We start from the raw sequence: 72,089 nt of genomic DNA on the forward strand, positions 1-72,089 counted from the left end.
GTTCCCATAACTTGAGGATGCCTCTGTGATTGCCTCCCTACCACAGGATGCAGCGCACATCCCATTGGCATGGTCGCAACGGCACTGGAAAATTGGATAGGATTGGGCCCTCAGACATCTACTGTAATCAAAGAGATGATACCTTGTAAATATGGAAATGGTATGAATGGTGAAGGTCACTCTTTTCTACACAAAGAAGGTGGACACTGGGCTGGCCCTAGACCAAGATAGGCCAGCATATAAACCCCAGAAGACTGGGGTCTTTGAATTTTTTTAGTTGGGATCCAGCAATTTTACTTTGAAACAACTTTCACTGCAATCAGAACATCTTAACGTAATTTAGGAAGGTGATTCATTTGGAGATGCAGTCATATCTAGAGAAATGGACATAACATAATGGGGATATTATCTGTTAGAAACAAATATCACATTTGATGTTTTGCACCTGAGTTTCATGGTGTGGAATGCATTGAGGTGTAATTCAGTAATTTTTTAAAATGAGAAGTTTAAATGGGATCAAGTGATTTGAAAGTCACAGTCCGGAGTCTGGAAACCTTGCCCTGAAGCAGAAAGGCGTGAGGGATGCCTGCAGTTTATGCACAACCATGGTGGCTTAGAAGGCCTTTTTCTTTCCCTTGTTGATTGACTGAGAACTGGCTCTGAAACCAGGTTACAGTGCTACTTCCAAAATGAGTCCACCACAGAATTACAGCAAGATCTCACCAAAAGGAGACATTCCACAGTAAAACTGACTTGCAGAACCCCTCATTTCATATGCATTTAGGATTGTATGAATGAATAGCCAAGTAGTAAGCTTTAAGGAGCTACCAGCTTGCAGTGGCTAGAATGCTCAACACTGACCAAGGAGATGTGGTTTCAAATCTGCCCTTGGTATGAAGCCTGCTGGGTAGGCTTAGGCCAGTCACTCTCTTTCAGCCTACCTAGCACAGCTCACAAGGCTGCTATGAAAAACAGGCAAACCTCATGTACACCACTCTGAGCTCGTTGGAGGAAAGGTTGAATACAAATTTAAGTAGAGTTGGAGGAAAAAACAGGATCAGCTATTTTCATGTCTAAACATGTGATGGTTAGGTACCCTTGTTCATATCTGGACACTTATCATACTTACCAATGTTAAATGGTAGTGTTTCCATTCCAATATAACCCTAATGGTTGTATTCAGTGGTGTAGCAAGCTAGAGGCAGGCAAAATACTAACTTTTGCAGGGAACCTCATTGCTGCATGCAAGTAGACCCTCCCCCTCCCCTTTGGAGCCATTCTGGGCAGGGGAGCAAAACAGAGGCGAATGCCCAGGGCAGCCTGCACGCTGTGGTGAGGCTCCCTGCAAAATGTAGTGCTTTGCCCCCCCTCTAGCTATGCCACTGGTAATATTGGTATATTGCCAGAGCACTGTTTGACAAATAAAACTTCTGAAGCATCACAAAATGGTACAGGCAAGTATGTGGGAAGGAAAATTGTATGTTTTGTCTTCACAGAAAATGCTTGAGAGCAGGTGCTTGGGCAATGCAAGCAACATAATAATACAAATTTTTAGCCACTTCATTTACCATCATTTTGCTACAGCACCCTTCATCCTGGGTTGACTTTCAGCTATTGTAGCCAATGAGAGTAGTGCATTTTGCCCAATCAGTGCCTGTTTCCTGCTTTATCGCTTATAACAGGGGTGTCAAACATAAGGCCTGCGGGCAAGATGTGGCTTATGGAAGCTTTTTATCCAACCCTTGGGCTCTCCCAGCACCACCATCAGCTGCTGCCTGAATCATCATCATCAGTGCCACTGCTGAAAGGGAGGCCCACTTGATAGGCTGGATCCTCCACATTGCTGGATGTATTACCGTACCTCTCACTGCAGTCACAATGGGGATATATCTGAGTGAAGAACTGCATTTTTCTAGGTTCAGTGCTTTGAATTTCTACAGAATGGAATAGTCCCACTACACTATCTCCTGTAATGAATGCATAACTGAATATATTGCACAACCCAGCTCCAGCCATGTGGAAAGGTCCTCAACACATCTCAGAGAATACAACATAAGAGGAGGAGTTCCGTACCCCCACCACATAAAAATTTGTTTTTTGTAGGTGGAGGGTCAGGGCAAAGGGACAAATGCCCCCTTACACTGAGATTTCCAGCAGCCTACATTCCCCTGTACCAGCACCACTGCATCACCACATGGGCATTTAGTGAGGATTGGGCTAAAAGTTATGTTGCTTGACTTCAATCACTGAGATTTAAAAACATGCTTAGCTTTTTCACAGAAGTGGAATTTAAGAGCACTTGCATTTGGCTGGATCAGGTCCAGAAATTCCCCACTGCTCAGTACTAGGATTCAGGGGAGGTATGGAAAGTTGCTGCCTGTTCCATCCTATGCTGTGGATTAATCCATGAATAGCTTGATTTGGGATTATGACCAGTTCGCTGAGTACCTTTTGACTGGCACTTATGCTCCAAGAACGAAAGAAATTCAAAGAGGCACCAAAACAAGATGGAAGGCTGGCAAACTCCGTCCAGTGGACCAATCATAATATTTAGCACTGTACAAACATCAATTAACAAATCCTCACAACATCCCCTGTGAGTTAGGGTGGCATTATTGACCCCGCTGTACAGATGGAGTAACCGAGGCACAAAAAGAGTAAAAGATCATGGTTAAAAATAACCCATGGGCACACATCAAGATGGCAGCAAACCCCCATGATTCAGTGCTCCTCTCTCCATGCCTGAGCTGAGACTAGTTACACAATCATGCTGCTTCTTTAGATACTAGGTCCCAGACATGCCTTCTAAGAATAATAAGTGGGATTGCTGCCTGTTAAACAAAGTGTATTTAATATTAGTTAAATCATACCACAGTTTTATTCCCCAAAATAATACAGTGTCCTTTCACATTCTCTGTTCAGTTCCACCATGACCCCAAAGCCCTTTCCAGTGTGTTTCTTAAAGTATGCTTTCCCTGTGGCCGAATGGGAATGTATTGCACATGAGTCTCATTGGCAGGGGGCCATGAGCAGGTGGGTATCTCTGTGGCTCTGAAAATGCACAAGTGTAGAGAAGCTGCCAGACTGGGATTCTGCCTCATGAGTTTGGCTGAACTCTTTTTGAGTTGTGCTCTTCTGTTGCTTCCACATTCCAGGGGAAAGTGTGGGCCTCCTGTTTGCTGCTGCTGTTGTACCAACCAACAAACAGGAAGCTCCGGACAAAACGTATTCCCCTCTATTAGTTCCTTCAAACCTTCAGGGCACATCCCACTGCATGGCTGACTGTAGCAAGTATGCTAAGGGGGCTCGAACTGCCCCACTATGCCAGCAAACAGCCAAAGCCACCTGCAGAGTTGGAGTCTCTTTCAAAACAAACCAGCAAGCAGAAAAAAATTCTGATTGAGCTCAGATCAAAACCTGCAGGGAGTGGGCAGAGCGACTGTCAGCTCAGGCAGAGCCAATGGTGGGGTCCTTCACTCAGGCAGTCCCGCAAAACTGGGGTTCTTCTCACAAGGCTTCTTTTTCCCTCTGGGAACATCTGCTAAGCTTCATCTCTGTCAGCTGGATGTACCGTACAACGTTGGTATCTGCAGGGGAAGAGAAGGAAGAGATGCTCGCTTAGCACAACTTCCTGCTTGAAATTGGCAAGCACCCACATACATTCCTCTTAATTGTGTCTCTTGCTAATTATTACACCGCACAACACAAAAATGGTTTGTGTTGAATCTTTCTTATACAATTCCTGGAAAGTAGCAACAGCCATTTCAAAATGAGTTCATCCCAACCGTTACATAGTCTCACTCCATCAACTGCACAACCCCACTTTGCTGGCCTTTAACAAAACCAGGACCTGGCTTCAATTTGCATGCACAGAGAGCTACGTGACTCTGGATGTCCGCGCCAGAAAGAAGAGCATGGCAATACATCTATCACTGACTGTTAGCCATGATAGCTGTATATCTCTGAACTGTTGTCGGAGCTATTGTCTTCATGCATTGCGTTGATTTGGGCCCCTCCTAAAAGCATCTGGCTGGCCACTGATGGAAGCAGGATGCTGAACTAGGTGGCATTTTGGTCTGATCCAACAGAGCCCTTCTTATAATAATCTTATAAGACCATAAATAAATTAAAATGCACTTCCCAGGGTGGGGCAAAAGTCACTTTCTCAGCCATAGAAACCCTTGACGGTGGTGATCTCTGTAAGATTTCTTTTTCCTCTACCCCACTCTTTCAATCCCCCGTCACTTTGCCAATTATCTTGCTAGGTAAGTGTGAATGTATTCTTTAACATATGATGCCACGCAGATGACAAGGCCAGCTTGCAGTATTCTTAGTACCCTGTATCTTGTAATATAATACACATTATGCAGCGGATGACTTTTATTACTGAAACCAAATGTGAGCAGATCCAATGGCTCAGAAAAATGAAAACTGAGATCCTGGTAGTTATCCTTGCAGAATTTCATATGATACAGAGAATAATCTGATTCTTCATATGCAAGCAAGATGGTTTGGGGAGACTTTTTGTAATCTGAACTGACAGCACTCTGTATGTTCCAAGAAGTGTACCCAAGAATCCCTCACAAAGTCACGGAGAATCTTGGGATGCCCCTCTCCATTCATACATTTCTAAGTTATCAGAACCCTGATATGCAGTGCTGAGGTCACCCTAGCCCAGCAGTTCTCAAATTGTGGGTCTGGGACCCCCCCAGTCGATTGTGACCTAATTTTTGGTGGTTTGCAAAACTGAAAGGGTTAAATTAGGCTATGTGCATCAAGAGTTAAACAAGCTGCTACTTGGGAGTGGGGAGCACTGCTGCTAATCACCATCATAGCCACAACCCTTGGCATTTACAAATCAGGCAGTAGCCTCTGGGGTCTCTAAAAAGTTTGAGAACCACTGCCCTAATCTATTAAGTACGTACAAGCAGTGTTGTTGCCTGACTTAGAGCGCAATCCAAACCTGCGCTGCAGCAGGCAAGCCAGAAGGCTTGCGCTGCATCCAATGCAGGTTCGTTGGCTGTGCGCCCCTATGGGTCTCCTCGGACCTGCGCCACCTCCAGAGATGGCGCAAGTCCAAGGAGACCAGAGCAGCACGAAGCCGTTCCGCTCTCCCCGGGGATGGGGGTTGAAGCATAACCGCTGGGTCCCAGCCCTGCCCCTGACTCCCTGCGCGCCCACCCCCGGGCCCGCCCTCCCCCGCCCAGGAACACCACCCCCGCCCACCGAACACCACCCCCGCCCACCTTCACTGCTTGCGTCGGCGCCAGAGCGCCAACACAAGCGGCGGTGCAGGAGTCGCAGCGGAGGCTTCTGCCTGCCTTCGTGGGTCGGCGCATGTAAACGTGCTGATGCGGCTCCCAGCCACGGAGGTGCAAATGTGCTTTACAGCATGTTTGCAACTCTCCTATGCCGGCCCAAGGGACTTGGGCCGGCATAAGGTGTGCTTTGGATTGTGCCCTAAGGAGTATATTATCTTAACTAATATGAGAGGAATGTATTATGAGCAGAGTGTGTTTCATAAACAGGGCATCACCACTGAGTAGGTCCTTTTCCCAGTCACCACCCACCTCTGCTGTAAAGTCAGGGGCACAAAGAGGAGGATCTCTGATATTGATCTCACCTCTTGGGCAAGTTTGTATGACTACCAGAGCACACACTGAAGACACAACATGCAGTTCCACCACTGAAGCTGAGCAGGCCTGGCTTTGAAAACCCCTTGAGAACCAAAAACCTTCCCATATAGTTAAGATCTTCCCCCAGAACCTCACCCCCATGCTGCCACCAGATGTTAGAAGGATGGCCACCAAAGAGAGGGCTTTCTTTGCTGTGAAATCCCAGCTCTTTGAAGGAAAAGTGGGATAGGCCATGATTGCAATTTTCCTAACCCTAACACCCCCCCCCCCCCGAGATTCCCATTACTTCCTTACAGAAACATTGAACAGATGAATTCTTTCACATTGGTTTAAAAAGTCCACAATGAAAAGAGGATTGGACTATGCAAGACATTTTTGCGGCTGAGAAAACACCCGTATAAAGCTGGGAGAAGTGAGGTGGTTATTTTTCTCCCTGACAGAACTGTCAACCTGAGGGAAACAGTGTCAAGACTTGTTAACTTCTCAAGACCCAGAAACCTCCTGGCTAGTTTTCCTGGAATCCTTTTGAGTTATATTCTCTTGTTGCTTCTCACAACTTTGATGTTGCAAATGTAGTTGTCATCACCCGGACGTGATTGTATAGCAACTAAGGACAGCAATAGGCCAAATTTAAGAATATGGGGGGGGGGAGGGAAATAAGTTGCTCTACTGAAGGGTGGGTTGCCCTACTTACCACCCACCAAGTCAAATGCAGGTCACCATCATGGATGGTAGCCATAATGGCCTCAATACATCTCTTGTTTTTGCTCTGTAGGATTGCCAGCCCTCCCAGATTGGGCTGAAATCCCCAGGCATCAGCATCAATCTCCAGGTGACGACTGAAAGCAACCTGGACAGTTTTAGCAGAGCCTCCAGGAATTTCCACCATTACATTATCTTGAAAAAAAATTCCTCCAGGAATAGTGTCAGTCAGGGTTGACAGCTCTATTGCTATCTTCCTAGAAGGGCAAGAACAGAAGGCTTGGTCCAACATGTGGCAGTCTGGTGTGCCACGAATTATACAAGCAGGCCTGGGATTTGGGCTCTTCATGTGGATGCAAACAACCAATGTTTTGATTGCAGTGGACAAATCACATGTCAGTTTGTGCTGGACACAATCACCATTGCCAGTTATGGAGAGGCGCTGTGTATAAGTCTTCTCTCATCACACATCCTCCTGTGCCCTAAGTCATCTGAGCCAAGGATGCTGTGTTCTCAGAGGGCATGGAAGCTCCGAACCACTCCTCAGTTCCGACGGTGCCCCCTAGAGGCAAGAATGGAATCCTGGAGGGTAATTAGGAAAACCTGTTCTAGTGCAGCTCGTGCTTGACTAGCTCTCTGGTTAATTAGTGCCATTTGCTGCATTTCTTCATTGAGCTTCAAAGAGCCTGATTTGAAGCTTCACTCCCAGTTTCAAAATGATCATCAGCATTGATTTTACATAGCATGTCATATCTATCAGCTAACAAACATCTAACTCACCGTAACCCCCAAACAGAGCCAGGCCAATAAATTCCTCTTCTTAGGAAAATATACAAATCCTTTGTTGTATAAGTTCTGTCCTCTATGGCATTTCATTCGGCACGTATCTGACACCTTGAACGTGTGCCCAGTGAACACGGTAAGTGATAATAGCCTAGACATGCTACGAAATCACACAGGCTCAAACTTGCTGCAACCAAAAAGGTGAGGTGGCGTGGGGGGGGAGATTAGGGTTCAACACACAATGTGCCTCTTGGAGACCAAGCTCCCTCTCAACTCAATGAGAAAGGTAACTACTGACCCTCAGCGCAAATTCATCCACATGGATAATTTCTCAAAAGCATTTTTGTTTCAAGAGCTAGAGCGAGAACAGGATCAAGCTGAGTTCGTGCCAAAAGGCAATCTCAGGGCTTGCTCGCTAGAAATCTCTCTGGCAAGTCTTAATATAGGATTTCTCAGAAACTACTGGGAAAACAGTAATCTTAGAAGCAAAGACTGGCCAGGGCCCTCTATTTCCCCTCCCTATCCTTTATCACTGGGCAGGAAACCCTTAGTTGAAGAAGCAGTTTCTGACACCAGGCTTTTCACAAACACTTCCAGTGATGGGGTTCCACAATGTCTTTTGCCAATGTATTTATTTTCTTATCTCCTCTTACAGCTTAATGTGATTTGCTTTGCATTCATTGGAAATCTATTGCAGTGTAATCTAACACCCATTGCTTCATCCTCACTTCTTTATGGTAGCATTTATGGCTGGCTGCCTTACCGTGTTATTCTTTTCACCAGGAAATCTGTTTTGTTTGCATGGCAGCGGAAGTGTGATTCCTGGTCCAGGTACTGTATATGAATTGGGAAGCTACCATGTTTTTTATGGGATCAATAACAGGCAGACATGATAACAGCTTGTGTGCCGCTGGTGGTAACAACCAAGGCCAACTCATGCTATACTGCTAGGAAAAATGAATTTGCTGCCCCCTTAGCATCTTTGCTGCCCCCTTAGCAACAACCCTATATCAAGAACTGAAGAGGCAGAACTTTCACCATCCTTGGGACCAGTGGTGTAGCTAGAGGGGGTGCAGAAGTTTTGCAGGGAGACACACTGCTGCGTGCAAGGGGCCTCTTCTTCTCCCCTTCGGAGCATATGCCTCGATTTTGCTCCCATCACCTGGAATGGCTCCAAAGGGGAGGGGTTGCCTGCACATTGCAATGAGGCTCCCTCCAAAACTTTGCACTCCCTCTAGCTAAGCCACTGCTTGGGACAGACCTGCCATGTTAGGACATTTGTGTTTCGTGGAGCCTGCACACCAATGCCAGCATCAGGCAAGGTGGGACTTGACAGCAAGAAGTTGAAACGCAAAGTTCCAGGCCAGAAATCCTGCCCCTTCAAGGTGTTCAGTCTTCAGGTGGGGGGCAGAGTCCAAGAGGGGCATTTGAGGTCTCAGTATACCCCTGACCCTTGTTGCAGGTGCCCTGCAACTTTCTCCTTTGGAACTATCCATGGTACATGGTATAGTTGCCATTACTGCCCAGAATGGCTCGGACGGCGAGAGGGGCTTCTTACATGGCGCACTATGGCGCCTGCAATACTTACCATGCCACCTTCCTGAAGCTATGCTACTGCTAAGGAGGCCCTTCCAAAATAACAGAGTGAAATATATCTGCGATGACAGCCATGCTAGTATCTGACCAGTAGAGATTTTTTTTTTAAAGAAGCTGCCACAACTTTGTTACAGTTCCCTGCCTTTCCTCAAATTGCCTTCTTTAATGAAGGAACTGCACAATTACCTCAAATTCCTCTCCACTTGTTTTGTGGCTGAGGTTAGAGGGCAGGAAAAATGCATTGGAGGCAGGTCAGTCTCAGCTCTGTAAGCCTTTGGCAAGAAAATAAATAGCTTTAAGAGATTTGCCTCACCTGCAGCAGCCTTTCAGAGCAGAGGATTTTCTGTGCGGTTAAATTCCTGTTGGCCATTTAAAAAAATTCCTTTGTTTAGAAAAGTAATTTTCTCCTGACTTGTCCTAATGCATCCCTTTTAAAACACATATACGAGACAGAACATGCTTGTGATATTTCAAGCGTGAGGACTCAGAAGAAGTGAAGAGAATAATGCCACCATTTCACAGAAGGAAAAACTGGGTCAAAGAAGAAAAAATAGCCTATTATTTTGATTATAGCACTTTAGAGCAGTGGTTCTCACACATTTAGCACCGGGACCCACTTTTTAGAAAGAGAATCTGTCAGGACCCACCAGAAGTGATGTCATGACCAGAAGTGACATCATGAAGCAGGGCAATTTTTAGCAATCTGAGGCTGCAATCCTACCCACACTTGCCAAGGAATAAGTCCCATTTACTATCATTGTTAAAAGAGCAGCTTGTTAAAAGTACAGGTCTGTAACATTTTCCCAAATGCAGTCACATACCATGGTAGCATCAAGTCTAATATATTAAAATAGAATATTGAAATGAATGGGGACCCACCTGAAAGTGGACCTAGTGGGTCCCGACCCACAATTTGAGAAACACTGCTTTAGAGTATTCAGGATCCTCTGCATACTTTTTCTCAGTATTCCACTTTTTTTTTTTTAAAAAGATCATTGCTTATCTTTGTGCCACTTTACTTTCAACATAAGTAGCATTCCTGGGGTGGGCACAGCATTAAGTTTTGTAGGTTGCCTCAATGCGTTGTGGAAGCTGTCCCTCCCCCCTCCCATCTGCGGAGCCATTCCAGGAGATGCTTCAGGATTCGTCTCACTGCCCAGAACGGCTCCAATGGGTAGGGGCAGCTTCCACAGTGCGTTGAGGTGCCCTGCAAAACTTAGCAGTGTTCCTCCCCCTCCCTTCCCCAAAAAGCTACTGCTCAACACAATTACGAGTCTTCAGAAACAATGGCTAACAGATATGTGTTTCAGGTGAGCTTGTCAATGTTAGATTTCAACCACTGTGGTTCCTAGGTGTGGTAGAGGAAGGGGTGGAGCCCAACAGACAACTGGCAAGAGTCTTGTTCTGGCAAGGTTGTGAGTCTGTAAGATGTTGAACCTGCCTGGAAGAGACTGACACATGGCATGGAGTCAAAGATCTGAGGGTCATAGCAACATGGATTCTGTATGTTTGTTTTATTTATAAAATAACTACAGAATGTCCTGAACTGGATTGGGATCGTAGCACAGCGAGAGAGGACCCACCAAGATGATCCCAATCCAAATTAGTCTCCCATGGCTCTGACTTGGCTTCACTAACAGCTTTTTCCTCCAGTGCTAACTGCAGCCATGGGCGAGGGGGAATCCAACTGGGGCATCAGGAAGAAATTATTGACGGTATGGGTGATACAGCAGTGGAACAGATTGCAGAGGACGGGGTGGGTTCTTCCTCGCTAGAGATCTTCAAGCAGAGACTCGGCATCTGCTGGAGATGCTTTAGGAGGATTTCGTGCTACAGGCAGGGCGGTTGGACTACATGAATCTGAAGGTTTCTTCCAGCTCTATGATTCTATGACTATGGTGGGGGCAAAGGGTTAATTCCTCTCTCTGCTTCCTGTGACCCCAAACACCCAAGCCTGCTTATTTGCATTTTAAAAATTTAGGGCTAAAAAATATGATTGACATCATGGCTCGTTTGACCCCAAGGCCAAATGAGCATGTCAATTAAAAAATCAGCCCTACAGAGTGCCCACCCCTAGCCACATGTGGGCAACAATGCAAACGGACTGTGCCCTGGCTTGGGCCTTGCATTCCACAAACACTGGGGGGCCTCCAATTTTGTTCTGCCTTCTCTGCTGGGACCTTACAGAAACATGAGGGGCCATGGGCATCTGAAGACATGATGAAAATGTCATGTCTGTCCTTGGGGAAAGGTATGATGCCCAGTAATAGAGCGTCTTCGTTGCCTGTTGAAGGTCCCAGGTTCAGTCCTTGACATCTCCAGGTAGGGCAGAGGACAACTCTGCCTGCTCCTGGTGTTTGCTTAGCAGTGACTGTGGAAGGCAGATGTGGAGGACCTCTGCACATGCACCCTGAATTCTCACACAGCGGCATGTGAAATGGCACACAGAGCCTGTCCTCATGCTTCAGTACATGCATAGCAGCTATGAAAGTCACATACTAAAATGCAGCTGATTTTTTTTTTTTTTGCAAAAAATTCTAGCAAATGGCCCAAATCTTAGGCTTTTACATGAAAACATGGCAAACGGTCCAGAGGCCCAAAACTGATCAGGCTGGCTTTTTTTTCCTGGTTGGTCTGCAGTTCGAATTGCAGATCAAATCTCTGCTTCCTCACACAGAAGGAGCTATTCCCATCCTTCAATAGCCTTGTCAAAAAACGTGATGTTTAAAGCAATGCGTTTTGACGATATATTTTATAATTGAAGAAAAGCAGGTGGCTGGCCCTCAAATGAAAGCATGTTAAGGGTGCAGAAGTGATCATGATAGATGCAGTGGCTGGAAATATTGAACTATATCCTGAACATTAACTCAAAGCTCAGGAAAAAGATGAAGATGCTTCTGTACTCTCCTCTAATGAGTTTTATGTATTTCCTGTGGCTGACTGAGACACAGAACAGGACGGCAGCCTCTTATCTAGTTGGCCTGACCAAGAGCGTATATGAGTATGTTGGCTGAGGAGCAAGTCTAGGGTGTGCAGCTGTTCAAGCCCAAGTTGCTTCAGGCAGCATGCAGCCCACACATGACAGATGGACTCTGATGCCCCATGGGATGCTGGCAGGGCAGCCAGAGCCGAAACACCTCCTGTGCAAAAGGGAGGAAGATGCTTCCCATATGCATTTGGGTAAGGTGGACTTTGACCTCAGCCTGGACATAAAGGTCCCAATCAATGGATCCTTATGAGCTGATGGCCTCGTTTGCTAAACTGAGCACCATTCAGGCACTCAATAAGGGCTCCCAGTCATCATCACCATCATCATCAACAGTATTTATATACATCCTTTCAATAAAAAGTTCACAAAGTGGTTTACAGAGAAAATCAAATAAGTACAAATGTGTCTGATGATTCTCCATGGGCCAAAACCAATGCCCATTTGATGCGGCACTGGGACTGTATTTGCGGTTAATGAGAACAGAGTCACAGACAACAAAAGGGTGGTGGCAGTTCTGCCCCTTGCAGATAATTCCTGGATAGCAAACTTGCATATAATGAGAACTGACTGTATCGATTTTTACAAAACTGGTAACCTGCTGGGAGGGACCTGCGGGGGTGGAGTTGGGAAGGAGATGTTGGATTCAAACCCTCTGCCCAAGAGGCGACTGGTGCCCTCAAAAGCGACCTGCCAACAGTTGTTTCAGTAATGCCTGCATAATGCAAGTGCAGTCCAAGCTGCCAGATGTCTGGGGTGCCAGTCCAGGTTTTCTAGTAATCCCCAAACTGCATTCTTTTCCTTCATTTTTATTTTAAATTTTGCACAGGATGGTGTAGTGATGAGAGAGTCGGACTCAGAACTGGGAGAGCCAGTTTCAAATCCCCGCTTGGCCACAAAGCTTCCTAGGTGACCATGGGCCAGTCATTATCTCTTAGTCTCACCTACCTCACAGGGTTGTTGTGAGAACAAAAAGAGGGGAGGAACAATGAACACCATCCTGCTCTCTTTTTATGCATCATGGCATAAAAAAATGTGAATAAAATAAATAAACTTTACAAAATACATTGAAACTACACCATGTTAAGACTTTGTACTAAGCTCTTGCTTCCAGTTTGACCAAAGCATGGAACTGCTGCACCAAACTCTCTCCCCACAACAAGCTCCTAAACTCTGGAATAACAGAATAATTTTCTCATTCTTCTGGGCATGCTTAACGGCTGCACAGATTCTTGGGAATTGATTTGATCACCACTGCTCTCTCTCTCAAAACTGAGACTGTAAGCAGCCTGTCAGTGGGATAGCTAGAGGGGGTGCAAACCACTAAATTTTGCAGGGAGCCTCACTACAGTGTGCAAGCAGCCCCTCCCGTTCTCCTCTGGAGCCATTCTGGGCAGGGGGAGCAAAACGGTGGCCTCCGGAGAGAGCACGTGGGAGGCTGTTGATCCAACCCGCAGATAAATGAAGCTGCAGATACGGGGTCCACAGATGGGGACCCCCTGTACTGTATTTATATACTCCTTTTCAACACAAAGCTCACAAAGCAGTTTACAGAAAAATAAAATGGCTCCCTATCCCAATCCCCGATGCAGAAGAACACCAGCAACATCCACTAGAAAAGGCACTGTGCTGGGAGGGGGGGCAGAGAGTTGCCCTCTCCCTACTAAATAGAAGTGGAGTACTACTTGAAAAAGTGCTTCTTTGCCCTGTTAGCAAGCAAGCAAGCAAATAAATAAATTCTAGACTTTTATTTAGGATTATTTTAGATGCCTCTATATGCAGATGATCTATGTACCTTTATATTTCGTTATTTTTTGTTTTCTCAGTGTTGTGCTACATGCCATGCACCTTTGGGAAATTAAAAGTCAGAGTGTAGCGATACATTCACTGACACTTTCTTCCCAGCTCTGATGCAGGCAACACTAATTGCTGTATGTGTTGCTTTCATCAGGCTGGGTGTCTCAGTGCCTGGTCACCAGGGCTCCTAGGATTCTGGTGTCTAGGATTTTGGAAATACTTCTCATCTTTGTGCAGTGCTGGTGTCAAATGGAGACTGGCGATTAATTGTGTGAAATGTTTTTCAAGCCCTGGCTATCGTTATTCTAGAATCATGGCATTGTATTATGGTTCAAAAGGACTTGAAAGTCAGCCTACATTTCAACAAGTTTCCTAGGACATCATGAGCTACAACCTGGTTACATGTTGAGGAGTTCAGAAGATTAGTCACTAGATAGATAGCTGGCTGGCTGGCTAGTCCCATGACATCACTACCATGGAAAGAATGTCATCTAATTTGACAGAGCCATGTGGGAGAAGGGAGGAAGTAAGTAAGTAAAGGACACACACTCCACAGGTACCACAGCAGACAAGGTAAAGGGTCTCAAGCAGCTGGATAATATACAAAGTCTGCTCTGCAAAGTCCTGTAGGGAGCACTACACTTCTATTCCGATGGATATATATCTGTGAAAAGTCCAGCCTATCTCTTGGGGCAGCACACTAAGCAATTCTTTGGAACCTACAAATGGAAGCCCCATTTTGAGTACTTTCTCCTCCCCGTCACAACTTCCCTGTGTGCTAAAACATCATCACATAGTGTGTCTTCATGCCCCCACCAGCAGCAGTCAATGAAAGTGAGGCAAGGAAACCTCCAACATTCATGATATAGGGAGAGGAGAGGAGAAGCCATATCTCAGCAGTCGAGCATGTGCTTTGCATGCAGAAAGTACTAGGTTTGATCTGTGGCATAGGGCTGGAAAAAGCCCCAGTCTGAAATCTGGAGAGCCATGGCCAATCAGTGTATACCAGGGGTGTCCAAAGTTTTTGGCAGGAGGGCCACATCATCTTTCTGACACTGTGTCGGGGGGCGGGACGCAAAAAAAGAATTAATTTACATTTAAAATTTGAATAAATTTACATAAGTATACATAAATGAATATATTAAAGATGAACTTATATGAATGAATGAAAGTCTTGCAATAGCTCAAGGCCTATAAAAGACCTTGCACAAAGCAAGGCTGGCCTTTCCTTTGCTGCTACTACTGCATCACAGATGTGAGACAACAAACAGTGGAGGGAGCCCTCATGCCACAGCTCACGTGAGAGGTCAAACAGTCGCCCTCACGCTGAAAGCAGTTGTGTAGGGCCAGTGCGGGCTCCAACAAACCTCTGGAGGGCCAGAGACTCATTGGAGACTGGGAGCTCCCTGAGGGCTGCATTGGGAGCCCTTGAGGGCCGCAAGTGGCCCCAGGGCCAGGGTTTGGGCACCCCTGGTGTATACAGTACTTTTAGATGAACCAATGATCTGCAGCTTTGTATGCTATGGTGGCTGCCTATGTCCATAAACCTTATGGCATAAAGGCAAACTTGCATCAAATTACTGGCGCCAGGTTGCAATTTGGAGGAGCAGCCCTGTGTTAAGGATGGGGTTAACCTTTGTTGTACTCTTGGTAGACTAAACAGGTGAAGAGAACCTTCCCGGGAACCTGCTAGGAAAGGGAGAGTAGAGTTTGTCCCTTAGGACAATGGTTCCCAAACAGTGAGCTGTGGCTCCCTGGGGAGCTGCAACACCAGTCAGGGGAGCCATGGAATCCTCATAGAAAACTTGCTACCCTATACAATATATAGGATGGAAGTCCTAACATGGGGGTAAAGGGCATAATTTGTACCAAATTTGGGTCAAAAAGGGGGCCCAGGAGCCAAATGAGTGGGTCCAGAAATTTCCTGGGATCTTTCATTTTCTGCGCTAGGCCAAGGAATGAATACATGACACTCCTTAACACTGAGTCAAATCTGGCAGGAAATTGGCCTGCTATAGTAGCTCTTTGTCTTCTTCTTACGAGGAAGGAGTGTATAGGAGCTCAGGGACACAGCTGCAAGACTACAGCTGCTGCAGAAGCAAGTTTTGGTCCACACAGGACACTTTCCATTCTACTGTGAGCCTAAATACGATGATGCTAATTTTCTGCAATGTTTTTCTATATTTAAAAGATTTTAGAGAGACTTAGGAGCATGTTTGGTTTCCATATTACAGTATCCAGTTGCCAATGCCACGTGGGCAGGTAGACCTGGGCTCCAAAGTCTATTCTGACTGTTGCCACCTTCCCCCTGGCATGTTTCACCCCCCTTCACCTCTATTCTGCCCACTCCAGTTGCCTCCCTCCCCCTTTCTATTTAGCCCTCCCTCTTTGTGAAGGGGCCCAAAAGAAAAATTGTCCCCCCGATAAAATAACTCTTGGAGGCCCTGCTCTAACAAGGAGCTGCAGTCAGGCCCAGTAGCTTCAAGGCAGTTGAAGTTGGGAACCACTGCCTGAGGAGACCATTTCTGTTTTAAAGGGCACTAGTGAAGAGGCAGCCTGAGACAACTTGTCCTGCTAACTGTCCAGTACCTGCTGGCTGTCGAGACCTGGCTTCTTGCAAGTAGTAAAGTGCCTTGTTGTAGTCTCCCAGGTGGTAGAAAGCGACGCCGGACCGATAGAGGGCCTTGAAGTTCTCCCCTTCTTTCTTCAAGACTTTCAGGCAATATTCCTTGACGCGCTCATAATTCACCAGCTCAGCTTGAAGCAGGCAGGCTAGAAGAAGAGAGAGAAGCAAGACGGTTTAGAGGTATCGCCTCTCCCACCCTGCCTCGCCTCCACTTCCCGACTGGTGCAGGAGGAAGATGCAGAGCCAGGTGAGGCTATGACTCAGAAAACATCACCCCTTCTCTGGCCCAAGAAGCAAATCCAGCTTTTCAGTCCCTAATCTCAACAGATATGGGTTATATTTAGACATTTCGGCAAAAGCACATTAGTCAGTGTTGTTTGTCTTGCAGGTATGACAGCGGTCGTCTGTAGATACCAACATTCCAGAAGCAGGCCCTTGGCTTGGAGCCAACAAAGAAAACTGAACATAAACAGAATGCTGAATAGACTTGACAGCTGCAAAGCACATCAAAAGAACAGGAGTTTCAAAAAAAAAATGAGGTGCTGGATGAAAGGACACGCACCATGCACAACCTGTATGGTCAGGAATAGCACTATAGCGCACTTCAACACAGCACATCGCTACTACCATGCACTCAATTCTGATTTCTTTTTGGATGGTGTCCTGTTACTGCCCTCTTGCCCCTGGACACCTGCACCTGAAGGTTCCTTACTCAAGCTGTGCATTACCAGCTTGGCTTCTCTTCTAAAAGCAACAGCCATACAAGGAAGAACGCATGCCTCCTCCACACTGCTTGCTTATTGAGAGGCGCACTTATGGCGGGTAGACGGGTAGCACTCCGACCACCTGTGTGTCTGGCAATTGCTCCTTTGCTGAAAATACCTTGTACTTTAGCCTTCAAAGCACTCCAGATCCATTATCCTCAGTAACATTTGATAACAACCTTGCAATTTGCCTGATTGGTGTTATCATCCCCATATTGCAAACAAGGGACTGAAACTGACTTGCTTAAGGCTTCCAGGACAGGACGTAAATGGGGCACTGCTGCATCTTTGCCACAATGCTATTCTCGCTCTGTAGGCCCTGCTGAAGAAGCAAACCCACTGCTTACGCAAGGGGGTAATTTAATGGCAGAAGGGCATAACAGGAGTGGGGGTGGGTGGGCAGATGGGGGTCCTCGGAGTGGGGGAGGGATCAATGGTGGGTCCCTAGTCTCAATATTTATCTATTTGGGTTGTGGCATGAAAAAGGTTGACAACCACTACTCTAGATGTGAGATTTATCCCTCTTCATAGCAGTACAATTTGGATAGTGCAAATGCTCCTGGTGATATCTACATCCATTTGTATATGTGTTAAGTATAACCAGGCACAATAGGCCAAATTCACTTCAACACAGTTCTGGCTCATCATAAAAATATTCTTGGGGTAGGCAAGCCAATGTTCTCCCTTATCACAAAAAGAAAATAAATATGAATACTGAGATGCTGTGCCTGGCTAGGAACATTTTCCTCCATCATCTCTTGCCAAGGGCCTCAATAATACCCAACAAATATGTAAACATATATTGCCCTGATCCATATACAGTTAGTTGTGACCACGTCAATTGAAACTTTTTTCCCCCATGTGTACATGAAGGAAATAAACACATGCACTTGTCACATGTGAGGATGAGAAACTGCAACTGATCACAAAGTCACAGGTTTTATTATTTGACTGATTCCTAGAACAGCTTCTAGTCCACCTTTCCGCTTACAAAATAGAGGCGGAAAATCAAAACAGAGTTTGCAATTTCCTGAACGGAGTGATGTCTGTGTAGGAAATCTTGCCTTGTTTGGTGTGGCTCTTAGTATCTGCTTCCGAGTTTTTCTCAGATGTGAAGCTTGCTAACCAAAGCTGCAATCCCATCACGCTGACTTGGGAGTAAGCCCACTGAACTCCATGGGACTGACTGATCAGTAGACATCCACTGAATTACACTTACGTCTACTTCTGACCTGCAAACTGTGCCAGTCCCTCGGCTGATAGCTACCCATCCAGATAGTACAAGAAAACAGCAGGACCAGTAGGAGTGACACAGTCCCAGTGAAAAACTGCCACCAGGGCTTGCTTCCCAAACTCCCTCTGCAGCTTTGAAGCTTTCTCTTGCTGGCCTCGTGTCCTGCACTTCCATTTCAGTGCCAGCAATCATGCAACCAGCAGGCAGGAGACTGCTGTCTGGACAAGTTAAATCTCTGAGAAATGAGCTTTACAGAGTAATGACTGTCAAGTCAGAAAAAATACAAAAACACAGAAAGAATAGCTGCTGTCACTGGAGGATTTCAAATGCAATCTACCAGCAGCTATTTGCTAAGTAACTTCAAATATTATCTATAAAAACATTCCTATAGTCAGTATTATCCTCTACCTGTTTGTCAAATGTTGATGTCCTTTTGTTAGTTCTAATGGAACCTGAAATGCAGGTTCTTAGGTTCTCTCTCTCTTTCAAAACTGCTATTTTTTTGTCTGAAACAGTGTGAATTTCACACGAAAGCCCTTGACAGCTTGGAGGCTCTGGTTCTATATTTATGTCCTGAGTAACAGGTACAGCAGTAACAGCAGCTGCCCTTGAATTGTCCACCTAGCTTGCCCAATGGTGCTCCTCTAGAGCAATCCCTCCACACCAGGTGGTTCCAAAATGGTGCACATGGGGAATTTGAAAGGAGTGTGACATGTAGCAAGAAGATGCTATTAGAGATGTGGATCTGTGGCCATAGCCTGTTCTAGCAACTTGGCCTTGTTTTTCACACAGTGCCACGTTCAAATAAAAGGTGATTCACTTACTTTTCCTATCAATTTATTAAAATTATGTCAGATATGTCCTTCAGTGCTAAGATACGATCCTGGTGCTTCTCTTTTTTGTTCTTGGGGCTTCTATGGGAAAAACAGAATATTGTGCCTCTGCATTTTTTGTTTGTTGTAAACGCTTGCCTTCCTTCACTGGGTTTGCAATGGCCTGTCTTATGCTTCTCCAAGTTTTTTGGTCTTCCAGTGAGGGCCAACAAGCCTCTCCTAGCTGGCCAGAGAAAGCCAGACTGCACAAGCATTGAGTGCACATGCGGTTGGGTGCATCCCTCCAAGAACTTTGTCCACAACCTCAGATTACATCAGGGTCAGGGTGTAGCAGTATGCCTGCTGAAATGGTCCAGTGAGATTCGATGGACTTTTATAACTCATACAGGGCTCATTCTCTGGCATTTCAACTTGCCGCAGTTCAGTCACGACTGCTATCTGCTCTCATGTACTAGCCACTTTGTTAAAAAACTAAACTACCGCAAACAATAGTAATTGGCTAGAGACCCAGTTCTCTGTACTCATCAACAAATGCTGCTTTGATGAATACCCCCACCTCACCAACCTTCGCCACTTTGTAGCTGGAGCTACTTTTTCTATATTTTTTTGTTCAGTTTTCTTGTTGTTGATCTAGCAAGTTAAATGCCCTGGAGAGTTTCCTTCTCTCTGTGCCTGTTTTTTAATTACCCCAGTAATCTCTGACCGAGCTTTTATCTTTCAAAATCAATACTCCTCTTGTTGAAGTTGCTGAATTGGGGCTCCTGAAGCTCTGCCTTTTCTCTCCTGATTTCCCCATTCCACCCTTTGCAAGCCCATTCACAACAGGGCAAGTTTCTTTATCCAGTCAAATCTTCTCCTCCTCTGTTGCTCTTTCCCAAAAAGTCACTGCAATCCTTCCTTTTTAAAAAAAAAAAATCCCCTAAGACAATGGAAGTGACGATGGTCTTATGATCATACATATTTTAATCTTATCTTGCAAAGCAGTTTTTCCTTCCCATTGGATTCATGTACATGCATGTGTATAACTATATATGTGTGTACACACAGACACAGTGCACACATACACCTTCATTGTCCACTTCATGCTTCTCACAAAGTGGGCTCTAATCTAAAAGAGCTAGTGCCACAATAAATATGAGTATCAAGGATGGGGGGGGGTCCGCTCCAGATGAACATAATTAGGGGGGTGCCAGCACGCCTGTCCCTTCAAATGCCAGGAAGATTTGGCGTCCTCCTTGGGGACTCTTGAGGTAGAAGCCTGGTCTACCTGGCATTCAAACACTGGGTAGACATGGCCTCCTTCGGGGAATCTCAAGGCAGAGGCCAGGTCTACCTGCTGCTTTGAATGTCAGGTAGACCTAGCCTCCCCTGAGGGTATGGGGAAGGGTCTCTAGGAGGCCAGGTCTACTTTTGGCTTCAAGCAACCAAGGGTGGTATGGTGGGAGCAGTCTGCTCATTCGCACAAGACTGCTCATTCGGTGCTACAAGGATCTCTGTTATTTTCGTTGCAACAGAATATATGTCACTCTCTTGTGAGTTTCTTTCGATGATTTCCTTTGTTCTCTGTCTCCTTAGTGACACTAATTCACACCCTGGTCATGTCTCTCCTTGACTTCTGCAGGCCTTCTGTTGTCTTTCTGCAGCTCACTCACCTCCATTAAGCCCTCTGCTGCCCAAATCACTCATGTTTCTCATCACTATGATCACATCATGCCCCACAGATCAAATCCCAGGCTTTCTGTCCGCTACCAGATCCAGGGCAAGCTCCTGGGCCTTACCTTCAAAGACTTTCATGGCCCTGCCCCTTCCTGCCTCTCTGCTCTCATATTCTGCCTCACTCCTGCCCTTTGGCTCCACTACCTTCAGCTACCTGAAGGCCTCCTGCTTCTTTCAACAGCTTCGCTCTTTCGCCCTTGCTGCCCCTTATGACCAAAATTCCCCTTCTCCAGTGGCATAGCTAGAGGGGGTGCAAAGCACTAAGTTTTGCAGGGAGCCTCACCACAGTGCGCAAGGGACCCCTCCCCTTCAGAGCCAGATTCCAGGCAGGAGGGGAGCAAAATGGAGGTATTCATCTCTGTTTTGCTCCCACTGCCCAGAATGGCTCTGAAGGGGAGGGGGCAGGGCTGCTTGCACACTGCTGTAAGGCTCTCTGCAAAACTTGGTGCTTTGCACCCCCTCTAAATATGCCACTGCCCCTCTCTTACTTCCCCCAAACCACTCCTCAAAACCCACCTTTCCATGAAGACTTTGCACTGCCCCCTTGTTCCTCTACCTGACTGTAGCCTAAGAACATGTACAGGAAATAATGGTACATTCTTCCCATCCTTCCAGGCACCAATCCCTTCCCTTCCTCTGCAGTCTTCTTCATGTCTGCCTTATAATGCAAGCCCTCTGGGGGGGGGGGGGACTGTTTCTTTTTCCTTTGCAAACACTGATGGGCTAGCATCAGCCCTTCCATTAAGTGGAGGATGCAGATTTCACTGAGTGATGTTTTGCACAGAATGGCAACAGAGTAGAGGTGGTCTTCACTCCAAATCATCCACTGCACCACAGATGGAGCTGCTCCAATCAAGTCTCTGCTTGCTTTTAGCAAGTGGGAAACAAATCAGAACATGGCAATACACTCACCCTTTATACAAATATACTTACCCCTTATATCTATACCAGAGCTCCCAGCATGCCCTGCAGTCCCTCATTTATTGAATGACACTGCACAAGGAAGGCGCAATATGAGGAGGTGGGTTGCCACCTTCTGCAAAGCTTGTGGGGGACACGCTGGCAAGTCAGGAGTGGCGTTAGCGAAGACTTTGGGTTGGGTGGCAGATAACCTTGAGTCACCCTTGGCTATAATAATTATATTATAATTAGAGCTTTACTGACAATCCCTTTGGAGAAAAATTGACAGCTCCGTTGCTTGCATCACAATAGTTGTGACAAGGAAAAAAAGGACAAGATTCCAAAAAGCCCCGAAGCCCCAGAAGAGGCTCACTGAAGAGGTCAAGGACTGGATTCCATGGATATTTTGTACTAAAGAACCTTGACAGCAAGTGCATACCAAGTGGGAAGGATGCCTTTGAATGCATATCTACGGTTTGCAGAAGTGCTTTTGGAACTTGTCCCAATGAATTATGCCAAAGAGGATCCTTAATGAAAGGCGGGCAGCTGGCTGGTTTTGCAAAAGCAGAGACAGGCTAGAAAAGGTTGAAACCATCTCTCTCAGGTAGAGCTGGGAATCACTTGCATAACACTTTCTGTTGGAAAAATGCTTTGAAGTAGTACTTGAGTCTGGCAGACACTTTTGAGAAATGCAGCCCTTGCTGTATTTTTCCACAACAACAACTCAAGGAGGTTGACAGGTTTGGGGGGAAAAAAGGAACTGCAAAGTCCACTCTGGGTGGAAGTCTGACTGTGATGCAGAATCAAAAAATCACAGCACCCTTATTCTCTAGCGCAGGGGTGTCCAAACATTTTGGCAGGAGGGCCACCTCATCTTTCTGACACTGTGTCGGGGGCCCAGGAAGAAAAATAATTAATTTACATTTCAAATTTGAATAAATTTACAGAAGTTAATGATGGAACTTACATGAATGGATGAAGATCATGCAGTAGCTCAAGGCCTATAAAAGACACAAGGCAAGGCCAGCCTTTCCTTCACTGCCACTGCTGCATCACAGATATGAAACAGCAAGTAGAGGAGGAAGCCCTCGTCCCACAGCTCAGATGAGAGGTAGAACAGTCGTCCTCTCGCTGAGATCAATTGCATCGGGCCAGCATGGGCTCTGGCAAGTCTCTGGAGGGCCAGAGGCTCATTGAAGACTGGGGGCTCCCAGTGGGCCGGATGGGGGGCCCCCGAGGGCCAGGGTTTGGGCACCCCTGCTCTAGTGGGAACAGGCATTATTTCTCTTAGTGATTCAGGACGTCTGTGGCAGGTACAGCACCAAATTTAACTCCTATAGACAAATAACTAGAAAAGGAAAACACAGCTGCCTTATGAAACAAAAAGTGGATTTCTGTAACTCAAAACTAACCAATGCGACTGATTGTTCTGAGAACCAATGAGATGTAATTATGACACAGCAGGGAACCAATAAGGTGTTAGTATGAGTCAGCTCTTATTTCCATGTATCAGGGCTAATACTAGAACTCTTATTCAGTTGTGTGAGTGCCACCAAATTGGCCAGTGCGTTTTGTCTGTTTGGTTACTGATTTTTTCAGGGATCTGTACTGTTATATATTTAAATAAATAAAGTTAACGGGGGTTACACCAACCCTAGTGATGTCATTGCATTTAGGCTGTGCATATAATTTATTCCTTATAGTCTGATACGGGAGGAGGTCCATCTCGCATCAGTTGTCGCAAACCCTAGTGATGCCTCTGAGACCGTTTGTCCTTATCACAGGGTGAGGGAGCTGGGCGGGAGGGGCAGGACTGGCAGAGTTCTACTTTGCCAGATCCAGAACCTGCATTGGGCTGGTGCAGGCTCGGGCAGCCCCATTGCAGGGCCTGCTCCCTTACCCAGGGGGAGGGGACAAATGTTCACTTCCCCCAAGGAGCTGCCGGTGGCTGCCTAGCAAGCACTGGATGCAATTGCAGCCATTTTGCCCAAAGGCCTTCTTAATCCCTGGGCGGGCTTTCCTGGGCCTCAGAAAGCCTTCTAAGGCCTTAAAAAGTCACTTCTGTTTCCCCCTCCCCAAATGGAAGAAACCTTCGAAGACCTCCCAGAGATCACACTCTGATCACATTCACGGGGGAGGCGGTAGGACCCCAGTGGCTACGGAGGCGTGGCATTGCCGAATGGGATCCTAGAACCCTCCTTCCGCTCCTGGAGAGGACTACTGACTTTTCAGAATCCTTAACCCCTAACACCAAGTGGGCTTCAATGATTCAATTGGAGAAATTCAAGCAAATTGACCACCACCTCACGGAGGGCACGGAACCCTTCAAACATCTTTGGCTGGCTATGCGTACAGGATGGATAAGATTTCCTGGAAATAAAGCTTTGTTGCTGCAAATTAGAGCCTGGTGTATAAAGCAGCTTGTCTTGGATGCTGGAAGCAGATATTTGGCAGGAACAGTCTAATGCAGGGGTGTCAAACATAAGGCCCAGGGGCCGGATGCGGCCCACAGAAGCTTTTTATGCTGCCCTCAGGCTTTCAGTTACTGAGGTGTTACTGCTGAAAGGGCACCTCTCGTGAAACTTGGGCTCTCCCATATCTTGAAATATGATAGAGATTTGCATATTCTCTCTTCGGTCATTTGCAGCTAATGAGATCCTAAGTGAGAAAAAGTGCTCATTTTTGGTTATGACCTGTTTAATGACATCATTTCCTGCCTGATGACATCAATTCCGGCCCTCAGCAGGCATCATAAATGCTATTCGGCCCCTAGTTTGAAACGAGTTTGACACTCCTGGCCTAGTGTGTTCTTTGCTTGCTATACTCAGGAGACTGCACTGATTCTGTCGGGGGAATCGCGCTGCAGTGCTTGCACCGAGTGCTGCTTTTCAACCATTCCAACAAGTAAACAAATAGATGTTCACAAAAGGCACAGCAAACTCTAGGATTCTTTCCCCAGAGGAAATGTCATCTGGAAATGTTGCTCAAAACTTTCCAGCGTATGGAACAGGGAGGGAACCTCAGCGCTGGCAGAAGCAGCCAATCATCAAGGACTATATAGCTGCTAAATAGTTTCACTGTTTTGTCAAATGTTTTTAACAGTTCCAACATGGATTGAACTCCGTGGACACGGTGCTTTGCGCAAAGACCTTATTTTCCGGGATGATGGCAGTTCTGAAAACCCATCGTGGTTGGATCCCTATTGCCCACCCCTCTATTGCATGATAATTGCAAAGGTGACTGCATGCTGGACAAGATGGGTTATTAGTCTGTGGAACTCCTTGCCACAGGAAGTGGCGATGGCATCTTGCCTAGTTGATTTTAAGAGAGGATTGGACAAATTTCTGGAGGAAAAGTCCATCACAGGTTACAAATCATGTTAGATATGTACAGGCTCTTGATTTTAGAAGTAGGTTACTTCAGAATACCAGGATGCAGGTTGTGCCTTGCTGTCTTGTGTGCTCCTTAAACTATTTGGTGGGCCACTGTGAGATACAGGAAGCTGGACTAGATGGGCCTTTGGCCTGATCCAGTCAGGCTCTTCTTATGGGTTGTCTAAATCTAGGCCACAATCTCTTACACAACTCATCCATTACAGCAGGGCTTATTCAGGGGAACTTCTGTTGGTGTTCTGTCTAAAATTACTTTATGGTTTTGAGGAATATCGCTTATGCATTCCTAATATGAGCGAATACTCTCAAAATTCATGTACATTTCTGATCCTTTTATAGCACCTTTACATTCTTTATATCAAAGCTACCTTGTGGTAGTGAGGTCCAACAAATTCATGTTGTGTTCTGTAATAAAGTATTTAATTATTTGATTTTTGTCTGTAAAATGCTTTGTGAACTTCCATGCACCTTAATCCCATCGGAACTCCTGCAAGCAGGAACAGGGCACTGTTTTCCATTGCCTTTCCATGGCATTGCCCAGTGGCCATGAGGGTTAGTGAGGGTTAGTGAGGGTTAGTGGCCAGAGGGTTAGTGAGACAGTGGGAGCAACCTAGAATGGCTCTGAAGATGAGAGGAAAGGGCTCCTTACATGCTGCGGTGAGGCTTCCTGCAAAACTTAGTGCTTTGCACCCCCTCTAGCGATGCCACTGCCGCCACAGGTATGAAAAAAGATGATTCATGCTCAGCACACAATTTCCTCCCAATGACAGCCTGTCGTTTTTGTCCATTTGCACCCACCCTCCGTTAGAGGGACTGAGGATCTGCTCTGTGTTCCATCATAGAAACGCTTTATGACATATTTTTCCACACATAAAGAAGTTAATTTTGGCCTTCTGATTATTAAACAGCCTAAACTTTTCTGCTCTGTAAACCTTTGCAATTAAATAGCACCTTCCAGCTGGGATACCTAATGGCCCTCTTCAAAACTTTAGATTAAGAAGGAAACACTTATTCTGTTAATTAAGATAAAAACTGAACATGATGTAATTAATTCATTAAGCTTTCATGACCCCCCAGTGAGATGGAAGGTTCATTAACTTCTTTTGATAGTGCCGGCCTAAAATCACAAAGCATGTTTGTAACAGAGCTAGGGGATGAAGCTGCAATCCTATCCACAATTTCCTGGGATTAAGCTCCACTGACTATAATGGGACTTACTTCTGAGTAGACAAGTATAGGATTGGGCTCTAAGAAACCAAATCTGTCGATGCACAGCTTTGTTCTTAAACCACGCACAGGTCACTTCTTTGTTTTCCTTTCTCTCTGTACAGAAAAATGGACAAACAATGGCTTTTTGCATTCTTCCATGCAACAAAAAGTGTGCTTTCTGCCACTCTTAAGCATTCCGCTTAACCTGTAAAACACAGGATCAATTTTAACCTTTCTAACAAAAACAACCCCATTTTCAGCATGGAAAATATTATGCGTATGATGTGTAGTACATAAAAAAAATGATATAGAATGTATTGAATCACTGCTAAGATGTACCCTTCCTAACATGCTTGCTTGTTGTTTTTTTTAAACCCTGCCATCAATACTTATTGTTCTTTACATATATAGGAAAGAATCATGTCCCCTGCCTCCTCCCCTTGTACAGTGATTATTGTTCTGTACATGTACTGGTCAGAACATATATAGCTACCTATGTCACATAAATGGATAAAAAGCTGATCCATGATTTGGTCCCTCTGGTTGTGGATTGTGCCATTAGATTCTAACCTACTGACCCAGCAACACTATCTTCCACGGCAACATCAGGACCTCACGGCAATTTCCATTCTCTTTCCCTGTTTGTCATTATTATTATTTTTTTTTTAAAAAGGTCACGTCCTTTGCTTGCTCAAAGTCACAGACAGGCAATGAGTCATAATCAAATGGCAGCTCCCAGCTCTGTTTGCCTTGTAATCATCTGCTGAAATGATGGGATTTCATGCTGTGCAGGGGGATTTTTTCGGTTTCATATTGCCAGCCCTAACAGTTTCAGGAAACAGCTGCTTTGGTAGGTGGGGATCCTGTGCCAGACAGGATCCTCAGACAATTTTCTGCTTATGGGGACTCATAGTAAAACATGGCAATGCTGGGTTTCATAGATCAATCACCCTGATGGGCCTCTACAAGAATTTAGCTGAAGACTTTATGAATATTAAGCAAGTACATTATGCATTTAGATGTGAGTCTCACCTTTCCTTAAGGTCCAGGACATGTAACATATTTCCCTTAGCTCATTCATTCCCAAATAATCCTGTAGCCTGCAATGGATAGGTAAATTGCTAGTATGCCCATTTTACAGACAGGAAAACTAAGGGTAAAGAAAGCCTATTTCTCAAAGCTGCAAAGAACATCCACAGCTAAATTGGGACTTGGATCCATACAGCCCAGGTCCAAATATGCTATCCAGAGTAGGCCATACACACATTGTGGGCCCAATCCAGCTACATATCCTATAATCAGTGTGGTGCTGATTACACTCACACACGCCCCATTAAATACACACACCCCATTCAATACAGAGGCTCTTTCCAGAGGAGGAGGTGGGTGGAGGGACAATGGAACTCCATAGGCTGGGGAAAGGAGGAACTATTTGGTCCACTTGCCCAGCACCATATCACCTCCTTTTTATATATTGTCTCCAAAGGTAAACAACAATCCATTTGTTTATTGTAGTATGGAGGAAGAAGCATGTATATGTGCATAGAAGGATCTGTACATGTATATGTGCATATGTATATGTGCATAGAAGGATACAATAAACAACTCATTCCTTCCAACCAGAGGTGGTGGCCTGTATGGATTAGCCTGACGGTAGGCACTGCAAATTGATATGCCATGCACCTTTTAAAAAGACAAGGTCTGAAGACACCACACCGATGAACTCTAAAGCATTCTGTTCAGACGCATTCCCTTCTGCAGCCTGCAAAGCAGCTGGAGTGCAACAGACTACAAGTGTTAACAGCATTTTATACAGTATGGAGCAACCATGAGCCTAACACTGTTAGCTTGACCCACAAATAAATGATGCCAGATTGTTTGCATGTCAGCTAATTTAGTCCTATTAGCTTCAAAGTATATCTGCATTCCACTGGTTTGTGGGTCAGGCTGTCCTTGATGCCAAGGTTAACTATGCTGTCCTCTAATGGGCTGATTCTAACACTCAGGATACCAGCCGGTGTGTGTGCCACAACCACACAGCCAGTGTAATGCTATGCCTGTTTGTGTTGCCCTGACATTACAAGCTGATCCAGGGATGTCGTGCTGCGCAGAAGGGTAGCTCGCTGCTACTGCACTGAGAGAAGAGTCACGATGGGCAGATGTATAAAGCTGGAACTGGCACAGAAATGGATGGAGCTGGATTAATGCTTGCCCATTCATAAGTCAGGGCAAGAACAGGGCACCTTCACACCGTTCTGAGAGCACATGGCCAAGAGGGACTCATGTCTCCCTCAGAATGCTAGATGCAAGGGATGGTACCAAGATGCAGGTCTCTTGTTGTCTTGTGTGCTCCCTGAGGCATTTGGTGGGTCACTGTGAGATACAGGAAGCTGGACTAGATGGGCCTATGATCTGAACCAGCGGGCCTATTCTTATGTGTATTTGCACAGACCTATGTGCCTGACCTATGGTAGTAATGGAAGATAATGCAATGAGTCTTGAAGCAGCCTTAAAATGGGGTGGGAAGGGCAGGGGGTGGGGAGTGGGCCAGGGGTGGAGCTCAGCAGCAAAGGTGTACACTGGACCTTATGCTTTATCCCTTGTTCCATCTCATTTGCCTTGCACTAAGCAACACACCATAACATTAGTGAATATGTTTGGTGCACCATCACTGCAACTCAGAGGTGCAAGGCTCTCTAGAAATGCCCAGGGAAGAGGCAAGAAACTTGCTGCTCTTCTTATATGGACTAAAAATTTTTTTTTAAAAAATGGGAACAATAACAAAGCAAAACAAGAAATCAGAAATCACCCACAATCCCACATGCTGCTTTTGTTATGCAGAACAGCCCCAAGGGTGACATCTTCAGTCAAGGGATTTGTATGCTCAGCAGAAAGGTGAGTGGAGCTGCCAGAAGCCACCCACTCCTCTCAAACTGATTCACCGCCCAGGTCTTTGTTTGACGGCTGTCTCTCCTGGTGATGCTGATGTTTCCAGTTAGCTATATCTATTTTTCAAAACTCGTGAGCACTTCAGCACTGGCTGAATTATTAATGCAATCGCGCCGGCAATCTCTACAGCGCCTTGGAAGCACGAAGTGCATGTGAGATGGAAACAAATCTGGGTACAGTTTGCCTTTTTAAACGTTCTGTGAAATTGACAGAAGTACACTTGGAGAAGCATACGACTGCTGGAAGGCGTACAAGAATGGGAAGAACTGTCAAGATTCTGTCCCAAATGTTCAATCTTTTTTTGAGGGGAAAAAAAAGAGAAAAAGTTGGAGAACAGGAGATACCACATTTAGGGCCTGATCCTATCCACTGAGTATGACAACCTGAGTAAAGTCGCCTACTGCTGCCGTGAATGCAGCGGACGTCATTGGAAAAGACGTGCCTATACCAGGTGATTTGGAGCTACCAATGCAAAGGGTTGGTGGCTCTGCAGGCCTGCCACTGTAGAACCTGGCCTACACCAATCCTGGTAAATTGGCAGTGGGAGCAGGCTGTCGGCAGCATCTGGCACTTGGGGGCACAAAAATGTTTAACACTCCCCCATAACAGTTCCCAAAAAATTTAAACACCCCATAGGACATCTTGGAGGCTTCCAAAAGACACTTCTGGTTTTCAGGGGAGAAAAAAAAAAACACTCCCTTTTAAGTTGCGGTACCTGGGGCAATGTACCCACCCTTAGCCATGCCACTGGTAGGCAGTTAGGGAGAGGTTTGGAGTGAAGAGGGCAAAGGGCAAGGAGTAGACTGGAGGGGGTGGATCTCAGTGGCAAAGGGTAAAGTGGCAAAGGCATATGCTGGATCGTATCCCCAATTTTCTAGCCTGTTCCCTTCCTCTCCTCAGACTATAGCTGGTGTGGGTCTAAGGAGACTCAGTGGTAGCCAGAAGGCCGACCCAGAGTCAAGTTAAAATGTTTTGCACTTACCTCTGGTTGACCTTTTGACTGCCCCCCCCCCCAGCATGCAGCGTGTGCTCCATTGGCCCAGCTACGTGCTATAGCGTGGCGGGGAATAGGACTGGGCTGTCAATTAATTGATAAAATTCAAATGTGTTTGAAAGGAGACTGAGGTTGAAGTACTACATACAACTACCTGGGAGTAAGCCCCATTGAACACAATGGGATTTAGTTCTGAGTAAACATGCATCGGCTTGCACTCTAAGCCTTGCCTTTATGTGCACTTGCAAATGACTTGAAATGATTTCCATTATCATCGCAATGGTCAGTTCATCGCTCAGTGACTGCAGTATCAAATGATGACTCGGATGGACGAAACAGCTGTCGCAGACCTGACACCACAGACTGCGCTTCCGTGTCCTCTGACAACACCAGAAAGCAGTCCTTCTTGACAGTGGTTGTGCACGTGATCAGCGGTGTGACACTGAATCATAAGGCATCACCCGGTGTACAGGCAGGTGTGAATAGAGTCCTTAGATGTACCCAGATAATGAAATAATAGCTAGCTCTATGCAGGCTCCAGCAAGGAGCCAAAGAGCACTCTTCGATCTTGCTGACACCTCCATCCAAAGACAATTCGGTGCCTGAGCAGCAGTGAAGCTCCCTTCAGATGAGCCACTGTGCCTTGGTCAGGACTGTTTGGAGGGGGGAGAGCTCCATGTCTCTTGTCCTGCCCCTGGCCCTTCCCTACTCAAGGATGGCTCACTGGATGTTAGGTTGAGTGAGAGTTGGAAGGAAGAACTGGCATACCAGTGTTGAGGAGCGGGGTTTGGAGTGAGCAGTCATTGCAGGCGCACAATTACAGGAAAGGGTGAGCTGCCTTTTCATCTCAGTGTGAGATTCTGATGCTCAATCTTATGATTTCCATCTCTGCAGTGCAGCTCATAGCACTCACTGAGCCATCACTTTTTTCATTAAACTCAGTTTGTCATTAAATTCAGTTTTTCCTGAATCTTGTTGCTATTCAGTGTGCACTGGGATGGCTTCAGGTCTATAGCACATCATAGCTCATCATCATGCCCTATTTGCTCTCCTTACATATTCGTTGCATTTATTGAATAAAATGAGAAATCCTAGGCTTGAGAAGGGGGCAGGAGGAAGAAAAACCTGCATGCCCCACTGCTTAATTCATTCCCTAGTATGCCATCACCATCACCACCACCACACCAGCCATTTTCAACCACTGTGCCGTGGCACACTGGTGTGCTGCGAGTGGCCCACACGTATGCCACAGGAATTTAGGGGAAGGTCATTTATTAATAGGGCCAATGGGAAATGTGAGCCCCATGGGCAGCATGGTGTGCCTTGTCAATTGTCAACAACCTGGTGATAAGCCCTGACCATTTTAGTGCCTTGTCAGTGTGCCGTGAGATGAAAAAGGTTGAAAATCACTGCACCACACACACAGAGCTAAGTTCTTTTTTCAGTATCAAACAGCATCTGTCTTGACAAAGTTCCCCCCTTAAGTCTCCATTTAAGGAAGGATGGAACAGAATCTAAGATGCTTTTGTTCAGAATATCATCCCCATCATTTCCTCTCCTCCCCCAGATGAATAATGAACTCATCCGAAGTTAACAACATAAAATGCATGGCAAAGATGATGACCAGTTATAATAGCATTGGTATAACATGTTTCGACTGTTCCCAAGCACTTTGCATACATTATCTCAGTAATCCTTACAGCAGCCCTGTGAGGGAGGTCAGTATTTTGCTATACTACAAATTGAAAGGTGGCTGAGACTGAGAGACAGTGTCTTGCTGAAGACCACCTTCACGGCTAAGGTGAAATGTGAACCAAGGACACCTCCACCCCCATCCACCGCTTATCCTCTTAACCAGCATATGTCATTATCTTTAGTTGTTGTCTACCGGCTACAGGTGCCCGGCAGAATAGGTGTAATGATGGGGACCTTTTGTCTGCAAAAACTCTTTTTTCCAACTGCACAAGGGTCTTAGCCATATTAGCACATTGGTGTCTACAGTGAACAATATAAATCAGCCATTTTCAACCACTGTGCTATGGCACACCAGTGTGCCGTGAATGGTCTGCAGATGTGCTGTGGGAGTTTGAGGGAGGGTCATTTATTAGCAGGGCCATTGGGGGTGTGAGCCCCCCACTGGCAGTGTGGTGTGCCTTGTCAATTGTCAAAAGTGTGACACAGCAAACATGAACTAAATTTTCTTCAGACTTTTATAGCCACAGTGCAAGAATGTTCTGTTGACCTAGGTAGCTTTGATTGACCACTGGTATGTCTCCCAGGCTGCCCCTTCCCTGTACAAAAACATCCGTGGACAGACAACTCTCCCTTGTCATAGTCCTAATTACAAACTACTCCGCTGAAAACCATTGTAAACAGGCAGGCAGTGGAAAAGACTGAGGAATAAGCCCCGAAGGACTGATAGCAGAGTTAAAATGTAAAAGAAGGGTTGAAAGGGTCTTTCAAAAAGGAGGATCAGTTTAAAGTGGCCATCACCAAATTAGGAAACTCATTGGTTTATTGGACTGCTAGTTCATATATGTATAGATAGCTCTTGACAGAACATAGTGCATGACAAATGGATGTCACTCTTTTTATTTGTCCAAACGAGCTTTAAGGGTTATCATAAGGATACATTATGTTGTTGTTGTCACCATCATATGTCTCAAGGTAGACTGCTGAATGCTGTATCTACCCAGCCATAGGATTTGAGAAATTTTTATTTTTCTATCATAAGAATTCCGTCCAGTTCCTCCTCAAAAGCCTCCTTTTCACAAAGCCTCTGGCTTATCCCTTTGAGTCCTCACTCCCAACAGAAATTAAGCAGAAGTACAGCACAACAGCACTCATGCATTTTTTTCCCCAAGTGACAAATTCCTGAGCGGTCACCTCGGTTTCAACAAAAACAACCTGAAAGTCTTGTGACACCTTCCAGATTGATCAATGTGTTGTGGCGGAAGCTTCTGTCAATGCCAGCCTCCTTCATCACATGCTGAAGTGGTGTCTTCAGCACCTAGATGCTGATCTCTCTCTACCTGCCAACCGAGCATCACACTTCAGACACCTGATGAAGTGGACTCCAGTGCACAAAAGCTTCCTCTCTGGCAGACATCTGTTTGCCTTTCAGCCACAAGAATGACATTTGCCTTTTGTTATCCAGGTCTCCATCTTCCCTCTCCTCCCTCAATGATTGCTCAAATTTAGGCTGCACACTCCTTAGGGCAGAGACCAGTGGAGTAGCTAGAGGGGGGCACAAGGCACTAGGTTTTGCAGGTGCCTGAACCTGTTGTACCACTGCCCCCCCCCCCGCATCCTCCCCTTCCAGGCCATTCAGGGCAGGGGGAGCGAAATACAGCCATACGCCTGGCTCTGAAGGGCATGGTGCATTGAGGTGCCTGCAAAACTTAGTGCTTTGAACTCCCTCTAGCTACACCACTGATAGAGACACCTCTTTTTGCTGACACTAGAGCCCCATTGACTCTAATGGGACTTACTTCTGAGCAGACATGCATTGGATTGGGCTCCAAGTTCGCTTCTGCTTTGCTCCCCGTGCAAATGGCTCCTAAGGGGAGGGAGAGGGGCCCCTTGCATGCTGCGGGGAGGCTCCCTGCAAAACATATCCTCTAGATATGCCACTGCCCCCACCTCCCCAATTCGAGAGGTTCCAATCCATCCCCCCAGCAGAGGAGAGTGGGGTGGGGAGAGGACCAGTGGTGTAGCTAGAGGGGGGCATTCGCCTCGGTTTTGCTCCCCCGCCTGGAATGGCTCCGAAGGGGAGGGGCCCCTAGCACACCGCAGTGGGGCTCCCTGCAAAACTTAGTGCCTCGCCCCCCTAGCTACGCCACTGCCTCCCACCTCCCCCATTCTCCGGAGCAGCCCCCATCGGAGCAATGGGGGGAGAGGAGAGGACCGCTGCGCTCCCCCACCTGCCCTGCAGCCCGCTCGCCCTCCTGGGCGCCCCCCAGCCACCCACCCAGCCCGGTGCTGACCTGCCAGGCTGTTGTAGCAGTCCACCTCGACGCTCTCCAGCAGCCTGCGCTGCTCCTGGCTGAGGCTGCCCGGCTGGCAGGGGGCGGCGGAGGCTGCCTGGGGGGGCTCGCCCTCCTCCTGGGCCAGCAGCAGCAGCCCCTTCAGCTCCAGCAGCGCGCGGTGGTACTTGCCGATGGCCTCGCGGAACTTCTTCTCCTTGTAGCACTGCGCGCCCTGCGCCTTGAACTCCAGCGCGCGCCGCAGCAGCTCGTCCGGCGCCGTCCCCGGCTGGCCGCCGCCTCCCCCCCGGGCGCAGTGCCCGTCGCCCGCCGTCCGGCCGCCCGGGCTCGTCCTCTCCATGCCCGCCAGCCCGCGCCGCGCTCCTCCTCGCTCTCCGGGCGGCGGCAGCAGCAGCAGCAGCAGCTCAGGAGGCTGGAGCACTCCGGAGAGGCGCCTCCTCCCTGCGAGGAGGAGACTCAGGCTGCCAGCCGAGCCACACTCGCCTGCGAGGAAGCCCCGCTGACTAGAACGGACTCACTTCTGAAGAGACAGGCACAGGATTGGGCTCTAAGGCAGCAGACCTAGCCACACTCGCCTGGGAGGAAGCCCCACTGACTAGAATGGGACTTACTTCTACGAAGACAAGCACAGGATTGGGCTCTGAGGCTGCAATCCTAGCCACACTTGTCTGGGAGGAAGCCCCACTGACTAGAATGGGACTTACTTCTATGTAGACAGGCACAGGATTGGGCTCTAAGGCAGCAAACCTATCCCCAGTTTCCTGGGAGTAAGCCCTATTGGCTCTAATAGGACTTACTTCTAAGTAGACAGGCAGAGGCTTAGGCTCTGAGGCTGCAATCCTAGCCACACTTTCCTGGGAGTAAGCCCCACTGACTAGAATGAACTTACTTCTGAGTAGAGAGACACAGGATTGGGTTCTCACCAGACGGCACAGCCTGCTGCTGCTGCTGGTTGGAGTGGGTGCCACCCCTTGGCCCGGCTGGGCTCCTGGTGCCCACCTTCCCAACGCCGCCTCCTCCTCTTCCCCTAGGCAGGCAGGCTGGCTCCCAGGTTATGGAGGGGATGATGATGATGATGGGGGCACTGATTGATTGCTAACCCGGAAGGAGCTTGCACCCAGGAGAGAAAGGGGGAGGCCGGGCGAGGCGAGGCAGGGATCCCAGGCAGGTTCCCCCCGATCTGCTGCTGCTCAGCCCGGATCTGCTGCGAGGCTGGGGGGAGCAGGAAAGAGCCTGGGCAGGAAAACCTCTGAGCTGACGTCGAGAGGGAGACGAGGGGTCCACAACAAATCAGAGCCAAACCCACCTTCTTGCTGTTTACAGCAAGGCACTCGGGCTCTTAAAGGCGCAGGGCTGCTGAGGGGGGGGAGAGGAGGGGCGGGCTCGAAGCGAGGCGGCTGGTGAGTAGTGGAAGACTGTAGTAGGAACCCAGGGCTCAGGACTGCACGCTGTATGGATTGGTACCTACTGCCCTGGGTACGTGGGGAGAGGAAGCCCAGCCAGTGGCGTAGCTAGAGGGGGAGCAAAGCATTCCGTTTTTCAGGGAGCCTTCCTGGTGAGGAAGTGCAAGCGGCCCCTCTCCTCTGCAGCCATTTCGGGCTGGGGGAGGAATGCCTGGCTCTGAAGTGGAAGGGGAGGGGCCACCTGCACACTGTGGTGAGGCTCCCTGCAAAACTTTGTGCTTTGCACTCCCTCTAGCTATGCCACTGAGCCCAGCCTATATTTTATAAAGCAGAGGGGGGTGGCCCAGAAAGATGCTGAATCATAGCCGGAGTGACAGCTACTTGCCACCATCCCAGCTGCTATTCTGGGCAACATAAACAGACAGGGGCGTGAGACTGGTGGTGCCACCCCCACAGGCACAACACCCAGGCATTTGCTCCTGTTGCCCCCCCAGGTACGCCACTGGTGCAAAGTACTAAGTTTCTTAGGGAGCCTCCCTGCGCTGTGGAAGCAGCCCTCCCCTCCTTTTTGGAGCCACTCCAGGTGAGGAAGCAAAACAGAGGCATACACCTGTTTTGCTCCCACCATCTGGAATGGGGAGAGGCCGTTTGCACATCATGGGGAGGCTCCCTGCAAAACTTAGTGCTTTGCACCCCCTCTAGCTACACCACTGAGCCCAGCTGTCAGAACTGTGTTGGTCTGAAAAATGGAAAGAACTTTCCCCCCTACAATGGCCTGCTTCCCACACATCATTGAGAGATCTTTTCTTTGTCCCAATTGCCTTCCTGTTCCCATTGCCCAGAGAGGCCTGATGTCCAGCACACCACATGGAGCATCTTTCTTATTTCAGACTTTGAAAAGCCACAGTTGCATAGGAGACGTACTTTTTTCCTTCCTGAATCTTCATAACATAAGAACAGCCCCACTGGATCAGGCCATTGGCCCATCTAGTCCAGCTTCCTGTATCTCACAGCGGCCCACCAAATGCCCCAGGGAGCACACCAGATAACAAGAGACCTCATCCTGGTGCCCTCCCTTGCATCTGGCATTCTGACATAACCCATTTCTAAAATCAGGAGGTTGCGCATACACATCATGGCTTGTACCCCATAATGGATTTTTCCTCCAGAAACTTGTCCAATCCCCTTTTAAAGGCGTCTAGGCTAGACGCCAGCACCACATCCTGTGGCAAGGAGTTCTACAGACCGACCACATGCTGAGTAAAGAAATATTTTCTTTTGTCTGTCCTAACCCGCCCAACACTCAATTTTAGTGGATGTCCCCTGGTTCTGGTATTATGTGAGAGTGTAAAGAGCATCTCCCTATCCACTCTGTCCATCCCCTGCATAATTTTGTATGTCTCAATCATGTCCCCCCTCAGGCATCTCCTTTCTAGACTGAAGAGGCCCAAACGCCGTAGCCTTTCCTCATAAGGAAGGTGCCCCAGCCCCGTAATCATCTTAGTTGCTCTCTTTTGCACCTTTTCCATTTCCACTGTATCTTTTTTGAGATGTGGCGACCAGAACTGGACACAATACTCCAGGTGTGGCCTTATGATAGATTTGTACAACGGCATTATAATATTAGCTGTTTTGTTCTCAATACCTTTTCTAATGATCCCAAGCATAGAATTGGCCTTCTTCACTACCGCCACACATTAGGTCGACACTTTCATCGACCTGTCCACCACCACCCCAAGATCTCTCTCCTGATCTGTCACAGACAGCTCAGAACCCATCAGCCTATATGTGAAGTTTTGATATTTTTCCCCAATGTGCATGACTTTACACTTACTTACACTGAAACACATCTGCCATTTCGCTGCCCATTCTGCCAGTTTGGAGAGATCCTTCTGGAGCTCCTCACAATCACTTCTGGTCTTCACCACTCAGAAAAGTTTGGTGTCATCTGCAAACTTAGCCACCTCACTGCTCAACCCTGTCTCCAGGTCATTTATGAAGAGGTTGAAGAGCACCAGTCCCAGGACAGATCCTTGGGGCACACCCCTTTTCACCTCTCTTCATTGTGAAAATTGCCCATTGACACCCACTCTCTGTTTCCTGGTCTTCAACCAGGTCTCAATCCAGGAGAGGACCTGCCCTCTAATTCCTTGACTGTGGAGTTTTTTCAGTAGCCTTTGGTGAGGGACCATGTTGAACGCCTTCTGGAAGTCCAGATATATAATATCCACGGGTTCTCCCGCATCCACATACCTGTTGACCTTTTCAAATAATTCTATAAGGTTTGTGAGGCAAGACTTACCCTTACAGAAGCCATGCTGACTCTCCCTCAGCAAGGCCTGTTCGTCTATGTGTTTTGAGATTCTATCTTTGATGAGGCATTCCACCATCTTACCCGGTATAGATGTTAGGCTGACTGGCCTAACCACCATCTTACCCGGCCTAGATGTTAGTTTCCTGGGTCCCCCCTCTTTCCCTTTTTAAAGATCGGTGTGACATTTGCTATCCTCCAATCCTCTGGCACTGTGGCCGTTTTGAGGGACGAGTTGCATATTTTGGTCAAGAAATCAGCAACTTCATTCTTCAATTCCTTAATAACTCTTGGGTGGATGCCATCAGGGCCCGGTGACTTATTGATCTTTATCAATGAGGTATGAAACATCTCTTTTAACCTCTATCTGACTTAATTCCTCGGTCAAGAGGGGCCTTTTGGGCAGTGGTATCTGCCTGAGGTCTTCTGCCATGAAGACAGATGCAAAAAACTCATTTAATTTCTCTGCCATCTCTAAGTCTCCTTTTATTTCCCCTTTCCCCCCCTCACCATCCAGAGGGCCAACTGCTTCTCTGGCGGGTTTCCTGCTTCTAACATATTTGAAGATGCTTTTATTGTTCCCCTTAATGTTGCTGACCATGTGTTCCTCATAGTCTCTCTTGGCCTCCCATATCACCTTCTTACATTTCTTTTGCCATAGTTTATGTTCCTTTTTATTCTCCTCATTAGGGCAAGACTTCCATTTACAGAAGGAAGCTTCCTTGCCCTTTACGGCCTCTCTAACTTGGCTTGTTAGCCATGCGGGCACCCTCCTGGATTTAGTGGAGCCCTTCTTTCTTTGTGGTATACACTTCCGCTGGGCCTCCATTACTGTTGTTTTAAGCAGCCTCCATGCACTCTGTAGAGACTGGACTCTTTTTATCTTCCCTTTCAACCTCCTTCTAACCAGCCTCCTCATTTGAGGGAAGTCCGCCCATCAGAAGTCAAGGGTTTTTGTGAGAGATTTGCCCGGTATTCTTCCCCTGATGTGCATGTCGAAACGGATCGCAGCATGATCACTGTTCCCCAATGGCTCAGTAACACTGACATCTCTAACCAGGTCCTGAGTACCGCACAATATTAAATCCAGAGTCACCTATTCTCTGGTGGGCTCCATGACTAGCTGCTCTAAGGCACAGTCATTTAGCATGTCAAGGAATCTGGTCTCCTTTTCGTGACCAGAACACAATGTCGGGGCCCCTCCCAGATGCCCTGACCCCCAACTTACCCTGGAGCAGGCACCCCATGCCCAGGGTGGGGAGGCTTCCCTGCCCTTGAAGGGGGCAAAGCAGGTTAGCTCACCCCAACCAGCCAGAGCGGGCTGGCAGGGAAAACAAGGAACATTGCAGGAAACAAGCCAGGAACAGGAAAGGCCTTTTCTGCCCCACATGGAGGAAGGGGAGGGGCCAAAGGGGGCGGGCTTGCTCCATAAAACAGGGAGGCCAGGGATGAGAGGCAGGCAGTGTGAAGCAGGGAGCTGTGAGGTAAACAGCTCCTGCTCCTAGGCCAGGTCTGGCAGCTCTGCTAGGGAGGAGGACCAGGGTGCTGGAAATCTCTCCCCCCTTTAGCCTATCTGAGGCCTCCCTGGGGGTGGAACAAGCCTGCTCCAGGCCCCTCCAGGGCAGGGACCCGACACACAAATTGACCCAGTCTGTATGAGGATAATTGAAGTCCCCCATGATTACAACCCTGTCCCTCCTTGTCACCTCCCTGATCTGTTTCCTCATTTCAAGGTCCCCTTCCGGTTTATGGTCTGGAGGACGATAGTACGCCCCCAGTATTACATCACTCCTCAGGCCTGGTAATTTAACCCACAGAGATTCTATGGTGGAGTCGGACCCACCTTCAAGCTCTACTTTGCCGGATTCTATCCCTTCCTTAACATTAATGGCACCCACCTCCAAGACGCCCCTCCCTGTCCCTCCGGTAGAGTTTATAGCCTGGGATTGCGGTATCCCACTGATTTTCCGCATTCCACCAGGTTTCCGTTATGCCCACTATGTCCATGTTTTCCCTAGTCACCAGACATTCCAGTTCTCCCATCTTTGCTCGGAGACTTTGGGCATTTGCATAAAAGCATTTGTACATGGAATGCTTATTAGCTCTTTTGTCCCTGCATCCTCTCACTGTGCCAAACTGTCTGTCACATCCCATCACACTACTATTCCCAATTTCTTCTCCTATTCTGCTTTTGCCTTGTTTTTCTCTAACCTCCCCATCCCTTGTCCATCTCCAGTGTATTATAACTCTATGGCGCTATTTCAAGCACCATAATTTCATGCCAAGCATAATTTCAAGCCAGGATGGTGTAGTGCAGTGTTTCTCAAACTACGGGTTGGGACCCACTAGGTGGGTCGCAAACCAATTTCAGGTGGGTCCCCATTCATTTCAATATTTTAGACTTGATTGCACTTGGAGAAATGTGACAGACCTGTACTTTTAACAAGCTACTATGTATATTTTTTTAATGATGACGGTCATTGGGACTTACTCCTGGGTCAGTGTGGGAACTGCCTAGAATTGTTAAATTTTCCTGCTTGATGATGTCACTTCCAGTCATGACTTCACTTCCAGTGGATCCTGTCAGATTCTCATTCTAAAAAGCAGGTCCTGGTGCTAAATGTGTGAGAACCACTGGTGTCATGGTTTGGGACTTAGACCCGGAAAATCCAGGTTCAAATCCCCACCCAGCCATGAAGCTTCCTGGGTGATCTTGGTCCAGTCACTATCTCTCAGTCTCACCTACCTCACAGGGTTGTTGTGAGGACAAAAGGAGGGAAGAATGCAGAGGCATAACTAGGGTGGAGCTGAGGGGCACTATGCCAAAGTGGGTGCATGACTGCCCTTCAGGCTTTACCCTAGGTACAGAGGAGGCACTGGCAAGGAGGGCCTCCACGGGAGAAGGAACAGGGTGCAAAGCCACCACAGCGAGCATTCCCTCCTCCAGGGAGAACCCGTGTCACAGTGCGCTATACCTCTGTTACACCTCTGGACTCATGTGCACCAACCTGGGTTCCTTGGAGGAAAGATGGTCTAAAAATGCAACAAATAAACAAGTAGATAATTTGAAATTTTAATCTGGAAAATCTGATTTAGACACAGATTCCTCTTTCTGACTCTAGTCCCCACCTTTCAAGCAACATGTACAGCCACTCCCTTAATGGTTCCACTGCCCCCCCCCCAACCTACACCTTCTTTTAAGACTCCAGAACTTAGCCACAAGTCTCACCTGTCTTCCAAGTACCCGCGTTCCCACTCTGCTCAATACCTTTGTGGTATTGTCAGAAGGCGATGCCCACATGACACATTCACTGTGAATTCACCTTTTCTGTGGGGAGTACAAGAGTTGATGTGCTGTGTCCCACAACCCCACACAGCCATGTCTCCTGACTGCACCCACCCAAGTATGCTGACCCCACTGGTCATGGAGCACCACATAGATTGCACCATTTCACTACAGGGTTAACGGAGCTGTGGAAAGGTGCACGTGCATTTTGAGAGTAGCTTTGGAGATGAAGCCTTGAAAAGTAATACAGGAGGTCTGGTCTAGAGGATAGAGCCTCTATTTGCCTGAAGATAACATCCACAAGGTTGTGGCTCTTGAAAGATAGAGCCTTCTTTCAATTGTAAAAATCCCTCCGGGGATTTAAATTAGCCTGCCTATGTAAACCGCCTTGAATAAAGTCTTGAATAAAGACCAAGAAAGGTGGTATATAAATACCTGTATTATTATTATTATTATTATTATTATTATTATTATTATTATTATTATTATTATTATTATTATTATTAATACAGTACAATATAGGAAAACAAGTAGTTCCACTTTAATGGGCACAGTCCATTGGGATGTTGTATACCCCACTGAAATGACTGTGCTCATGATTCCCATTAATTTCAGTGGAGCTTGTGCTGACTTAAGAACATCAGCCCCGCTGGATCAGGCCAAAGGCCCATATAGTCCAGCTTCCTGTATCTCACAGCGGCCCACCAAATGCCCCAGGGAGCTCACAAGACAACAGGCACAACCTGTGTCCTGGTGCCCTCCCCTGCATCTGGCAATCAGAGGTAGCCTGCCTCTAAAACAAAGAGCTTGCACATACCTACTATGACTTGTAACCCATAATTAACTTCTCCTCCAGAAATTTGTCCAATTGTCCTATCAAAGAGCTTCTGTCTTTGTAGCAGTGGCATACCTCTCCCCTCAAGCTAGCAATGCCTCCCAAATGCGTCAAGGTCACTGTGGCTTTGATGCTGGTGCTCACTTCCTTCAGAGATAGTCAAATCCATGTCATCATTTTCTTTTTGTCATTAAAGTTCTGACAGAGTGAGCATAACCAAAACATATAGAATATTCATTGGCTTGCAAGTACAAGCAATCAGTGCTGGAAGGGGGAGCTACCAAAGGAGAAGGAACAGGCAGTGTGAAGCATCTGCAGTGAGCACCCTGCCTCTGGAGAGAACCCTGAAGTCATGTCAGGTGTTTTCGTGACATCACTGCCCTGGAGACAGGGCGGTAAGTTAACTGTGACCACCCTTGACTGTTATTGGGTGTGGTGTGTGTATCTGTGGAACAAATTGTGGACGGGCTGTGTGGCAGAAACTGGAGACAGGCTGCGTAAGCCGTATACGTATATTTAGAGCACAGCCATATATATATTGCAATATATACATATTTCAGCCAGAGTGTGTGGGTGACTCATGGAAGTTAAGGAAACAAATTTCCTCCTTGATCGCATTGAGTCATCTTTTGGCAACTGTCTCCCATTCAGATATAAAGGACTCAATCAGTCTCTTGGTTGACAGTGTTTAATTGCATTTTGATGAATTCCCCACAATAAAATGCAGAGAGCTGACTTTTGCCTGGGGGAAGCATGGAAATGGTCCTAGGGAGTTAGTGATGCTTTCATTGTGATGGGCATCAACACAGTGGCATAGCTAGAGGGGGTGCAAAGCACTAAGTTTTGTAGGGAGCCTCACTGTGCTGTGCAAGCAGCTCCTCCCCTCCCCTTCAGAGCCATTTGGGGTAGTGGGAGCAAAATGGGAGTGTATGCCTCAGAATGGCTCCAAAGGAAATGGGGAGAGGCTACTTGCATGGTGAAGTGAGTCTTCCTTCAAAACTTAGTGCTTTGCACCCCCCTCTAGCTATGCCACTGCATCATCATTTATCTGACCTTATCCACCCCAACAAGGCAGTTAGTTCTTAGGGTACTTGAGGGAAAGAAGGCAGTGAGCACATGACATACTTTGTCAAATGTGGCAGGATTTACTGGCGTGGAAAAAGCCTGACTGAGAAAGCCTGGAAAAGGAGATACAATAGTGAAAAAATAAGGGGATAAAAGCCTATGAACAACTCATAAAGAATTTGATGACACATGGCCCAATCCTATCCAATTTTCCAGTGCCGGTGCAACTGTGCTATTGGGGCATGCACTGCATCTTGTAGTGTGGCAGCAGTCACAGTGGCCTCCTTAAGGTATGGGAACATTTGTTCACTTACCATGGGGCTGCATTGTAGTTGCACCGGGGCTGGAAAATTGGATAGGATTGGGCCCACAGGCAGTAGCAAGGGTGTAGATAGTAAGACCAAGCTGCATGACAACTCTTGGGGTTTGTGTTGCACGTTCTGTTTTCCATAATTCATTCTACGACCGTATTTCTTGAAGAATACTTCAGGTAGCCAAGATTATTCAAGTCTACTGTCTCCATGCTACAAACCAATTATGCAGAGGATGGATAGAGTGGATAGAAAGATGGCTTTTCCCCTCTCACACAACACCAGAACCAAGGGACACTCACTAAAATTGAATGTTGGGAGAGTTAGAACAGAGAAAAGAAAATGTTTCTTTATCCAGTGTGTAGTTAGTCTGTGGAACTCCTTGCCATGGGATGTGGTGATGGTGTCTGGCCAAGATGACTTTCAAAGGGGGTTGGACTGATTTCTGGAGGAAAAGTCCATCCCGGGTTACAAGCCATGATGGGTATGTGCAACCTTCTGATTTTAGAAGTAGACTACCCCTGAATGGCAGACACAAGGGAATGGAAGCAGGATGTAGGTCTCTTGCTGTCTTTTTTGCTCCTGGAGGCATCTGGTGGGCCACTTTGAGATACAGGAAGCTGAACTAGATGGGCTTCTGGCCTGTTCCAGCAGAGCTCTTCTTATGTTCTTAAGTTTTCCTCTACCCATACAGAGCTACAGAACCACCAAGTCTTGCCATATAAAGTGTTTTGTGTTTCTGTGTTTTGACATTTGAGACAGTCTGTGCACTGGACAGAATTTCCCAGCATTCACTTTAGTGGATGTCCCCTGGTTCTAGTATTGTGTGTAAGGGGGGAAAAAAAAACTTCCCTCTATTAAGGCCATCTATCCCATGCATAATTTTATATGTCTCAATCTTGGCACCTTCTTTCTAATCTAGACAATGATGGTGCGTCCTTCCCCTTTCTCTTCTTTCTCTCTTCTGCCCCCCAGTGCATTAATGGACACTTATGCTTATCCCCAGCAGTGGTCCCTCCTGACCAGACTGACCCCTAAACTTTAAGTACAGTGGCAGGGGTAATTTCCAGTATGCCAATAGGGGGTGGGGGGGAGGAGTAGTGCCATGGGGGAACCTAGTGCCTGGATTTGCCCCAGAGCCCCCAACCAATTTGGCACCACTAGTGAATCCATGCAGTCTTTCAGTGAATAGTCACAATTCCTTCTGCAAGACCTCACCTATTCTCTACACAGTATGGAAACACCAGCATTAAGGTTCCCAAGGTGCCTATTTATTGGTACTTGTGAATGTTGCAATGTTTGCTGCATATTACTTATAATAACTTTCTGACTTCTCTTTTATCCAAAGGTGCAACTTCAACAATTTATTAGTACGAAAGATGAATGAAAGTTTGAATCACAGTTTACAATCCCTGTTTGTACCTAGTGGGGCTGACTCTAGAGCTTGGGGGCCTTGAAGGATTTGCTCCTGTGAAGGTTGGAGAGATTTACCAGTTCTCTCTTCCCTTCACAAAATGGGGGGGGGGGGGAGAGACACCATCACCATCAGGGTGGTTTTTCCTTCTGGTATTGATGGAAAGCTAGATCATTGTTGGCTTTTCTTTATTATTTATTTATTTATTTATTTTTAAATAAACTATAATAAACATAAAATACATAAACAATACTCTAATGGTATAGCAAGAGTGAAGCCAAAAAATTCCTACTACTTATATTTTAGACACACAAAGTCTAAACATTAACAAATGTTAGTCTATATTATTATCTAATCCTTTAAGACCAATCTTCAAATCCATAATACATTAAATTATTTTTCTCTCTGTTTCAAAAAGTCAATAATTGGTTTCCAATTTTTCAAGAAGTTTTTTGTTGAGTTCTCCTTAAGTAAAGTTGTGAGTTTGTCCATCTCTGCAAAATTCATAAGTTTTGTCCACCATTCTTCTATTGAGGGTATGTTTATAGTCTTCCAATATTGAGCATAGAGTCTTCTGGCAGCGCTTATCATATACAAAAATAAAACTTCATTTTTTCTTTCCACATATTCATCTGTCATACCTAATAAAAATACTTCTGGATTCAACTGTATATTTGTTTTTAAGATCAACTGTATCTGTGCATGAATTTGTAACCAATATTTTTTTACTTTTGAACACGTCCACCACATGTAGTAAAAGGTTCCCTCTTGTTTCTTACATTTCCAACAACTATTGGACATACTTTCATACATTTTGGCTAGTTTACTTTGTGTCACATACCATTGGCATAAGATGATTTATCATCTTATATATGTTTTCCTTAATGTTAACATCATTGTTGATCATTGTTGGCTTTTCAAATAAAACAGGCACAGCTCCTTTCTCCTAATACAAAGAACTGTCAGCAAGGCAGATCTAGAAAACAATGCTCATATAAATTTATGTCAGTGTTTCTTGTAAATCTCGGTATTTCACAATGCTAGTATGGCTTTAATTTAATTGATTTAATTAAAATTAATTTAATCAATTAGCTGAAATTATTTTAATCTCAAAGCCATCTTGGTATGTTGATACAACAGGGAGTAGTCTGTATTCACAAACTTAATGAACAGTTAGGTCATCTTAAACACAAGGAAACATTGCCTGTTTCCTTTGGGATCCTAAAATTATTGGGGTGTTTCAGTATGTAAATATATTTAAATTGAGTCAAGAAGGCAGTCAGTTTCTGGATATATTTATCATATTTGTATCCTCTCCTTTCAAGGAATTCAAAGCCACTTACACAAAGTTCTGCAATATTAACATCACAACAATCCTGTAAGATAGATCCCAAATGATGCATTATCTGCCTAGTGCAGTGATTTTCAACACACTGATAAGGTAATAAAATTGTCAAGGCACACCATCAGTTTTTTGACATTTGGCAAGGCACACCATGCTGCTGGTGGGAGGCTCACATCCCTAATGACCCTACTAATAAATGACCCTCTGGCAAACTCCCATGGCACACCTGCAGACCATTCGTGGCACACCAGTTGAAAATGGCTGGCCTAGAGCATCATCCAGGGTTACTTGAGAAGACTGAGGACCCAATCCTATCCAATTTTCCAGTGCTGGTACAGCTGTTCTAATGGGGCATGCCCTTCATCTTGTGGTGGGGCAGTGGTCACACCCTTAAGGTATGTGAACATTTGTTCTCTTATCTTGGGGCTGCATTGCTGCTGCACTGGTGCGGGAAAATTGGATAGGATTGGGCTCTTGGGCTGCAATCCTATATACACACTTTCCTAGGAATAAGCCCCACTGAACACAATGGGACTTACTTCTGTGTAGGCATTTAGAAGATCGTTCTGTTAGTGCAGGGTGACTAGATATAATGGAGAACAGAGTGCCTATACCTTTAACCATTGCATAGGAGAGAAAATTTTAGCAGCTTTAGCGCATCAGGGTAGTGTTTAAAAAGCAGAACCTGCCAAATCTCCCTCTTGTATACAATGGTTAAAGGTATAGGCACTCTGTCCTCCATTGTATCTGGTCACCCTGCATTAACAGAACTGTGTTAGTGCTACACAGAGGTTTGAAGCCAGGTTTCCGTGTTTTGAGTCCAGGGCTTTAGCCACTAAGAACCAGACACATAATCAACCATACATTTTTTAATTGATTGACAGCTTGATCCTAACTCATGCCTATGTAGCTGTGCCAACATGGCTGTACTGTATCCTAAGTGTGGATTGCCAGGCTGGAGGTCTCATCCAGGTAAGGGGACAAGCAGGGCTACGGGGGAGGATCTGAGAAGATGCAGCTACATGTACTTAAGTTGGGGTTTTTTGTGCATGTGTGCTAAAAATAATCTTGCAGTATTTAAAAAGCTTAAAAACAGCCTGCTCAAATTACAGTCCTTGAAAAACAAACAAGTAAAAAACAAGTTTTTAAAAAAGGCAAGAACCCCCTGAACAAAAAGCAAAGGGAGATGACTATGAGAGGGATCTGTTCAGACATTCCTCTGTCTGCATCTCTATGAGTGTCTGTTTAGTGTGCATGTTTATGACCAGAAGATGCCATGCTTGTTGACATTCAGGACACATTACACATGAAACTGGAAGCCTGTTCCTGTCAACACATGACTGGAAGAAGTGTATCAGGATGTTTTATTGCACAAGATAGGCACATTCCAGGGCACCACTGCAAAAACAAAACCCAAAAAAGATAATAACCCCAGATTAAGGGGATCATCTCAGGATGATTATGAGGTGGAGGTAGCTTCTAGACTACCAAACACAATAGGTGATTGAGCAGCTCCCAAAGTGTAGCCTGAGAAGGCTTCTGGAGATGGACTTGAAGTTAAAGAAAAGGTCGTGAAGTGGTGGGTTAAAAGTCAAAACCTAATGGTAGGGGGCACCCAGTTGGACCCCTGGGCTGTCTGGCTCCTCTTGTCCTGCTAACTGGGCAAAGAGGCACTTTTCCAAGTTGTGCTCCTCTTATATTTAGCAGGGGAAGATTAACTGTTCCTCTTCATCCCAGCACAGTGTCTTCTTCTTTTCTAGTGACTGTTTGCTGGTGTGTCTTCTGTATTTTTTTTAGATTGTGAGCCCTTTTGGGACAGGGAGTCATTTAGTTATTTGATTTGCCTTTTGTAATGGAAATGCGCAAGATAGCTTGAGGAGATAGGATGTGGTGTCAGCAGTGGCTCCTTTAAGGGTTAAGGCCTGGGCATTCAGCAGGGAGACAATATGGCCCTGCTGAAGGGAGGGTTTGGTGTGGGTAGTAGAAGGAGGAGACTGGATTGATGGACTGAGGAACTAATGGCCTACTGGAACTGCTGAGGGACTGATGCATGAATGGACTTTGGAGGCTGCTGGAGTAGAAACTGCTGGAGACACTGAGATGGGTGTTTGGCTGCCATACCCAAGACCTGCAGAGGACCAAAGTGCTGCTGTAGTGGTGGGAGGAGCTGCTGGCAGGAGAGGGGAGGAAGGAGGGCCTCTGCAGCTAAAAAAGGCAAGCTACCTTGGTGTTGGGGTCCAGCAGTGCTGCAGGGCAGAACTAGGGTCCTTTTTTGAGGAAAGAAGGGGAGCTAATTAGCTTAAAGTGGGCGTAATTCTCCAGGTGGAGCTTGGACTGGGAATCTGGCAGAACATTCTGTAAACCACTTGGTGAACTTTCATTGTTAAATGATGATATAATATGGTGATGATGATGGTGATGTGCATCAGGTTGTCTGAATATTTGCAGTGGACTTTCCAAATGACCAGTTCTGATTCAGAGACACACATTCAACATGCAGAACTTTCTGTCACCCTCATCCAGTCTACAGTCCTTTAGACCAGCCATTTTCAACCACTGTGCCACATTCACAGGTGTGCCACAGGAGTTTGGGGAAAGGTCATTTATTAATACGGCCCATGGGAGATGTGAGCCCCCTGGCAGCATGGTGTGCCTTGTCAATTGTCAAAAACCTGGTGGTGTGCCTTGACCATTTTAGTGCCTTGTCAGTGTGCTGTGAGATTTTTAAAAGGTTGAAAATCACTGCTTTAGGTCAATACAATACAAAGAAATGGTGGCATAGCTAGAGGGGGTGCAAAGCACTAAGTTTTTCAGGGACCTTCACTGCAGCATGCAAGCGGCCCCTCCCCTTTGGAGCCATTCTGAGGGGGGGGGGAGCAAAATGGAGGTGAATGGCTCCAAAGGTGAGGGGCTGCTTGCACACTGTGGTGAGGCTCCCTGCAAAACTTCATGCTTTGCACCCCCTCTAGCTACGCCACTGTGAGGAAGACTCCTATGCTTTTGATAGTTATCCAGAGGGAAGAATTCTTGCTGTTGCAACCTCTTCCACTGCTGTGGGACTGGGTCATTATGACAAAAACAGATGTGGTGCTTACAGATTTAATCATTTTCTTTTCTTGCTGTGCTATCCCCTCCTGTGGCATTGCTATGAAAGATACCTTTAGTCATGAGGTGCAGAGAGATTAACAGCCAATGTCCTTTTGCATGGCAATAAAAATGCTACAAAGCAGTAATTTTCAGACTTCCTACCTTGCGGCAACCTTTTTCATAGGAAGCCCTGTGCATTGGCATTTGCAGACAATATGGGCTTGTGTTTTGGTACATCTCGCTAAGGGTACAGCACAATACTAGTCATGTCTACTCAGAAGTAAGTCCCATTGTGTTCAGTGAGGCAGACTCCCAGGAAATTGTTATAGGATTGCAGCCATAATTGACCAGGCCTCTGACACACCATCTCATGAGTTGTCTAGCACACCTAACCCTTCCCCACAGCTGCTTGTTGCAGGGGGAGATAGATAATGGTGGGCACCTGTCATTATGGGACTCTTCTCTGCCATCACCAATCTTTGTATTGAGGAACCCCTAATAAGCTAAATGAAAACCCTCAGGGACAGAATCTGGAGACTGCAGCTTATAAAACAATGCATCAGCATTGTAGCTTCAAACATTCAGCTTGTGTTGCTGAAACCTCATTCAGATTGCACTGGGGATTACTGAGAGGCAGAGAAGGACTGCATTGCCTTTTCCCCAAGACTGATTCTCTTGTGATGATTGCCAGGTACCCTGGGGTGAAGAAACAGCATCAGAAGCAAACTTGCTCATCCTAGGAGAGCAGCCCAGAGGTGTTATCTGAAAGTTTTACTCTTCCCAGACAGTCTTCCTGGCCCATCTCTCAATTTCAGTGTGTTCAGCAACTGCTGCTACAATCTGTCATCGGTCTACTCAATCATCGTTATTTTCCAATCTTATATAACATTCTACCATTCATGATTACTCTCCCCGCCCCCCCCCCCCCCATAAAAAAGTAGGTCTTGTTATTCAGACAAGTGGAATAGCAGCACAGGAAATAAAAGCATTATGTAAGGCCTTTGTCTGGGATCTGTCACTGAAGCAACAAATGGAAAATCAAACAGGATAACTATTTTTTTTTAAACCACACTTTTTCACCATAGGTCATTACATTTCTATCTCTCTCTCCCCCCCCCCCCCCCGTTCTTTCATCATGGAATTCAAGATAGTCTACATCAGTGGTCTTCCACTTTTTCCCACCTTTTCCAGCCACGACCCCAGTAAACAAAACTATGAGACTGGGCACCCACCATCGATCTCGCTCTCTCCAAGGACCCTACCCACCTTCCCTTGCCACTGCTCACTCTCCACCCCCATTACACCCTCCCCGCACTCTTCACTGTAACCAAATATTCTTATTCGAGAGAGCAGAAAAAGTTACCCTGAAGCCCAGTACTAGTGAAAGCTTTTTTAGCACAATTGCTAAGAACCTGAGCTGGACTAGGACACAATCAAATGGTACCTGAAGGATACACCAGATGCTTCTCCCTTTACCTGGTGGTGTTCTAGCCTAGTGGTCTTCAACTTTATTCATTCCTGTAAATTGTTCCAATCCCACAACTGAGGTTTTGTGACCCCATCATGACCCCAAGGTTGAAGAACACTGGTGTAGTGTTCTTGTGGCAGTGAAATGTGGGGTGCCACTGCAGACTTTAGCAGCTGTGAGCAGATTCTCAGGAAAGTTTGCTCCCACTACCCGGAATGGCTCGGAGGGGGAGGGGCCACTTGCACGCAACAGTGAGTCTCCCTGCAAAACTTAGTGCTTTGCATCCCCTCTAGCTATGCCACTGCATTGATTACTGCCAGTGAATAGTAAGGAACATTGTCAGACTGTGCAGGCAGTTCAGATTTCAAACGCATGCTCCAAAACCCTGTTTCATCTGCATTTGATGAGCTTGAAAGGCTGCTTGCTTGCCTTCCTTCATGTTATAATCAACATGGGTCACCTCAGGTCAATGTTTCCCCTAGCTTACAATGTTTTTCTTTGTTTATATCTTGTAATTATAATGCAGTGAGTAAAAAGATGAGGTCTAAACTACAGAAGGCAGAAAGGATGTTGGCCTGGCACCTACAGTCGTGAAGGTGTACACAATGTTCAGCATTGAGGTTGTGAGCAGGGGTGAAACCATTAGGCAGGGTGAAACAGCTGTGAGTACAACTGTCATTAGGCTGTAATCCTGTACACTGTTTCTGGGCAATAAGTCCCATTGAATTCAATGACGTTTATTTCTGAGTAGACAAATGTATAGGATTGCACAGTTTCAGACCAATCCTGTGGGCCATGTGCACCGCTGTAAAAGCATATACAATAGCATACATGCCTCTATGCCATGGAATCTCTATGCAGTGGTTCTCAAACTGTGGGTCTGTGGCCCACCAGTGGGTCATGACCCAATTTTTAGTGGTTCACAAAACAGACAGGGCATGTTTAACTAGGTCCATCAAGAGTTAAACAATTGACTCCTTGGGGGAGCACTGCAACCCGAGCACCATTAAAGCCACAGAGGCTTGAGTGGCTGGAAAAGCAAAACTTTTTTTTAGGTGGGATTCAATGCTAAATAGTTTGAGAACCACTGCTCTATGATGTTGCATACAGCGTGACACTTGTGGCCATTTTACAACTGAAAATGGCAATGGGGGAGATGGTGAGCTGCTGCAGTGAGCACCCTACTCCACTACAGATAAGTGGACGTGGGAGGCGAGTGATGGACAGGGGAGGGCGGGAGATGGATCAAGGGAAGGAGGGTCTAGTTCAGGGGTGTCAAACATAAGGTGGGGGGGCCTGATGCGGCCTGAGGAAGGTTTTTATCTGGCCCTCAGGCTCTCAGCTGCTGAGCAGTGCTGAGGTGTTACTGCAGAAAGGGCAGCCCACGTGAAACTTGGGCTCTCCCATATCTTGAAATATGATCAAGATTTGCATATTTTCTCTTCTGTTGTTTGCAGCTAATGAGTTCCTAAGTGAGAAAAAGTGCTGTTTTTGGATATGACGTGTTTAATGTCATCACTTTCTCCCTAATGGCATCACTTCCAGCCCGAAGCAGGCACCATGAATGCTATTCGGCCCTCGGTATGAAATGAGTTGGACACCCTTGGCCTAGTTCCCAGGAGCAGCAGCCTGCGTAGGCTCCTAACCCTGTTCTCTCCCCCCTTCCTTTTCCCTTGCTCTCCCTGGACTTATGCCAGTGAAATAGTTGGCTTAGATCCAAGGAGATCTCTACCCCTCCCAACACAGGAAGCAGCTTGCACTCCATTGGTGCAGCTGCATTGGTGCTGGGAGATTACATTAGGATGAGAGCCTTAGAACCTGTGCAGGGTACTGAAATCTCCACACCACTGAAACCTACCATCTTGGCTTTTGAGATGCATTGCCACACAGAAGTTGCCCCTCCCTCTCCCCTTCGGAGCTATTATGGGGGCGTGGGAGCAAAACCGGGTGGGGGGGAGCAAAACCAGAGGAGATTTTATTCCCCCCACCCAGAATGGCTCCAAAGGGAAAGGGTAGAGGATGCTTGCACACTGCAGTGAGGCTCCCTGCAAAATTTAGTGCTTTAACCCCCTCCATCTATGCCACTGCATGAGACTGGGAATTTGGGATTGGGATTTTTGTGTTGTTTGTTGAAACAAAGAAACATTTCTTGGCACATTCCAGCTCTAGTTTTCTAGCATAATAATTTGTCGTGCAGGTCCTCTCTTCTGAGAAAGATTTCACTTTTTAGTTCCAGATTGGGAACAGAAAGGGGTAGTTTTTCTGCAGTGTTCCAGATCAGGTTAAAGGAATTAACTGCTCCTAGAAGAAAGATTTAAGATTTGCAAAAGAGGAAGTCCTTTACTCTTTCAGTCCCATTTGCTAAACCTGTTGCATTGTCTTCTTACAGAAGTGTCAACAGTCTAAGAGTGGTATTCACCTTGCTTCGGCACTGGGAAGAATGAAGGTCAGTCAAATATTAATGCCAGACATTTGCGCATTGAATTGACAGGGTTGCGTCATATCCCCTTGCTTCCTTCATTGTTTCCTTTTCCATTGTGCTTTGTCTTTGACACCTGCCTAACCCATCCTGCAGAACTTGTTTTTCACTGGGCAAAGAATAGGATTCTGCTGCCTTCATATCCCCTCTAATCTCTGCAGAATATATTAAAACGAGTACACTGGAAATCAAAACTAGAAATCAGAAACCTGCCAGTCACAGAGAGATTTCTGATGCTATGGAAGAAGAAAACACAAGGTTTGAGTTTACCATCTTTTCTGGCTTTCTTTGTCATATTTTAATTGAAATGTACGTCCTCTTCATTCCCAACTTGATGTGATATTGCATCCTTTCCTTCAGTCTGTGTTGCTGCACAACAACAACAAAAGGTGCAAGACTGTACCCTTGAGAGCTTGCTACTGGGATACAAAATACAGGTTGTGTCTCATTATTTCCATCCCAGAACTCACATGGATGGCAAAAAAAAAATGCATTAAAGCAAATCAATTTAAAGAACAAAATCCCTTTGCTCCAATGATTTAAAAACAACCTTGCTAACCTTTTGAAATGCATACAGAGGCAATCAGTCCCTCCCCAGGCGCTTAGGGCTCACTAGGAGGCAGCAATCCCTCCCTTCACCAGGAGCCAAAGTGAGGGGGAAAGAATGGAGGTGATAATCACTGCCATTTAGCCTTGCTCAGGGGGAAGGGAGGGGTTTGCTGTGTGCCTGGAGTCAGAATGATTGATGGATTGTCAGCAGACTGCCTTCTCTCACATTAATGAGGCTATTGTTACAGGACTGATTTTTTTTTAATTTAAAGCACTGGTTCCCAACCTGTGGTCTAGGGACCACAGGTGGTCTGTGAGACTCTGAGAAGTGGTCCGCGAGGTCTAAGGAAAAAAAAATCACCTTTCCTTGCACAGCGAGACGCTGGAAGTGATCCATCTCCCATGGAGTGCCAAAGAGGGCAAAGATTGATCTGCCTACAGCTGCAATCAGTGAAGTGTCAGCTGTGGCTGTGGACAGGCCATTCTCCATCCTCTCCAGTAGTCCATGGGGAAGCGTTTGGGAGATGAACCGCCCGAGAGGGCGGAGACCAGACTCTCCACAGCCACAAGTGGTCCATCACAATTCCACTTTTTGCCTCAGTGGTACTTCTCATCACATTGAGTTAGAAAAAGATGTGGATAATTAGGTTATACCTGTAATCACTTACATTTCTACAATAGTAAAAAGCAAAATGAAGCCCCTCCCTGGATTCCACTGTGTTGGATAATTACCAGCAAGTCTCCAACATCCCATTTCTGGGCAAGGTAATTGAGCGGGTGGTGGTGGCCCAACTTCAGAGGGTCTTGGATGAAGCGGATTATCTGGATCCTTTTCAATTTGGTTTCAGGCCAGGCTTTGGGATGGAAACTGCCTTGGTCGCCTTGGTGGATGACCTACGCCGGGGACTGGATGGGGGAGTGCATCCCTGTTGGTCCTGCTGGACCTCTCGGCAGCTTTCGATACCATCGACCATGGTATCCTTCTGGGCTGATTGGCCGAGTTGGGAGTTGGAGGCACTGTTTGGCGGTGGTTCTGCTCCTACTTGGAGGGTCGGTCCCAGATGGTGGTGCTGGGGGATGCCTGTTCGACACCCTGGCCTTTGAAGTGCGGGGTGCCACAGGGTTCAATTCTGTCCCCCATGCTATTTAACATCTACATGAAACCACTGGGAGAGGTCATCCGGGGGTTTGGAGTGGGGTGCCATCAATATGCTGATGACACCCAGCTCTATCTCTCCTTTCCCCCAGACTCCAGGGTGGCGGTTGAGGGCCTGGAGCACTGTCTGGAAGCAGTGAGGATCTGGATGGGGGCTAACAAGCTGAAATTAAATCCGGATAAGACAGAGGCTCTCCTGGTTCGGAAATTCTCGATGCAGGTGCTGGATTATCGGCTTGACCTGAATGGGGTTGCACTCCCTCTGAAAGAGCAGGTCCGCAGCTTGGGGGTCCACCTGGACTCGCAGCTGCTCCTGGATTCTCAGGTGGCGGCTGTGACTAGGGGGGCCTTCGCTCAGCTTTGGCTGGTGCGCCAGCTGCATCCGTACTTGGATCGTGCAGACCTGGCCATGGTGATCCATGCTACGGTGACATTGAGGTTAGATTATTGTAACACGCTTTATGTGGGGCTGCCTCTGAAGACGGTTCGGAAACTGCAATTAATGCAGAATGCGGCGGCCCGTGTGGTCACTGGAGCTAGGCGGTTTGACTCGGTCAGTCCGCTTCTCCGGGGACTACACTGGCTGCCCATTCGTTTCCGGGCCCAATTCAAGGTGCTGGTTTTGACCTTTAAAGCCCTATACTGCTCTGGGCCAGGGTATCTTAGAGATCGCCTACTCCCGTACAATCCGGCTCATCCTCTCAGGTCATCAGAGAAGGCCTTTTTACAAGTGTCGCCGCTCAAGGAGGTTCGTGGGGCGGCGGCAAGAAATAGGGCCTTCTCAGTAGTGGCACCAACGTTGTGGAACTCCCTTCCCCTTGACTTGAAAATGGCTCCCTCTCTTGAGTTTTTTTGGTGAGGCCTGAAGACCCTGTTCTTTAAACAAGCCTTCTGATTCCATGGCCTTCTTAACTTTTTTATACATCTTTTAGTTTCTTTTTACAGGCTGGATTCCTCTATGACTTGCTGTTTTATGCTCTTTTTATTCTGATTTTATTCTGACTCCTGTTTTTATGGCCTCTGTTAATATGTTTTTAATATGTTTTTATCTTGTTAAATCATGCTTTTTAAAACTGTTTTTATATGTTGTGAGCCGCCCTGGGTCCCTTTTATGGAGAAGGGTGGGATACAAATAAAGTTTATTATTATTATTATTATTATTATTATTATTATTATTATTATTATTATTATAGTAAAATAGTAAAAAATAGTAAAATAGTAAAAAGCAGTTTATTAAACTGTGATTTTAAAGGGATGCATTTTTCCCCTTCTCCAAGGATCAGCACATTCCTTCTCATTTGCAGTGGCCATTTGTGTTGAGTCAAATCCATGTATAAAAAAATCCATGTATAACAAGGTTGGACTTGTACTACAGTATGACCCCTTGTAAAGAAGCACTTCTTTTTAGCAAGGGGAGAGTGACCCAGCATAGTATCTCTCTCTGAGGTGCTTCCTGCTGTCTTCCTTGTGTTCCTACTTAGACTGTGAACCTTTTTGGTAGAGGGAATACTCTTATTCCTTTTCCTGTGTACACTGCTTGGAGACCTTTTGTTTTGTTTGAAAGGCGTATACAGTAATGGTGAATAACGATTACGAATAATGTAATGGGAGTGTCTTTGGAAATAAATCAGACATTTCATTTTGTGTAGAATGCACCTGACTGTATCATAACATGGTTGGATTTCTGGGGCATAGGACACCATGTGGTAGTTCCAATACTGGCTTCCTACTGACCTCTGAGTGCCATTTGATGCAGATTTTGACACTGAATGTTCAAAATATCCTGATACTAATACATCTAACTTGCTTCCTTCTCTCTCTTCTCTTGTCTTATTATGCTCCCGGTGATCAACAAAAAGCACTCTCTAGGGCAGCGATTTTCACCCTTTTTCAGTTCACGGCAAAGGTACTGGAATTGTCAAGGCACACCATCAGTTTTTTGACAATTGACAAGGCCCGCCGTACTGCTGGTGGGGGGAACACCCCCCCCAATGTCCCCATTAATAAATGTCATTCCCCCAAACTCCTGTGGCACACTTGTGGACCATGCATGGTATACCAATATGCCACGGCACACTGATTGCAAATTACTGCTCTGCCTTCTTTGCAGCAAGTTAAGCTATCACAAGCACATAGAAAAGTATTTATGGCGGCCACACTACAGTTGTGGAACTTCCTTTCTTTGGAGGGCCCAGTTCAAAATCCAGCCCTGAACACTTTGCTGAAATGTTGCCAGACTTTATTATGGTTGGCCTCTGGTGATTGGGGCTAAGTCAGTTGGGATGGAAGGAGATGTGTATGTGATTCTCACATCAGTGATCCCCACCTGAACTGCACAGTGTTGATAGACATTCCCATTCATTTTGTGATGCAGAGGGAAATATATACCCACATCTGCTATCCATGGTCACCACAAGAGGTCCTGTAGGTGCATGGTTGTTCTTAACTACTTGCACACATTTCTCTCACTTGGGACTCTTGTGTGACAAAAATGTTCTCTTGTTTTGCTTTCTTTTTGGGGGGGGAGGAGGCCTACCATGCACACTTGATTCCCTCTATGTGCCTCAGGGTGCAATCCTAACCCACTTTCTAGCACCGATATAAGGGCAATGCAACATATGGGTAAGGCAGTGGTATTCAAACTGGGGCATTGCGACACTTAGCCTGTGGGTCCTGGCCTCTGCCCGCTTAAGGGGCGGGGGGAGCCAGGAGATGAGGGAAGGCAGCGGCGCAGTCTGCAGGATCACGCCACTCATGGGGGCTGCAGGGGCTTGGGTGCACTTGCCCAAGCCTCCTGCAGCCTCCTGAGGGTGCAGGGAGCCCTGCACAACATTTGGCAGGGCTCCCCAGGTCAGGAAAAGTGAAAGCAGAGCAATTGCACCCCGCTCTGCAAAACCGGAAGCGGAACACGATCCCTCCACTTTCCCTTTGGGCTGGAGGGACTGGGGTGCACCCTCCAGTCTCTGCAGTAGCCGTCCCTGTGTGCGGGGAGCCCTGCGTAAGCTCCTGCAGGGCTCCCCAGGTCAGGGAAAGGGAGAGTGGGGCGATTGCGCTTCGCTTCCGCTTCTGTGGAGGCAGAGCAGATCGCTCCACTCTCCCTTTCCCTGACCTGGGGCGCCCTGCAGGCGCTTGCGCAGGGCTCCCCACACACAGGGACGGCTGCTGTAGGGACTGGTGTGTGCATCCCAGTCCCTCCAGCCCCCTGAGCGACACGATCATCTCTGCCTTCCCCCTGCCCCTGCTGCCTCCTCCCTGCCCCCGCAAAGACTTACTGTGGGTTTCAAACTCCCCGAGAGTTTGAAAACCACAGGGGTAGGGGAACAAACATTGTCATACCTTGAGGAGGCCTCCGTGACTGCCCCCCAACTGCAGGATGCAGCACATGCCCCGCTGGCACAGCTATGCCAGTGCTGGATCAAGTTGGTTAGGATTGTGCTCTCAGATTCTTTCAGAGAGGATGGGGTTAAAACACTCTGGTCTTCCTCCTCTCTGCTAGGGAGTTTCATAGAGCCTCCACTCCTTAGGTGCACCCTGGAGTTCTCTACTATCCTGCCCTTCCTTTCTTCTCACCAGCATATTACTGATAGGTGACATACCTTCCCACTCCCAGTATCCTCCATTTCCTCACCTTTCCTGTTTCCTAGTTGCTCTAATGACCAAGGAGAGGCAGAAACAGGAAACTTTGCACCTCACAAAGGAGGCCATGATCACCCACTCCCACAGCATCCCTTCAGCCATCTGGGTGTGGTCCAAGTTTTGGTAGTGCCCCTAGTAGAGGGAAAGTGCACCATGATGGGCTGGCAGAAGCCAACCACTGTGAACCCAGACCCCTTCATCTTTTCTACCCCTTCTTGACCTTAACCTTTTTGACCCCTTCTTGATCTCTGACCCTTTGTCATAGATGTAAAGGCACATCAAGCACCCTCCCTTATCCATCACTCTGACTCTGTGACTCAGACAAGGATCAGTACTGCATACCAGATAGTTTTGTCACAAAAGGAGGGTGACATTTGATTAGGGAAGGAGTGCCACAACAATGCCCAAGCATAGATGAACTAGGAATTCAGAAACAGCCAAGTTCTTTGGATCTCTTTCATCTGAGATTTAGATGATACTGTGGCATCATCAAGTGCCTGCAACCCATCTACCACACCCAGAGGTGTAGTATCTTCAAAATAAAAAGGCTAGCAACACCAACATAATCCTCTCCCTCTGCCAGGGTATACAGAATATAGACTACAATCCATCACTCTCCTGTCACCCCATTTAGTTCCCCAAACTAATCATTTTTAAATAGTCCCTGGGCTTGCTACAGCAAACTCTGTGATGCCAGAAGGTCTCACAACCTACGATTGCAGAGTCACACTTCATCTAGTCTTCTCAGAACATTGACTCCACAGTTCACACAGCCTTGTTCCTTTTGTCCTGTTCACATATTCATCCACGTAAAAATGGGGACTTGACTGGGCCCTGTCTCCGACCTCCATGTGTAAATCAAACTTATGGACAGAGCCTACTTATGTATGATTTGTATGTGCATGGGGGGGGGAAGGGGGACCCTGCTACTAGCAGACAGAACCTATATACATTCACCTTGTATGAACTGTATATAGGCTCTATTCTTAGAGCCTATTTTATTTAATAAATGTTTATCCCCACTTTTCTCCCAGCAAGGACATTCAGGGTAGTTCAGGTGAAAGACAGAGTCTGGGCCAGGAGGCACAAATGGACCCCTCCCCCATTTATTTATTTCTAATTAATACAATGAATATAAATTAAATTGAGCCATTGTTTTTTAATTAAATGTGGACCAGCTCTTGTTGCAGAATAAAGTGCTTTTTACAGTTTGGGCTGCTTTTTAGCAATGGTTTTCTGCCCCTGCCTGAGGTCAGTAAATCTTGCATCTGAAAACTTACAGTGGATAACCTTTAAGCACCAAAATAATGTTATCTCAACCTTGAGGGCTGCCTTTGCCACACAGTTTGTATGGGCTATTGTTTGGTTGGCTAACACCCATCCAATGCATTTCAAAGGCCTAAAGCAGGGTCTCCAGACCCCGGCCTGGGGGCCAGATGTGGCCCACAGCAAGTCTCTTTCTGGCCCTCAGTCAGCCTCTTGTCCCCTGAAAGCCTCTGGCCCACTCAACTGAACATGACAAGAACTGTGCTCTGATTGTGTCTGGAGGGTGTTCTGAGGGCCAGAGAGGTTGAATGAATGAGCCCATTCATTCATTTATTCACTCATCTAAGTTCCATCTCTTATTTATTTAAATTTTATTTTAAATTGTTTTTCCGGCCCTTCATACCACACCAGATATTTGATGCGGCCCTCTGGCCAAAACGTTTGGAGACCCCTGGCCTAAAGGGATGAGAGGATCAGCATTATCCAGTTCCAGTCCTTTCTGCTCACCAGTTTTAAGAAATTAATGTTGTTTCATGATTATTTCTGGAATAAGCTCTGTAGCTAGAGCACTTTCTATGAAACAGTCCAGTGTTGGGCTACATTAGAAGAAATGCCCCCAGGAAAAGCAGAACAGCAGCCTGCATTAATAACAAAAATAATGTTGCTTCTTATTGTAAACAGTGGTTTAGGCTGCAATCCTAGCACACTTTCTTGGGAGTAAGTCCCATTGATTATAATGGGACTTGCTTCAGAGTAGACATGCATAGGATTGGGCTCAGGCAGCCCAATCCTGGGCTTCCCAGCGCCCAGGGCTGCAGCAGTGCCACAATGGCTATCACAGCATGCCAGGGGGCTGGGAAGCAGCACTGGAGCTACTCGGAGAAAGGGAGCTTATGCTTATGCTCCCTTACTCTGTGTAATCCCCAGGCAGCTCTAATGGGTCTCCTCAGATCTGCGCACGCTATTCTAGCAGGCACAGATTCGAGGAGACTCGTGTTGGGCCTCCTGGGCTAGGAGGGGCTTTGGCTATGGCGACAGAGCCTGCTGCCATCTCTGCTCCCCTCCCACCCTGCTCTCTCCCCCACCACACCTTCTCCATGCCCTCCCCCACCCCGGAAGATCTTCCCCCATGCCCTGACTTACCAGTCCACCGCCCCGCACTCACGCGGACCTCTGGGCAGTGGTCATTGGTCATCTGCCCAGCACTGGCTCAGCGTGGGCTTGCACTGAGCCAGCACCTGCGCCAACCCCGTGGAAAGTGTGGCAGATGTGTCTTACAGCATGTTTGCAACACTGCACACTGGTGCTGGACCAGCGTGAGCCCGATAGAATTTGACGCTGAGTCTTATGTATGGGTCCTGATGTAAAGTAGTGAGCCCACATTCACATTCAGAACTGTCTGAACCTTCAAACCCCCACTGTCAGAACTTTCAAACACAGGAACAGCTGTGCCAAGTGCTGATTGGTTGGACAATGATGTGACAAACATGGGGATCTCTCCCACACCTTGTCCCAGACAGCTGTTAGGAGCACTGGTTGGCTGATTCTAGTGGAATCAAAAAACAACACTTGTATCTAAAGCATAGCTTGATCTTGGCTTCCTGTTACTGTTTGCAAGGCAAATGCAAACCAGAGTATATCAGTTGAGGCCAAAAGGCAAAGGATGGTTTGTTGCAATCTGAGAAGGAAAAGCAAGCGAGGGAATCATAGTGCATGAAGGGAGGAGGCAGAGCAAGTGAGGGTTCAAATGTGAGGTTTCTCCAAGACTTGTTCACAACACACCAACCATAGTTTGTTGCTCAAGAACATAAGAGCCCCACTGGATCAGGCCAAAGGCCCATCTAGTCCAGCTTCCTGTATCTCACAGTGGCTCACCAAGTGCTTCAGGGAGTACATAGTGTATCAGTACTTATTGAACTGCCCTATCTTTTAAGCCACTCTGAAGTCTTTCTGCCTGTCAAATTTTCTTTGGCGAATCTCCAAAGCCCTTCTACAATCCAAATCTTTTTATAGCCCAGGATACACAAATGACTTGACATGCCTTGGCTGCCTCTCTATAGAGATGAGAAAAGTGCCAACAATATATTTTGGGGAATAGTAAAACAGACCAAATAATCTTGCAGATATCCTGCCAGAAATGAAAATATTCCTTTATCCAGCATGTCATTAGTCTTTGGAACTCCTTGCCACAGGATGTGGTGATGGCATCTGGCCTGGATGCCTTTAAAAAGGGATTGGACAGACTTCTGGAGGAAAAGTCCATCCCAGGTTACAAGCCATGATGGGTATGTGCAACCTCCTGGTTTTAGAAGTAGGCTTCCTCAGATTGCCAGGTGCAAGGGAGGGCCCCAGAATGCAGGTCTCCTGTTGGCTTGTGTGCTCCCAGAGGCATCTGGTGGGTCACTGAGATACAGAAAGCTGGACTAGATGAACCTTTGACCTGATCAGTGGGGCTCTTCTTTGTTCTTATCTTCTTACGTTCATTTTAACTCTGTGTTGTAGCATTTAAGTAGTGGTTTCATGCCTTCCTGTCTGAAGTGGCCCAAACATTTTTTTAAAACTATTACAATCCACTCCAAGAGTTTAGGATGAAATTAGCTAGAACTTTAAATGAAGTGTAATACATTTCAAAGTAGGAATAAGTGACAGGAAAAGAAAACATTGTAATGAAGAAACACAGAGTTGATTTTGGGGTGGGGGTTGTAGACTTAGGGCGCAATCCTGCCCTTCACTTGGGCTGGCGCAAGTCCCTCCAGAGGCGCACTGGCCTGCAGAGTCTGGAACAAGTTATGCCGGATCCCAACCCGCATTCCCAGGGCGATCGGAGCTTGAAGCCGCTCTGCTCTCTTCAGACTTGTGCCACCTCAGGAGACCCATTGGGGCAAGGCGCCTTTCCCAGAGGCAAGGGGAAAAGTTTCCCCTTGCCTCTGGCTGAGCCACTTTTGTTCCCAATCCTATGCTGGGTACAGTGCAAGCCTCCTGGCTTGCCTGTTCCAGTGCAGGATAAGATTGTGCCCTTTATGGGGTATGGCCAGTGATGTACAAAGAGGGTGGTTGGGGGGGGTGGCCCCTGATTCCAGGCTGCAGGGGGGTGTCTGAGAGACCACCTCAAGATGGCAGCGGGAGTGACCCTGACTGCAGCTGTGATTTGGCTAGCATTAGATGCAGCCACCTGCAAGAGAAGCATGTTTATTGGTATGATTATATATACAGTTACCAAATTATATATAAATATATGAAGATAAATATACAAGCTTAAGTTAGCATATCAGGGATGGGAACTCAATTTGTAAAGATTTCACTTGAACTGCAAAAATTCATATTTTTCACAACTTGTGTAAACTCAAGTCACGGACATCACTGACTCGGATCTGGCTCATGACTCGGGGCCATTGACTTGAAAAAGAGTCAGGACTCAAATAGACTTGAGTCCCAACTCACTTTTATGTGTACTTGCACCTCTGTTTTTGTGTGTGTGTCCGTGCTTTTTTTTTTTCTTTTTTTTTTCTTGACTTTTTTGTGGTGACGGCACCTGGCCTGGAAGCCTTTAAAAGGGGATTGGACAAGTTTCTGGAAGAAAAATCCATTACAGGTTACAAGCCATGGTGTGTATGCGCAACCTCCTGATTTTAGAAATGGGTTATGTCAGATGCAAGGGAGGGCACCAGGATGCAGGTCTCCTGTTATCCTGAGGCATTTGATGGGCCTCTGTGAGATACAGGAAGCTGGACTAGATGGGCCTATGACCTGATCTAGTGGGGCTGTTCTTATGTGCCATGCCTGACTTGCCCCATGACTCATTTCTTGTAATGATTTGAACTTGAGTTAAAAATGACTCTACAACAGCTCAGGATTAGTCATGACAGCTGCCCATTATCACACTCAAGTTGACTTGAGTCAGGGGTCAAAGACTCACAATTCGACTCAAGACTTGGTGCAGTGACACACACACAAGCACACAGAGCAATAAAAGAAAATATTCACCATTTGCTCTGCTTCTCTGGCCATTATTACTATTATTATTCTTTTCAGGTCATGAGTATTTACTGAAAGTAATTTTGTTATGGAAGGGTGCCAAAAATTTATGGGTCCCAGGTGCCAAATGACTTTGACATGCCACTGAATGTGGCTATGGGGGGCATGTAAAGATGAGCTCCTGCACTTCATAAGCTTTTTCAATTCACAACTACCCCCTTACATATGAATTACCTTTAATGAAAGGAAGGACAGAACAAACCATTCAGTTCGACTAACAGTGTGAGTATAAGAAAGAAGGTGAGTTTAAGAAAACGGCCTTGCTGTAATGGTGATCAGATATAGGAAATGGTCTCTGTTGATGATGATGCTTAGATTTCCTTGCTTCTTTTCATTCCTTCCGTTATTTAAATGAGAGACTAAAATCTGTGAGGTGCACAACATTTTTTTTTTCTTGAATACCTAAACAGCATTGTACTATGTTTCTTGTTTACAGTGCCATGCTACATATGTCTACTCAGAAGAAAGTCTAACTGAAGTCAATGGAAGTAACGTCTAGGAAAGTGTGACGTTTCGTCCTGCAGCCTTAGTTCTCCCTGCATTCCTTTAGAAGCACCGCTGATTTTTTGCCGGATGTAGAGAGTTTGCAGACCAGGCTTTATTCTGGTATGTAAAGTACAGCGTCACTACAGAGTTTTAATTATACAAATTAAACTCTTTGCCTAGGAGCAGGTTAATTATATACTTGGAAGCCATTTCTTTTCCTTGCACTGTCAGCCTAATTAATTTTACTCCCTTACACACACATGCACTCAGCGCCTCCCCCCCACCCCAGCCCACACATAAGTATTCATGTTGTAAATGCTAAGTAACTGGCCCCGGCTGGCCTGGCAGAGAGAATTCCACCACATGGAGATTCATTGAGGCGCATAATGCATTGGAAAGTGCCCACTGGCATCCCAGGAGTCTTTTCCCCACCCCCTCCCTCTGGATGGTTACCAGCTTTGCATCAGGGACGTGCAGTGTGGGGGTGGCAGGTGAGGCAGAGTCACCCCGCCTGAGTCCTTCAAAAAGTGCTACCACCACTGCCACCATGTGAGTGCTTGTGTTTCTCGCATGGTGGCAGCGGCGCTTTCCGAAGCACTCTGATGGAATGGCTCTGCCTCACCTACCACCCCCACACCGCACATCCCTGCTTTACACAGGGTGGATCCACAAGCTGACATCGCTTCCACTGACTCCCATAGCATGCAGGGGCTGACAAAAGTCTGGCAAGGCCTTTCTAGTCTTTACAACACCCCAGATTGTACTTAACTTGATAAAGATCTGTAGCCAGAAAGTTCTCTTCATGCAATTTGGTATTGGAATATCAAGAAGAGGTGTACAGGTGGAGCCTATTTATCCGTGTAAGTTCCATTCCATGACTTGGCACGATTGTGCTAAATTCCATAGAGTTACGCAAAGAGGCTGCAGCGTGACACTTCTGGATGGAAGGAAATTAAGGCAGCTGTTACTAATTCCCTCCCCTCTGTACTCAGCCCTCCCTGTTGCCAGCTGAGCCGCTGAACTTTTAAGAGCGCAGCCCTATGCATTTCTACTCAGAAGTAAGCCCCATTCCAGTCAATGGGGCTTACTCCCAGGAAAGCGTGGAGAGGATTGTAGGCTATATCTCATGCTTTGCTTGGTGGGAAGGCTTGCTTGTGTCCGTGATAGCCTGCACCATGGGGGGGGGGTGATTTGCTTGTATCGGTGATTGCCTGCATCATCTCAATGGGGGGGGGAATTTGGCAAACACTCCCTGGGTTTTTTAAAGCAATCCCCTCTGTTGCTACCCCACCTGCCCCTGTGTGTGTGTGTGAGTGAGAGAGAGAGAGAGCAAGAGCCAGAGAGCGAGCTCCACCTTGCTGCACCTGTTCTGGCTACAGATATTTTTGGCCCCCCCTTCCCCTCTTCAGCCTCTTTGCTGGCTCAGGGGCTCCAGGAGTGTTACTGTTCCTTTGCAAGGGGAATCCGTTCCAGGGCTCCAGAGCTATTTCCCTGCCTGGGCGAGGCAGAGCCTTTTTGCAGTGTTTTGGGCTGCCTGGAAATGGAGCACAGTGCAGGGAAAAGGAGGCAAAGGTGTGTGTGACTTTTGGTTCCCCCATCCCATTCGCTTTGAGACAAATCCACAGATAAAAAATCTGTGGATAAATAGGCTGCACCTGTATTTGTTTTCAAAGAAAGAGAAGGCTCATTCCTTCATGTTCTTTAGGTGAGAACATTCATCTCTCAACGCATTTGTTCAGTACCAGGAAGTATCCTTTGTCAGACATCTTAAAATAGGGTCCATCCTTTAAAAGGTTGACTTTTTTTCACAGTGGCCTATATCAGGGGAGGCCAAATTCACTTACCTTAAGAGTCACACATGGTAGACTTTAGTTGTTTGAGAGCTACAAGAGAGACATCGGAGAGCTGCAATATTTAAGAAGCATTTAAATTCTTAAACAGATTTACTCATGGTGAACATTAAATTTATACTTTAATCCAGTGCTCTCAGTTTATACCTAGTGAATAATGATAAGGCTTGAAAAAAATTTTTTATTTTTCTTTTATATTAATGGTGATGCAAAAAGGTGCTCAACTAATGTATTTCCTCAAGCTGCACAATATATGTCCAAGAGCAACTTGTGGCTCGCAAGCTGCAGTTTGGTCACCCCTGGTGTATATGAAGATGAATATTTATAAACCATTTTTCAACTAAATGTAGCTCACAAAGTGGTTTACATGGAGCAAGATCTACTCAATGTTTCTTAATTTCAAAGTTATATCAGGAGTTGGTACAATAAGACATGATACAGGAGATCTGTGATCAGATGTTGGGGAATGGGATTGGGGCCATGGTACTGGTGGAGAGGGCTAACCCTTTCCTCTTCATCCTGTTTCCCGGATTTCAATCCGCCCCTGAAGCTGTTATTAGTTCCCCAAGCGGTAAGACGAGTACAGAACCTGTGGTTTTTTCCCCCTTCTGTAGCTGATAGCAACTTGGTGGAGATTTCAACTGACAAAACTACATGAGATCAAGGATCAGCCCCGCCTTCCCAGCATCAAGCCTTGATCCAAATTCCACCCTTACCCTGCTTTGCCTTGTCCCACCACCTGCCACTATTTTAAAAAAACAACAGTGCTCTATAATTTTTTTTCATCTCACAGCACAATGACAAGATGCTAACATTTTCAGGGCACACCCTCAGTTTTTGACAAAGCACACTGCTGCCAGTGGAGGGCTTACGTCCCCAATGGCCTTACTAATAAATAACCCTTTCCCAAACTTCTGCAGCATACCTGTGGGCCGTTTGCAACATATCAATGTGTCCTGGTGTGACAATCAAGATGACCCTCTCTTACGGGCCCGGGGGCGTGTAATCTGTTTATTGCCCTTAAGGTAATCAAGTGGCCATAAACCCATATAACCACCTGACACCCCTCAGGTCTTTCCAACTCCAGTTACCAATGGCTCTTTAACCGTAGAGCTTCCAATCCTGGTTGCCAGGCCAAATTTGGGGAACCCTCCCCTGAGCTGTGCTCTAGCCTGAGCCCCCTTGGGTTCGGCTTGAACCTTGAAGCAGGCTCTCAAGCAGGTCTGCAGGGTCCACCCCAGACACACTGGATTGACTCCCACAACCAGTCCCCTCAGCTTCACTAGTCCCAATAATCCAGTCAGTTGTAATAGATAGGATTTATTGAATATAGGTTTAAAGAATAGTTATACAGACAGCACTGCATCAGTCAAGGTTTTAGAAATTTAGGATAGAGCACACCAATACAATACAACACTCAGCACTAATAAAGCAATAACTCCTAACTCTAACTATCACTCACCAAAGTCTTAGATTCCAAAAGTCCAGTCTAACCCATCTTGCCTCAGTCAAGCTGGGTCACTCTTGCCAGAATGGTCAAAGCTCAGGCCCCCTTAGCCAGAGGCAAAGCTAGAACAAAGAAAACCCTTTTCCCTCACCTTTATAGGTGTCCTGACCCATCCACCAATCAGAACTCGGTTCAAGCCGAACATTCTAGGGGTGGACGTGCCACAAGCCTTCTTACTCATGGTGGAATCCCCCCTCCCAACCTGAGAAGTTCACAGCAGTACTCTGTTGTTAATCAAGTTGGCCTTGGAGCCCACTTGGTACGGTATCTGAGGGCCCTGTGAAGCAGCCTCCTCCACAGTTCTCTCAGACCTGGTATGCACTAATTAGAAGTTGGTTACAGCTGGGGCCTTGTACTTGGGCCTAACGACATGGCTACAAACAGGAACTTTCCTTTTTCAGATGTTACCTGGTCATTTATATTCACTTTTCTGTCACACCGGTTGAAAATCATTACAGTGATGGATTGCCTATGACATGGTTAATTTAGCCATCCTTGGGAGGTACACCAGCTATTCTGATCAAAAGTAGCATCTCTTGTGCTGGATCATAGAGCCACAGGGCCTCTTCCTTGGTTTTGTCACTGCTCGGTTAGAAACTACGGCACTTATGGACCAGTGCCCAACATGGATGGAGTTCATTTGCAACATACAAAGTTAGTCCTACAAGATGGAGAAGTGAGGCAGCTGTTATGGGTGCACCTCTGTTAAGGGCAGAGGAAGTCTAAGTCAACCTGCTGCCCAAATCCACCCCCAAATTATGCCACTCACCATGCACCTGCAGGCACCACAACCTGCATGCATTCACTCCCCCACCTTTTCTTCTTTCTTGTGCAGCGCTTGCAGTGCTGCATGAGGAGGTAGGCCGTCCCATCCCCATCCTCATCTTGTGTGTGCTCCAAGCATGTGAGATGAGGACGGGGCAACTAGTTGAAGCCACAGGGTAGCAGCCACTCCCAGCAGCTTGTTGCCTTCCCCCAGCCCACCACTTGAGGCAAAGGCTTCAACTGGCCCCGTGGCAGTGCTGGCCTTGACTGAGGCAGCAGACAAATTTAAACTGTGGTGGGGCACAAGCCACTGGGAAGTTGTCCTGCACAAGTCCCATTGAAATAAAGCACTCTTGTGCAACTACTGTCCATTTCAATGACACATGCAGAGGAGAATGTCCTCGTCAACACTGCCTTGTTTATTAGAATGAAAGGAGGCCATCTGGATTTGCTTCTCTGGACACCAGAATGTTTTGCGCCATTCCTAGGAATGCATTCAATGTGTCTAATCATGTTTTGTAGGAGACACGTCGGTTTCCTGTCGGGGGGGGGGGGGCTGAAACTGCTGGAATCAGCAGTTTTGTGCCGCTTGCTCTCCTGAGCTTCTCTCTCTGATAAGACAAGAATGAAAATGACTCTTTCTGTTGTCAGGCATTGGAGGATAGGCAGAGGCGGGCAGCATAGCAGCTCTCATTTGTTTCCAAAATCTCCTGTGACTTGGCAAGAATTCCACCAAGGGCCAGCCCAAGACTTCCAGTACCTGAGGCAGTGTGGAAGACGAGCGAGGAAGTGAAGAGAGGAAGAGAGAGGAAGGAAGTGTGGAGCAGAGGAGGAAGTGTGGAGTAGGCCAGAGTGTTGCTGCTCTGGCCCAGCACTCACCTATCCTCCAAATTTCCTCTTTTGCTTCATTTTCCTTTTCCAATCCAGGAAGTGGGAGGTGGATGAGCAGTGGATGGATAGGTGTGGGTGCCCCCCTGTCAGTCTGCTGCCTTAGACAACTGCCTCAGGTGACCTTATGGGCCAATTCGCCCTGATCCCACTGCACAGACAAGACAGTTCTGTAATGTGCCTTACTTCTGGCTTCTGCAACAGTTGCAGACCTTAAAATAGTTTATATTAATTAAATTTCATTTCGTCATATACAGGAGGGTGCAAAAATCTTCTGTGACCCCAGGCAGCCCAAGGCTTAGGTACACCACTGCTGCAATTCCTCATGGCTGCCAAGCATATCTCCACCACCGGGAATGGGCTGATCGACACCAAACTCTGTGCTGAATTCTCTGCCAGGATTGGTTGCAAAGAAAAGGGACTCACATCTGCTAAGCTGTCTTTCAGCCTCTGTGCACCTCTAGTCTAATGCAGCAGCTTCTGCATGAAGACAAGGATGAGGACAGAGAGTGCAGTCTTTCCTTTCCCATTCTCACAGAAAAGTTAGGTTTGTTTCATTTTACATCCAGGGTTATCACACTTCAAGCAGCAACTACAGAGCACCACACCTCTGCTGTTGTCGGTAGAGGTGTGTCAGAGATAGCAGTCACTGATAACTTTTTCTCCCCTAGTTAGTGATGGGTGTTTCTTGTGGATCTCTCTCACTGATTGCAACAGAGGGAAAGATCCATTTCAACATCCACTGGAAACCCTGAGGGCAAAGCCGGAGGTCTCTCCCAGTGCAGTCTCAGTGTACCTGGCTGTATGAAAGGAGGCTCAGGATTCCTACCTAGAGGAGGCTAGGAGGCTCTGGAAGCTCAGGATACCGTTTCTCCCAATATCAGAAGTCCATGCTTTTCACGCCTGAGGGGGGACATGATTGAGACATACAAAATTATGCATGGAAAGGATAAAGTGGATAGAGAGATGCTCTTTACAGTCTCACATAACACCAGAACCAGGGGACAGCCACTAAAATTGAGTGCTGGGAGTGTTAGGACAGACAAAAGAAAATATTTCTTTACTTGGCATGTGGTTGGTCTGTGGAACTCCTTGCTGCAGGATGTGGTGACGGCATCTGACCTGGATGCCTTCAAATGGGGATTGGACAAGTTTCTGGAGGAAAAATCCATTACGTGTTACAAGTCATGATGTGTATGTGCAACCTCTTGATTTAAGAAATGGGCTATGTCAGAATGCCAGGTGCAAGGGAGGGCACCAGGATGCAGGTCTCTTGTTATTTGGTGGGCTGCTGTGAAATACAGGAAGCTGGACTAGATGGGCCTATGGCCTGATCCAGTGGGGCTGTTCTTAAGAAGGAGTGGGTCAGTATCTCTAGGTGTCTGAAGAGGGGCATCAAATGCTACTCCTTTTACTCTAATCCAGGTTCCAGTCAACAGCTGCAAAGAGTCACTTCTTCTATGCCAAATTTCAAAAGGAGGAAGAAGAGGGGCTAAAACAGGGAGAAGAGAGTGGTGAACTAGACTCTGTATCATTCTCCTCCCCTCCAGTTCCTCTTCCATTTATTCTGCCTCCTCCTTTTCAAATCCAATGTGGAAGGAGGAAGAAGAGGAGGACCAGCAAGAGGAGCCCCTCATACTTGTTGGATGGGTGCATCCAATTGCTACCAAGTAAGGGGACAAAGGTAAGATGCTCTTCTAGCCCAATGTTTCTCAACCAGTGGTTTGGATACCACAGTGGTGCTTGAGGTGGTGTCTGGTGGTACTTGCAGGAACCCTGGTCACCTGCTGCCTAGCAGTGACACCAGGAATGTGATGCAACAAACAGTGGCAGGAAGCTCAGCTCAGTGGGCAGAGCTCCAAATCATGCTTTTCCATGCTTGAAGAAGCCCTCCGATGCACCCTGAGCCTCATACTGGTGTTTTCATGTCACATCTGGTATCCCAACCCAGAAGTAACTGGCAAGGATGTCATCACCAGTTACTTCTGGTGGTTCTTTGAATAGGTAGACTATGTGAAGTGGTACAGCAGAGGACAAATGTTGAGAAACACTGGTCTGGCCCAACACTTTCCTTGACTCTGAATACAGAGATGCACCCAGCACCGAAAATGGAAAACATTTTTACGGCTGGTGAAGAGGCTGTTGGTGTGGGGGGCAAAGTGAGATGGGAAGAGGAGAATCACTGTTGTCAACTCAAAGCTTGTGGCCTTTAGGAAGCAGAAATGTGATGGTGAGGAGGCTGCCTGCTTGTGCATATAAGGCGAAGCCTTCTGCCTTCTCAGCTGTGTAAATCTTTGTTCCTGCTAACAGAAAAAGGTCATTAAATGGCTTCTAATCTCCCACAAAAGCAAAACAACAGGCTGCGCTCCGTCTGTTGGTCACTTGGCTGTCTTCAGGAGATAGCGTCAGTGAGGCACAGATGGAGGAGAAGCATCAGGTGGTGTGTATGAATGTTATCGCTTATTACTGGAGGGCAGAGAGGAAGGGGGGAGAAGGAAATTAGTGGAGAGGAAGATAGAGGTTGGGGTTACCAGGCAACCAGAACTAGTAAAGAATAACACAAAAGGACAGCAGAGAAGGAGGCTCCCAATCAAAGAACTGGCCGAGCAAATTGGGTTTCTGGAGAGAATGATTAAGTGAATGTATTACCATTTTATAAGTGGATGGTTAGCCATTGAAAGTATAGAGCAGATGTTGAGGAACATGGAAGGAAGGTGACCAACAACCCGAGATGAAAGTAATGGAGGGAGGGAGAAACTAGGTTAAAGGTAGCTACTTCGAAGCCCAATGCTGAGCCATAAGGCACGGTTGCGAGCCATAACGCCAGGTGAGCACCCGTGCTAG

The 72,089-nt window shown here is 46.7% G+C and overlaps 1 protein-coding gene across 1 annotated transcript; it reads right to left on the reverse strand.

Moving 5' to 3' along the window:
- Window positions 1–2,524: 2,524 nt before the first annotated feature.
- TTC9 (tetratricopeptide repeat domain 9) lies at window positions 2,525–35,294 on the reverse strand. Its single transcript, XM_066636739.1, has 3 exons — window positions 34,104–35,294; window positions 16,090–16,272; window positions 2,525–3,587 (listed from the first exon to the last, which is right to left on the reverse strand). The coding sequence occupies exons 1-3, from the start codon at window positions 34,441–34,443 to the stop codon at window positions 3,508–3,510; spliced, it is 603 nt and encodes a 200-aa protein (XP_066492836.1). The 5' UTR covers window positions 34,444–35,294; the 3' UTR covers window positions 2,525–3,507.
- Between the last annotated feature and the right edge of the window lie 36,795 nt (window positions 35,295–72,089).

This window comes from Tiliqua scincoides, chromosome 1 (genome assembly GCF_035046505.1).
Source record: "Tiliqua scincoides isolate rTilSci1 chromosome 1, rTilSci1.hap2, whole genome shotgun sequence".
Lineage (NCBI taxonomy): Eukaryota > Metazoa > Chordata > Lepidosauria > Squamata > Scincidae > Tiliqua > Tiliqua scincoides.

Bases quoted from the DNA above. Each gene is read 5' to 3' on its own strand.
- TTC9 (XM_066636739.1), bottom strand. From the start codon at position 34,443: ATGGAGAGGACGAGCCCGGGCGGCCGGACGGCGGGCGACGGGCACTGC. The intron at 16,273-34,103 runs GTCAGCACCGGG...CTCTTCTTCTAG, and splicing joins CTGCTACAACAGCCTGGCAG to CCTGCCTGCTTCAAGCTGAG. The intron at 3,588-16,089 runs GTACTGGACAGT...CTTCCCCTGCAG, and splicing joins CAGGTCTCGACAGCCAGCAG to ATACCAACGTTGTACGGTAC.